Source organism: Triticum aestivum, chromosome 2D (assembly GCF_018294505.1).
Source record: "Triticum aestivum cultivar Chinese Spring chromosome 2D, IWGSC CS RefSeq v2.1, whole genome shotgun sequence".
NCBI classification, from domain to species: Eukaryota; Viridiplantae; Streptophyta; class Magnoliopsida; order Poales; family Poaceae; genus Triticum; species Triticum aestivum.
The window spans coordinates 1,905,392-1,977,480 of NC_057799.1; the positions used below are offsets into that span (position 1 = coordinate 1,905,392).

The 72,089-nt window shown below is 43.0% G+C and overlaps 1 protein-coding gene and 1 pseudogene across 1 annotated transcript; both read right to left on the reverse strand.

Annotated features, from left to right (window-relative positions):
* Positions 1-1,801: 1,801 nt before the first annotated feature.
* LOC123050891 (uncharacterized) lies at positions 1,802-27,030 on the reverse strand (annotated as a pseudogene).
* Positions 27,031-34,525: 7,495 nt separating this feature from the next.
* Positions 34,526-35,879, reverse strand: LOC123048102 (uncharacterized). The gene has a single exon (XM_044471270.1). It carries the CDS (start codon positions 35,847-35,849, stop codon positions 34,632-34,634), a length of 1,218 nt encoding a protein of 405 aa, XP_044327205.1. The 5' UTR covers positions 35,850-35,879; the 3' UTR covers positions 34,526-34,631.
* Positions 35,880-72,089: the final 36,210 nt, after the last annotated feature.

The following is a 72,089-nucleotide window of genomic DNA, read 5'->3' on the forward strand; positions in this document are numbered from 1 at the left end:
CTCAGTTCCGGCGAAAACCTGAAGATGTTGTTCATGTGTGAGCTCAAAAGGAAGCTTGTGGTGGTTGATTGAGGGGACACTCTAATGGTTGCAGATGGGAAAATGCTAACGTGTTGCCGATGATCAGTCCCATTTGAATTAGGGCCCGTTCACATACGAGTCTGCTGACATTTTCCTTTGATATATATTGACGCTAATGATGCTACCATCTAATATTGATTCACCGGAGACGTACTATGTCAGGCGGCGATGATTCTACCCGTCTGATCTAATCTTGATTCACCGGAAACATGTCACGGGATCGATTTAAACACAAAGAAAAATCTTAGAAGCGATAGATTGACCAAAACACAGTACCGATAATCAACATTCTTTATCATGAGCATGCCCACCAAACTGACAGTGTAAAATTAACAATTTGACCGGGCATCAATATTTGAGAAACTGAGTTATCGGCAATAATTGGTACAAAACTTAAAGATTGATGCAACATGTCAAATCAAATTGCGACAACTAATGTATGAGATACTTCTATTCCAAATTATTTTTTAACACAATATCCATTAAGTCCCGGGCAAAATATAGGTAATTCAAATTGAACCTAATGAAGATGTGGGAGAGGGGGCGGGTAAAGGAGAGCGGGTCATTGTCATGGACACCATGTCAGCAGCAAAGGGTTTCAGACAATCTTTCTTGCACGCATCCATGGACGGATAGCACTCTTGATTGAGGAGACAACACAAGCAGACCCATCCAGCTTTGCACGGTCTATTGTTGACACAAAGCCCATACGGTAAATTGATCTTCTCATCATCCACGTCTTCTTCGCCGATAATCCGACCTATATATGGAACAACAAATGAATTAGGTGTGAAAGAATTAGCCATTGATATGGTAACTGATCATTTTGGACTGATAACCAAACAAGTAATAGGCAATGAAAGGTGAGAAAGAACTGGTAAATCTCTGTGGAACTGCATACATTGCACAGTAGGCGTGCAGCATAGGAGATGGAGAGATAGTAGCAAGTCTAGAGCGTAGATGTGAATCGTGTATTTGTCCATCATCTTCTGATGAAGTTTGAAAATGCTAGGAACAAGATATGCATGCTTGCTCTATCAACACACGGCCTGTATATAGAGAGAAGGGAGATCCGATGCAGAACCGATCAAGCAATAAAATAGTACCTATTAATTAGCCTGAAAAAACATATTGCAGCAATTAATAAGACATCCGAGCAATCAAAACATATTTCAGTTCTAAATAAGGCATGCCAACAATAAAGCAGATTTCAACACGTGATAAGCGATTTCATTATTAAAAACAGATTCCAACGTAACACTTAAGAAGACATTTCCGCAATAAAAAGTTCCAACACTTAATAGGACATTTATAGAAGATATATTTCAACGATTAAAAACACTAAATGAGATATCAACACTTATTAGGATATTTCAACAATAAAAGCATATTTCAGCACTAAATAAGATATCCCAATTATAAAAATATATGTCAACATTTAATGAGAGGTTTCATCTTTTTAAAAGATTTCAGCAATTAATAAGACATTTCAACACTAACATAGATTTCAACATTAATGAGACAACACGAATAGATTTCGACATTTGAAAAACACATCCCGATAAATAATAACCATATGTCATCATTAAAATTGCCATCAAACAATTATTTGGTCAGAGGCATGAATACTGGATGGATAGACACCTGGTATTTAAGCTGACATAACACTAGAGTCAGTACTACTCGCTGTAAACAGGGAGCACAAGAAGAGAGCTACAGTTCAGCAAGTCAAAATGAGCTGCTGAATCGTTAATATTAGAGCACCCGCCTCGATCCTCTGTTGGTTGTTTAACATGTAACGATGAGATTTGTGCTTGATCATATGGAGGCCACGCATCATCCCTTTGCCTTTGCCGTGATTCTCGTTGCCAGAGCTGAGAGCTATTGTAGTTGCCATTGTCTTTGCCTTTGTCGTTGCTGCCATTCTCGTCATTGCCTTTGCCGGCGTTGCTGAACGTTACCTCCACACAGGTGAAAATGGCAAATTCGTTGCCGGGAAACATCTTGTTGCAGTCCTTGTCGAATTCCATGACATTCAAGAAGTCCACGACGATGAACCTGCCGGAACCGAGGACGACGACAATGGGCTCGCGCAACATGTTGGGCTGCCACTCCTCTGGCAGGCCATCACGCGCCCAGATCCGCATCTTCTCCGGCGGTGGCTCCTACGCTCCGACGACGCCGGAGAGGTTAGCAACGCAGGGGAGGTTGTCGGTATTTAATTTTGAAAACAAAATAATTTCGGACATCACTGAAATATGCGAAATTTTGGAAATTTCACATATTTCTGAAATTATTTCATATTTTCAAATTTCAAATTTCATTTGATTTTAATGAATTCTGACGTAATTTAAATTTATTTTAAAAGCAGTTTGAGTCGGCCTTGAAATTTCGGGGTTAAAAATATTTTGGGCCCCACTGAAATATACGAAATTTTGGAAATTTCACTGAAATTTTATTGAAATTTTTAACCCCTGAGAAGAGATGCCAAACCAGAGTTCAAGCTCGGGGACGTACACTAGTAGAAACAGAGGCTTCCATACGCCCCCATTAGTCCCTAAAATAATCGAACCGCGACCAAAGGGGTCTTTAGTCGCGGTTCGGGAGGAGACCCGCGACCAACTATCTGGGCCCAGCGCGCTCGGTCGACAGCTGGCGGACGGGAGGGGCTTTAGTCCCGGTTGGCCTGGCCAACCGGGACTAAAGGTCCTCAGGCTGGCCCGAAGGCCTTTAGTTGCGGTTGGTCAGGCCAACCGGGACTAAAGGCCCATCCCTATATATAGGACTCAGCTCACTTCACTTAGCCACAATTCAGAAGGGGGGTGGTGGGTTTGCTTTTGGTTCCTCCTATGCACACAAGGTGTTCGATGAAATGCCCGAGAGCATGAAACAAACATGATATGAAGTGTCCGAGCCACACTTGAGCTTTCTCATTTATTTTTCCTCCGCGATCGCGGTTAGCAACTTGAACCTTTCATGTGTCATTGATAAAATATGCATGTGTGTAGTTCATTGTTTAATTTGTATTATTTCTAGCTAGTTAGTTTAACAAATGCATGATGGTTAATTATATACTTTATATAATAATAATGCAGATGAATCGGCAATGGATGTACGGTCCCCGACTCTCCGGCGAGTTCACTACGGGTTTGAAAGATTTCCTCGTAGTGGCAAATGCGAACAAGCAGCGAGGTTTTATTATCTGTCCATGTGCTGTCTGTAAGAATCAGAAGGGTTACTCCTCCTCAAGAGACGTTCACATGCACCTGCTTCGGCACGGTTTCATGCGAAGCTATAATTGTTGGACCAAGCATGGAGAAAGAGGGGTTAGAATGGAAGAAGATGAAGAAGGGGATGATATCGATGACAACTATCATGATCATTTCGGTGATACTTTCATGGAGGATGATGCTGAAGGTGGGGAAGGGTTAGGTGAAGGTGAAGAAGAGGCACATGATGAGCCCGCTGATGATCTTGGTCGGACCATTGCTGATGCACGGAGACGCTGCGAAACTGACAAGGAGAGGGAGAATTTGGATCGCATGTTAGAGGATCACAAAAAGTCGTTGTACCCAGGATGCGATAATAGTCTGAAAAAGCTGGGCTGCACACTGGATTTGCTAAAATGGAAGGCACAGGAAGGTGTAGCTGACTCATCATTTGAAAATTTGCTGAAAATGTTGAAGAATATGTTTCCGAAGAATAACGAGTTGCCCGCCAGTACGTACGAAGCAAAGAAGGTTGTCTGCCCTCTAGGTTTAGAGGTTCTGAAGATACATGCATGCATTAACGACTGCATCCTCTACCGCGGTGAATACGAGAATTTGAATGAATGCCCTGTATGCACTGCATTGCGTTATAAGATCAGAGGCGATGACCCTGGTGACGATGTTGAGGGCGAGAAACCCAGGAAGAGGGTTCCCGCCAAGGTGATGTGGTATGCTCCTATAATACCACGGTTGAAACGTCTGTTCAGGAACAAAAAGCATGCCAAGTCGTTGCGATGGCACAAAGAGGACCGTAAGTCCGACGGGGAGTTGAGACACACCGCTGATGGAACGCAATGGAGAAAGATCGACAGAGTGTTCAAAGATTTTGCAGCTGACGCAAGGAACATAAGATTTGGTCTAAGTACTGATGGCATGAATCCTTTTGGCGAGCAGAGCTCCAGCCATAGCACCTGGCCCGTGACTCTATGCATCTACAACCTTCCTCCTTGGTTGTGCATGAAGCGGAAGTTCATTATGATGCCAGTGCTCATCCAAGGTCCAAAGCAACCCGGGAACGACATCGATGTGTACCTAAGGCCATTAGTTGATGAACTTTTACAGTTGTGGGGCAGACCTGGTGTACGTGTCTGGGATGAGCACAAAGAAGAGGAATTTGACCTACGAGCGTTGCTTTTTGTAACCATCAACGATTGGCCTGCTCTCAGTAACCTTTCGGGACAGACAAATAAGGGATACAATGCATGCACGCACTGCTTACATGAGACTGAAAGTGTACGTTTGGGTAATTGTAAGAAGAACGTGTACCTGGGTCATCGTCGATTTCTTCCCCGAAATCATAACGTAAGAAAGAAAGGCAAGCATTTCAACGGCAAGGCAGATCACCGGCCGAAGCCTGCGGAACGTACTGGTGCTGAGATATTTGATATGGTCAAGGATTTGAAAGTCATCTTTGGAAAGGGTCCTGGCGGACAATCAGTTCCGCGGGGAGTTGACGGGCACGCACCCATGTGGAAGAAGAAATCTATATTTTGGGAGCTAGAATATTGGAAAGTCCTAGATGTCCGCTCTGCAATCGACGTGATGCATGTTACGAAGAATATTTGCGTGAACCTGCTAAGCTTCTTGGGCGTGTATGGGAAGACAAATGATACAAAGGAAGCACGGCAGGACCAGCAACTTTTGAAAGACCCAGATGACCGGCATCCGGAATGGTTTCAAGGTCGTGCCAGCTACGCTCTTACCAAAGAAGAGAAGGTCATTTTTTTGAATGCCTGAGCAGTATGAAGGTCCCGTCTGGCTTCTCGTCGAATATAAAGGGAATAATAAACATGGCGGACAAAAAGTTCCTAAACCTGAAGTCTCACGACTGCCACGTGATTATGACGCAATTGCTTCCGATTGCTTTGAGGGGGCTCCTACCGGAAAATGTTCGAGTAGCCATTGTGAAGCTATGTGCATTCCTCAATGCAATCTCTCAGAAGGTAATCAATCCAGAAGATCTACCACGGTTACAGAACGATGTGGTCCAATGCCTTGTCAGTTTCGAGTTGGTGTTCCCACCATCCTTCTTCGATATTATGACGCACCTCCTGCTCCACCTAGTCGAAGAGATTTCCATTCTCGGTCCTGTATTTCTACACAATATGTTCCCCTTTGAGAGGTTCATGGGAGTATTAAAGAAATATGTTCGTAACCGTGCTAGGCCAGAAGGAAGCATCGTCAAGGGCTATGGAAATGAGGAGGTAATTGAGTTCTGTATTGACTATGTTCCTGACCTTAAGCCGATTGGTATTCCTCAATCGCGGCACGAGGGGAGACTAAGTGGAAAAGGCACGATCGGAAGGAAATCAATGATATGTATGGACGGTCATCCTATGACTGAAGCACACCACACAGTTCTGCAAAATTCTAGCTTGGTGGCTCCGTACTTCGAGCAACACAAGAATATTTTACGCTCGGACAACCCGGGGAAGCCTGAATCCTGGATTAGAAAGGCCCACATGGAGACTTTCGGCAGTTGGTTGCGAAAACATTTAATGAATGACAATGATGTTGGAGATCAGCTGTACATGTTGGCCAAGACACCATCTTCGACTATAACGACTTTCCAAGGGTACGAGATAAATGGGAATACATTTTACACCATCGCCCAAGATAAAAAGAGCACCAACCAAAACAGTGGTGTCCGCTTTGATGCAGCAACCGAGAATGGGCAAAAGGTCACATATTATGGTTACATAGAGGAGATATGGGAACTTGACTATGGACCCTCCTTTAAGGTCCCTTTGTTCCGGTGCAAATGGTTCAAGCTAACAGGAGGTGGGGTAAAGGTGGACGAGCAATACGGAATGACAATGGTGGATTTCAACAATCTTGGTTACCTTGACGAACCATTCGTCCTTGCCAAAGATGTCGCTCAGGTTTTTTATTTGAAGGACATGAGTAGCAAACCGAGGAAACGGAAAGATAAGAAAACGATCAGTACATCATGCGATGATCCAAAGCGCCACATTGTTCTTTCAGGGAAAAGAAACATCGTGGAAGTGGAGGACAAGACAAACATGTCAGAAGATTATAATATGTTTGGTGAAATTCCGCCCTTCAAAGTGAACACTGACCCAAGCATTAAGTTAAATGATGAGGATGCTCCATGGATACGGCACAATCGTAAGCAAGCAGGGACACAAGGGAAGAATTGATGTGTAATAATTTATTGTACCAAACTTTCTTGAATGGATCATGTGAATTAAAACGTACGATGGCGAATCCGGATGATTTGTATTTGGTCGATGAACTGAATAATGTATCAAACCTTTTGTCAAACCTTCAAGGGAACGAGGATGTAGAACAAAACAATCGGTATGAATTTTTAAAATGAATTAGTTTTATTTTTCTGAATTTTTTGATAAATTATTTGTATTTTTAAGATTTTTAAATGAATTAGTTTTATTTTTTTGAATTTTTTGATATATTATTTCTATTTTTAAGATTTTAAAATTAATTAGTTTTATTTTTCTGAATTTTTTGATATATTATTTGTATTTTTAAGATTTTAAAATGAATTAGTTTTATTTTATTGAATTTTTTGATATATTATTTCTATTTTTAAGATTTGAAAATGAATTAGTTTTATTTTTCTGAATTTTTTCATATATTATTTGTATTTTTAAGATTTTCAAATGAAAAATATATGAAAAAGGACCTTTAGTCGCGGTTCGTGACACGAACCGCGACTAAAGGCTCTTTCCGCGCGGGAACGAAAGCGGCGCGAAAGAACCTTTAGTCCCGGTTGGGGACACCAACCGCGACTAAAGGGTACCTTTAGTCGCGGTTGGTGTCCCCAACCGGGACTAATGCTCTGTCTATATATACAGCACTTAGTAAATTTTCCCCCACCTCCCATTCTCCTCTCGACGCCGACGCCCTGCCCCGACGCCGATCGACGCCGATGCCGCCAGGCTTCTGCCCCGACGCCGATCGACGCTGACGCCCTGCCCCGACGCCGACGCCCTGCCCCTAGTGAGCTCCGCCGCCCCCAGTGAGCTCTGCCCCCACTTCCCCTGCCCTACGCCGCCGCCCTTGCCCTGCACTGCCGCCGCCGCCCCTGCCCTGCCCTGCGCGCCGCCGCCACCGCTGCCCCTGCCCCTGCGCGTTGCCGCCGCCACCGCTGCCCCTGCCCCTGCGCACCGCCGCCACCGCTGCCCCTGCCCCTGCCCTGCCCTGCGCGCCGCCGCCACCGCTGCCCCTGCCCCTGCGCGCTGCCTCCGCCGCCCGCCGCCGCCTGCCTGCCGTCCTCCGCCTCCCGCCGCCGCCTGCCGTCCTCCGCCGCCCGCCGCCACCTGCCGTCAACAAACGGAAAGAGAGAGCAGAGAGGAAAAAGAAAAGGAAAAAGAAAAGAAAAGGAAAGAGAGAGCAGAGAGGAAAAAGAAAAGGAAAAAGAAAAGGAAAAAGAAAAGGAAAAGGAAATTTATTTGGGAATAATTGTATAAAGGAAAAAGAAAAGGAAAAAGAAAAGGAAAGAGAGAGCAGAGAGGAAAAAGAAAAGGAAAAAGAAAAGGAATTTATTTGGGAATAATTGTATAAAGGAAAAAGAAAAGGAAAAAGAAAAGGAAAGAGAGAGCAGAGAGGAAAAAGAAAAGGAAAAAAGAAAAGGAAAAACATCAATTTTATTTTTTAATAGCTCTTAATCATTCAACCGTAGCTACTCCTCCTCTATGTCCCCTTAATCTTATTTTTTAATTCCTTTATACTTAATTAATTTTTACTACATGCAGGAGTGACATATGGCGGACGATAGAGCCGAGCCGCTTAGGGATCCGGAGGCTGAACGTTATTTAACGGGCATCATAAACAACGAGATTCCTTATGTGCCGGGCTCAGAATATGAGCAAGAAGAGGATGTAGTCTCTTCTTTTCTGAACCTTGACGGTGGAACAGACATTGTCGATGATCAAGAAGGTGAAGGAACGGACATTGTCGACGGAGGTCAACCGTCAACAAACGACGATCTCGAATTGCAAGTAGCAACCACCTCCGGCGAGGTATATATATACATTGAGCCTCTCGTGATACAAACTTACTGAAATGTGAATACATATGTATTAACGCGCGCGACTCTCTTTCTTTTTTTAGCCCTCGGCCGGATCGAGTACGACAAAGCGTGGCAAATCCAAGGCGATGAAAACAGGAGAAACATATGCCATTGATTTTGTCAGTGAAACCGGCAAGCCCCTACAGCACACCTCAAAGTTTATCAACCAATGCGGAGTCGTTGTTAGAGACAACGTCCCGATCACCGTCCAGGAATGGAAGGAGCCAAAGAAGGCACGTCTTGGTTTCAGTTTTGTCGACAAGAGAACGAAAAAGGATTGCTGGAGAAAGCTTATGGAACATTTCATTCTACCTCCGGAATACAACAAAGTCGATGAATTCGGTAACGAGGTTCCGGGTGGACGTGAGAGGAGGAGGCTAGTTAAAGAGTTCGCTCTTCAGAAGATGGGCGAAGCATTCCGGAACTTCAAGAAAAATTTAACCCGTGACTATGTCAACAAGGGCAAGACTCCGGATTTCAATGGACAACATGAGAAACTGAAAGATGATTGGCCAGAATTTGTGAGGCAAAAGAAATCGGAGCATTTCAAGGAAATATCGAAAAAAATAAGGATAATGCGAGTAAGAAAAAGTTCCATCATATTATGGGGCCAGGAGGATACCGCCTTTCGGAGCCTAAGTGGCAGAAGATGGAGGAGGACCTGAGGGTGCGAGGAATCCCTCTAGGTACAGAGGGATGGGACCCAAGGGCCAAAAGCTGGTGGTACGGGCATGGGGGATCGCTAGACCCGGAGACAGGGGTGTGTGTTCACCGGAAGAAAAAGTTTGCTCCCACCCAAGCCCTTATTGACGCAATGACCCAAGCTCAAGAGGGCTTGATCAAGTTCAACAGAGAGAAAGACGCACTGACAACAGCCCTCGGGAATGATGAACACGGAGGACGTGTACGAGGCAAAGGCAGAATTCCGTGGAAAGTAGGGTTTTCCCAGGACAATGACCCGTACTGTTACAGAAGCCGTAAGAGAAAGACGGACCGGGATGCAGATCTTTTGGCGAAGTTTGCATCGGAACTCCATGAGTTGAAGCAGACCGTGCATGAACTAGTAAAAGAAAAATCGGCTGCAGGGCCGCATGAAGATCATGAAGCGGATCGCGGAAGCCAGCAGCGGAGAAGCAGCGTGGCTTCCACGGATGCCCCGCCTGGTGCTAATGCACCGATGATCGAGATTCGTGCACCGGAGCCTCACTACCCCGTGGATGATGTAAAGGAGATGAAAGAATGTGATCTGCATTATCCCGTGGGGAACGTTTCCACGAAGGTAGCTACCGGCAGTGCTTTACCCTGTACACCTGGAGCACTCCACCACAACAACCCCATTGCATATGGCTATGCTCGTGTCACGGTGGAAGACATAGTCCAAGAGTTTGAGGACCTGGAGATTGACAAAGCTACACCCGAAGGGGAGAGAAGACTTGGAGATGTCAAGCGCCAGATCATTCTATGGAAAAAGAAGTACATAGTGTTTCCAGGCGAGGCGCCAAGGCTAACAAGTCCACCCCCCTCCGATGGTGGTGGTGGTGGTGGTGGTGGCGGTGGTGGTGGTCGTGGTGGTTCACCTACACCTCCATCACGCCATTCGACGCCGTCCCCCGATCCACAACCTCTGGCGGGTAAGCAGCCGCTGCCCCCCAATCCTCCTCCGGCGGGTACGACGCCCCCAATCCTCCTCCGGCGGGTACGACGCCCCCCAATCCTCCTCCGGCGGGTACGACGCCCCCCAATCCACCTCCGGCGAAGAAGCAGAAGCAGGCGGACAGCAAGGAAACCCGCTCCTAGACTATTAACCCGGACCCTTATGTACCTAAGACCACAAGGGTACCGGAGCCATCACTGAAGCCTCTCCTCCCAAGGCCTTGGGAACTTAGTGAAGCTGAAACCAAATTGGCCGCGTCTGCTCATTATGAGAAATGGAAGGCGGATACGAAGGCGATAAAAGAGCCTGAGCCCAAGCAAGTATTCACTGAGAAGCAAAAGAAGTGGGCTAAGGATTTTTTGACGACACCGTCCCAAGCCGAGCTGAATATGCCTGACGACTATGGACATGAACTTCGTAGGCAAGCAAAAATATTGAAGGAGGAGAAAGAAGAAAGTAAAAAAAGCGGGAAACAAGTTGACCAGCTCGGGATGCAGAATAAACAATCGATCCCCCCGCTCATAGTGAAAGCCGGTCCGGAAGAGGACCCCGAGATCATAGCAGCTGCGGCAGCACTTGGATTGACTGTAGCGAGTGCCATGAAACAAGCGTCCGAGATGGGTTTGACTCTTCGTGCCTTCTTAGGCCTTGAGGATGCGCCAGTATGTGAGATAGCATTACAATATGTGCGGAATGGGCCTCTCGTCGAGCCTGCGCGGGAAAAGAGTCTACCACCACAAATGCGAAATCTGCTACGTTGGTACAAGCAATTCATAACATGGGCCGACAAAGAATATGTTTATGCGGATGTTACAGAGGAGCATCACACCAAACGGTACTCTGTACAAGTTCATATGAGTGAATTGTTCCAGCTGTTCAATCTGCGCGAGCTCGACAAATCTATCCTGAGTTGCTACGTTCTGTAAGTGATTTATTTCTACCTCATCTCGTTCTTCATTGCCTGCACTATATATATATATATATATATATATATATATATATATATATATATATATATATATATATATATATATATATATATATATATAGTCCTAACTATATTGTTGCGTACGCTATTATGCAGATTGAAGATTTGGGAATGCAAAATAAGAAACATCCATGATGTTGGGTTCATTGACCCACATATCGTTAATGGACATGTGTTACAAAATCACCCCGAAGACATGGAGAAAGACTTGTACAAGTTTCTTAGAAAGCATCAACTCAAAAGTCATATTCTATTTCCTTACCATTTTGGGTGAGTGTTTCTCTCTTGTGCCCATTCTCTTTTGTTTACTCCATGCATGGTATGTCTAATCGATGAGTTATGCATGACTGTGCATGTAACGTGTCCGCAGGTTCCACTGGATTCTGCTAAATATTGAACTTCACACCTCCAGAGTTCTAATCATGGACTCTATGGATTCGGATCCAAAGCGTTGGGCCGACATGAGAAAAATGCTGCAAAAGTAATTATTTTCAATCATTTGAGCTCTATATCGATCGGTCTCTTTCGTTCATTTCCTAATATCAAGTAACTAATAACTCCCTTGTTCATTTAATTTTCTTTGCCCTGTAGGGTTTGGAGACGGTTCTCAGAAGAAATTGTCGGTGAATTCAAACATGAGCTAGATTTTAGAAGGTTAGTTAATGTGGATAAGCAGCCACCGGGGACCAATCTATGTGGATACTATGTTTGTGAGAACATCCGGAGACACACCTCTGAGCGGAAGGCATCGGATAGCGTGCGGAAGGCGACGGATAACTTGCGGAGGAGGCTTAGTCCAGAAGCTCGCTTCCGACCAATTCAAGATGAATTAGCAGGATTTTTCATGAGGGAAGTCATCAATCCTAAAGGAGAACACTATACCGAGGACGAAGAAATTTATATGCATACCCGAGATTGAAACTTGTTCGAAGTTGTATATGGTCATCCATCCTAATTGTGTATGGAAACTTGTTCGAAGTTGTATATGGTCACCCGAGATTGAATATATATTATATATTCCTCTTGAATTCTTCTTGTTTGAAATTTCATATGCATGTATATAGTAGCGTAGAATATGTGTACTGAAACTTCATCAAAATTAAAATAAAACACAAAATAAAATATAAAAGAAATAAAACACTACAAATTAAAAAGAAACCAGGTTTAGGCGGGCTAAAACCCTAAACCTGCGGAGGAGGCCTTTAGTCCCGGTTAGCCACGAGAACCGGGACTAAAGGTCCTCCGCCCCGCGGACTCCTGGCGCCCACGTGGACGGGCCTTTAGTCGCGGTTCGTAAGAGGCGCGACTTAAGCGGGGAGCCTTTAGTCGCGCATATTTAGTCCCGGTTGCACAGCCGGGATTAATGGCCTTTGCGAACCGGGACTAAAGGCATATTTTCTACTAGTGGTAATCGGCCTTGCCATGGCAGGGCATGAGCCAGTCGCCAGCTTTGCTCCACTCACAAGTCGCGATGTGGAAGCAGTAGGTGCCGGCACCCTCAGCGCCTGCAAAGATGGAGAAGCACATGGTGTCTCCGACTAGGGCGTGGCCATGGACAAAGGCACCCTTGTGGTGGGTAATCCACGGCGGTAGTGGGAGGATGTCGCAGTGCCAGAACCTGTGAGATGCGGGGGACGGGCGGAACCCCTCCACACCAGGGCCTCAAACTGCGGCTGCTCCTCCGCCATGCATGTGCGGGTAGAGGAGGCCATCGATGATGTAAATGTCGCCGTTGTCTTCGCCGTCATGGAGGTGCAAGTCGGTGGGAGGGACGAAGATGGACATCGACTTCTTCTTGAGTCCATGGAGGCCTGGCAGGGTGTCGATGCAGCGGGTGCCATTGACGACGTCGAAGCGCAGCATGCGGTTCCCACGGTCAGCCAAGACGACCTTGGTCTTCGAGGCGGTGGGCAGGAAATGAAGCGTCTGATGGTTCCCCATGTAGTAGTCCAGTTGCGGTGGCCTTATGGCCAGCTCGGTTTTTGGCGGGAAGATTATTGGGCGCCGCCGCCTCCGCCGTCGCCAGATCTTGGGTGTTGCAGATCCTTCTTCTTCTCGTGTTGGGGGCACGGGCCTTGGCGGGCGTGAGCGTTGGCAGCACTTTGCCATGCCCATGCGCGGCCGCCTCTTGTGCCGTCGGGTGAAAAAAAATCATCTTGGAGAGGTCACTCCAATCGGCGTAGCAAATACATGCATTTGTGGCCGTCATATATACAACCCGAGGTTCAGGATCCTCCGGAGTAGGAGAGATAGACAACACTTGGAAGAAAACAAATGTACACATGAGATAAAAAGTTTGAGCTGAAAGTTTAATGCTTACCAAAGGCTTGCCTAACCTATTTATTGATTTATTAATATCAGCAATACAATTTTATTTAAGTACAGATGATTGTGCTATCCATTGTTGCATTTTCTCAAGATTGTTGCATTTTATGCCTCCATCCAGATAAGATAAAATCGAACAAACAACTTGAAGAGTGCTTCCATGCTTACTCTCACTAGATAGAAAGAAAACTGACCGAGCCTAACATTTTCTTGAGGGCGAAACGCACTAGTAGAAAAAGAGGCTTCCATACGCCCCCATTAGTCCCAAAAATAATCGAACCGCGACCAAAGGGGTCTTTAGTCGCGGTTCGGGAGGAGACCCGCGACCAACTATCTGGGCCCAGCGCGCTCGATCGACAGCTGGCGGACGGGAGGGGCTTTAGTCCCGGTTGGCCTGGCCAACCGGGACTAAAGGTCCTCAGGCTGGCCCGAAGGCCTTTAGTTGCGGTTGGCCAGGCCAACCGGGACTAAAGGCCCATCCCTATATATAGGACTCAGCTCACTTCACTTAGCCACAATTCAGAAGGGGGTGGTGGGTTTGCTTTTGGTTCCTCCTATGCACACAAGGTGTTCGATGAAATGCCCGAGAGCATGAAACAAACATGATATGAAGTGTCTGAGCCACACTTGAGCTTTCTCATTTATTTTTCCTCCGCGATCGCGGTTAGCAACTTGAACCTTTCATGTGTCATTGATAAAATATGCATGTGTGTAGTTCATTGTTTAATTTGTATTATTTCTAGCTAGTTAGTTTAACAAATGCATGATGGTTAATTATATACTTTATATAATAATAATGCAGATGAATCAGCAATGGATGTACGGTCCCCGACTCTCCGGCGAGTTCACTACGGGTTTGAAAGATTTCCTCGTAGTGGCAAATGCGAACAAGCAGCGAGGTTTTATTATCTGTCCATGTGCTGTCTGTAAGAATCAGAAGGGTTACTCCTCCTCAAGAGACGTTCACATGCACCTGCTTCGGCACGGTTTCATGCGAAGCTATAATTGTTGGACCAAGCATGGAGAAAGAGGGGTTAGAATGGAAGAATATGAAGAAGGGGATGATATCGATGACAACTATCATGATCATTTCGGTGATACTTTCATGGAGGATGATGCTGAAGGTGGGGAAGGGTTAGGTGAAGGTGAAGAAGAGGCACATGATGAGCCCGCTGATGATCTTGGTCGGACCATTGCTGATGCACGGAGACACTGCGAAACTGACAAGGAGAGGGAGAATTTGGATCGCATGTTAGAGGATCACAAAAAGTCGTTGTACCCAGGATGCGATAATAGTCTGAAAAAGCTGGGCTGCACACTGGATTTGCTAAAATGGAAGGCACGGGAAGGTGTAGCAGACTCATCATTTGAAAATTTGCTGAAAATGTTGAAGAATATGTTTCCGAAGAATAACGAGTTGCCCGCCAGTACGTACGAAGCAAAGAAGGTTGTCTGCCCTCTAGGTTTAGAGGTTCTGAAGATACATCCATGCATTAACGACTGCATCCTCTACCGCGGTGAATACGAGAATTTGAATGAATGCCCTGTATGCACTGCATTGCGTTATAAGATCAGAGGCGATGACCCTGGTGACGATGTTGAGGGCGAGAAACCCAGGAAGAGGGTTCCCGCCAAGGTGATGTGGTATGCTCCTATAATACCACGGTTGAAACGTCTGTTCAGGAACAAAAAGCATGCCAAGTCGTTGCGATGGCACAAAGAGGACCGTAAGTCCGACGGGGAGTTGAGACACCCCGCTGATGGAACGCAATGGAGAAAGATCGACAGAGTGTTCAAAGATTTTGCAGCTGACGCAAGGAACATAAGATTTGGTCTAAGTACTGATGGCATGAATCCTTTTGGCGAGCAGAGCTCCAGCCATAGCACCTGGCCCGTGACTCTATGCATCTACAACCTTCCTCCTTGGTTGTGCATGAAGCGGAAGTTCATTATGATGCCAGTGCTCATCCAAGGTCCAAAGCAACCCGGGAACGACATCGATGTGTACCTAAGGCCATTAGTTGATGAACTTTTACAGTTGTGGGGCAGACCTGGTGTACGTGTCTGGGATGAGCACGAAGAAGAGGAATTTGACCTACGAGCGTTGCTTTTTGTAACCATCAACGATTGGCCTGCTCTCAGTAACCTTTAGGGACAGACAAATAAGGGATACAATGCATGCACGCACTGCTTACATGAGACTGAAAGTGTACGTTTGGGTAATTGTAAGAAGAACGTGTACCTGGGTCATCGTCGATTTCTTCCCCGAAATCATAACGTAAGAAAGAAAGGCAAGCATTTCAACGGCAAGGCAGATCACCAGCCGAAGCCTGCGGAACGTACTGGTGCTGAGATATTTGATATGGTCAAGGATTTGAAAGTCATCTTTGGAAAGGGTCCTGGCGGACAATCAGTTCCGCGGGGAGTTGACGGGCACGCACCCATGTGGAAGAAGAAATCTATATTTTGGGAGCTAGAATATTGGAAAGTCCTAGATGTCCGCTCTGCAATCGACGTGATGCATGTTACGAAGAATATTTGCGTGAACCTGCTAAGCTTCTTGGGCGTGTATGGGAAGACAAATGATACAAAGGAAGCACGGCAGGACCAGCAACTTTTGAAAGACCCAGATGACCGGCATCCGGAATGGTTTCAAGGTCGTGCCAGCTACGCTCTTACCAAAGAAGAGAAGGTCATTTTTTTGAATGCCTGAGCAGTATGAAGGTCCCGTCTGGATTCTCGTCGAATATAAAGGGAATAATAAACATGGCGGACAAAAAGTTCCTAAACCTGAAGTCTCACGACTGCCACGTGATTATGACGCAATTGCTTCCGATTGCTTTGAGGGGGCTCCTACCGGAAAATGTTCGAGTAGCCATTGTGAAGCTATGTGCATTCCTCAATGCAATCTCTCAGAAGGTAATCAATCCAGAAGATCTACCACGGTTACAGAACGATGTGGTCCAATGCCTTGTCAGATTCGAGTTGGTGTTCCCACCATCCTTCTTCGATATTATGACGCACCTCCTGCTCCACCTAGTCGAAGAGATTTCCATTATCGGTCCTGTATTTCTACACAATATGTTCCCCTTTGAGAGGTTCATGGGAGTATTAAAGAAATATGTTCGTAACCGTGCTAGGCCAGGAGGAAGCATCGTCAAGGGCTATGGAAATGAGGAGGTAATTGAGTCCTGTATTGACTATGTTCCTGACCTTAAGCCGATTGGTATTCCTCAATCGCGGCACGAGGGGAGACTAAGTGGAAAAGGCACGATCGGAAGGAAATCAATGATATGTATGGACGGTCATTCTATGACTGAAGCACACCACACAGTTCTGCAAAATTACAGCTTGGTGGCTCCGTACTTCGAGCAACACAAGAATATTTTACGCTCGGACAACCCGGGGAAGCCTGAATCCTGGATTAGAAAGGCCCACATGGAGACTTTCGGCAGTTGGTTGCGAAAACATTTAATGAATGACAATGATGTTGGAGATCAGCTGTACATGTTGGCCAAGACACCATCTTCGACTATAACGACTGTCCAAGGGTACGAGATAAATGGGAATACATTTTGCACCATCGCCCAAGATAAAAAGAGCACCAACCAAAACAGTGGTGTCCGCTTTGATGCAGCAACCAAGAATGGGCAAAAGGTCACATATTATGGTTACATAGAGGAGATATGGGAACTGGACTATGGACCCTCCTTTAAGGTCCCTTTGTTCCGGTGCAAATGGTTCAAGCTAACAGGAGGTGGGGTAAAGGTGGACGAGCAATACGGAATGACAATGGTGGATTTCAACAATCTTGGTTACCTTGACGAACCATTCGTCCATGCCAAAGATGTCGCTCAGGTTTTTTATTTGAAGGACATGAGTAGCAAACCGAGGAAACGGAAAGATAAGAAAACGATCAGTACATCAGGCGATGATCCAAAGCGCCACATTGTTCTTTCAGGGAAAAGAAACATCGTGGGAGTGGAGGACAAGACAGACATGTCAGAAGATTATAATATGTTTGGTGAAATTCCGCCCTTCAAAGTGAACACTGACCCAAGCATTAAGTTAAATGATGAGGATGCTCCATGGATACGGCACAATCGTAAGCAAGCAGGGACACAAGGGAAGAATTGATGTGTAATAATTTATTGTACCAAACTTTCTTGAATGGATCATGTGAATTAAAACGTATGATGGCGAATCCGGATGATTTGTATTTGATATATTATTTGTATTTTTAAGATTTTAAAATGAATTAGTTTTATTTTTCTGAATTTTTTGATATATTATTTGTATTTTTAAGATTTTAAAATGAATTATTTTTATTTTTCTGAATTTTTTGATATATTATTTGTATTTTTAAGATTTTAAAATGAATTAGTTTTATTTTTCTGAATTTTTTGATATATTATTTGTATTTTTAAGATTTTAAAATGAATTAGTTTTATTTTTCTGAATTTTTTGATCTATTATTTGTATTTTTAAAATGAAAAGTATATGAAAAAGGACCTTTAGTCGCGGTTCGTGACACGAACTGCGACTAAAGGCTCTTTCCACGCGGGAACGAAAGCGGCGCGAAAGAACCTTTAGTCGCGGTCCTTTAGTCGCGGTTGGTGTCCCCAACCGCGACTAAAGGGGCGCATTGGTCCCGGTTGGTGCCACGAACCGGGACCAATGCTCTGTCTATATATACAGCACTTAGTACATTTTCCCCCACCTCCCATTCTCCTCTCGACGCCGACGCCCTGCCCCGACGCCGATCGACGCCGACGCCGCCAGGCTACTGCTGCGCCACCCTTCCCCGGGCCTGCACGCTCCCCCAGTGAGCTCTGCCCCCACTTCCCCTGCCCTACGCCGCCGCCCTTGCCCTGCACTGCCGCTGCCGCCCCTGCCCTGCCCTGCGCGCCGCCGCCACCACTGCCCCTGCCCCTGCGCGCTGCCGCCGCCGCCCCCCAGTGAGCTCCGCTCCCCTTCCCCCCGCGCCGCCGCGTGCTGCCGCCCCTTCCCTGCGCTGCCACCGCCGCCGCAACTGCCCTGCGAGTTGCCGCCGCCACCGCCCCTAATTAAAAGAAAAGGAAAAAGAAAATGGCATAACTAATTAAAAGAAATGGAAAAACATCAATTTTCTGTTCTGGTCATAAAAGAAAAGTTAAAAGAAAATGGCATAACTAATTAAATAAAAGAAAAGAAAAGAAAAGAAAAGTTAAAAGAAAAGAAAAGAAAAGAAAAGTTAAAAGTTAAAAGAAAAGAAAAGAAAAGAAAAGTTAAAAGAAAATGGCATAACATCAATTTGGCACATGTTTTCAACCTTATACATGCAGTTAAAAGAAAATGGCGGACGATGAAAATGGCGGACGGTGATCGGCACATTTGGCACATTTTCTGTTCTGGTCATAAAAGAAAAGTTAAAAGAAAATGGCGGACGATGAAAGCAAAAACCGTCGCTGCTCCTCCTCTATGTCCCCTTAATCTTATTTTTTAATTCCTTTATACTTAATTAATTTTTACTACATGCAGGAGTGACATATGGCGGACGATAGAGCCGAGCCGCTTAGGGATCCGGAGGCTGAACGTTATTTAACGGGCATCATAAACAACGAGATTCCTTATGTGCCGGGCTCAGAATATGAGCAAGAAGAGGATGTAGTCTCTTCTTTTCTGAACCTTGACGGTGGAACAGACATTGTCGATGATCAAGAAGGTGAAGGAACGGACATTGTCGACGGAGGTCAACCGTCAACAAACGACGATCTCGAATTGCAAGTAGCAACCACCTCCGGCGAGGTATATATATACATTGAGCCTCTCGTGATACAAACTTACTAAAATGTGAATACATATGTATTAACGCGCGCGACTCTCTTTCTTTTTTTTTAGCCCTCGGCCGGATCGAGTACGACAACGCGTGGCAAATCCAAGGCGATGAAAACAGGAGAAACATATGCCATTGATTTTGTCAGTGAAACCGGCAAGCCCCTACAGCACACCTCAAAGTTTATCAACCAATGCGGAGTCGTTGTTAGAGACAACGTCCCGATCACCGTCCAGGAATGGAAGGAGCCAAAGAAGGCACGTCTTGGTTTCAGTTTTGTCGACAAGAGAACGAAAAAGGATTGCTGGAGAAATATATGAAAAAGGACCTTTAGTCGCGGTTCGTGACACGAACCGCGACTAAAGGCTCTTTCCGCGCGGGAACGAAAGCGGCGCGAAAGAACCTTTAGTCCCGGTTGGGGACACCAAGCGCGACTAAAGGGTACCTTTAGTCGCGGTTGGTGTCCCCAACCGGGACTAATGCTCTGTCTATATATACAGCACTTAGTAAATTTTCCCCCACCTCCCATTCTCCTCTCGACGCCGACGCCCTGCCCCGACGCCGATCGACGCCGACGCCGCCAGGCTTCTGCCCCGACGCCGATCGACGCTGACGCCCTGCCCCGACGCCGACGCCCTGCCCCTACTGAGCTCCGCCGCCCCCAGTGAGCTCTGCCCCCACTTCCCCTGCCCTACGCCGCCGCCCTTGCCCTGCACTGCCGCCGCCGCCCTGCCCTGCCCTGCGCCCGCCGCCACCGCTGCCCCTGCCCCTGCGCGTTGCCGCCGCCACCGCTGCCCCTGCCCCTGCCCTTCCCTGCGCGCCGCCGCCACCGCTGCCCCTGCCCCTGCGCGCTGCCTCCGCCGCCCGCCGCCGCCTGCCTGCCGTCCTCCGCCTCCCGCCGCCGCCTGCCGTCCTCCGCCGCCCGCCGCCACCTGCCGTCAACAAACGGAAAGAGAGAGCAGAGAGGAAAAAGAAAAGGAAAAAGAAAAGAAAAGGAAAGAGAGAGCAGAGAGGAAAAAGAAAAGGAAAAAGAAAAGGAAAAAGAAAAGGAAAAGGAAATTTATTTGGGAATTATTGTATAAAGGAAAAAGAAAAGGAAAAAGAAAAAGAAAGAGAGAGCAGAGAGGAAAAAGAAAAGGAAAAAGAAAAGGAAAAAGAAAAGGAATTTATTTGGGAATAATTGTATAAAGGAAAAAGAAAAGGAAAGAGAGAGCAGAGAGGAAAAAGAAAAGGAAAAACATCAATTTTATTTTTTAATAGCTCTTAATCATTCAACCGTAGCTACTCCTCCTCTATGTCCCCTTAATCTTATTTTTTAATTCCTTTATACTTAATTAATTTTTACTACATGCAGGAGTGACATATGGCGGACGATAGAGCCGAGCCGCTTAGGGATCCGGAGGCTGAACGTTATTTAACGGGCATCATAAACAACGAGATTCCTTATGTGCCGGGCTCAGAATATGAGCAAGAAGAGGATGTAGTCTCTTCTTTTCTGAACCTTGACGGTGGAACAGACATTGTCGATGATCAAGAAGGTGAAGGAACGGACATTGTCGACGGAGGTCAACTGTCAACAAACGACGATCTCGAATTGCAAGTAGCAACCACCTCCGGCGAGGTATATATATACATTGAGCCTCTCGTGATACAAACTTACTGAAATATGAATACATATGTATTAATGCACGCGACTCTCTTTCTTTTTTTAGCCCTCGGCCGGATCGAGTACGACAAAGCGTGGCAAATCCAAGGCGATGAAAACAGGAGAAACATATGCCATTGATTTTGTCAGTGAAACCGGCAAGCCCCTACAGCACACCTCAAAGTTTATCAACCAATGCGGAGTCGTTGTTAGAGACAACGTCCCGATCACCGTCCAGGAATGGAAGGAGCCAAAGAAGGCACGTCTTGGTTTCAGTTTTGTCGACAAGAGAACGAAAAAGGATTACTGGAGAAAGCTTATGGAACATTTCATTCTACCTCCGGAATACAACAAAGTCGATGAATTCGGTAACGAGGTTCCGGGTGGACGTGAGAGGAGGAGGCTAGTTAAAGAGTTCGCTCTTCAGAAGATGGGCGAAGCATTCCGGAACTTCAAGAAAAATTTAACCCGTGACTATGTCAACAAGGGCAAGACTCCGGATTTCAATGGACAACATGAGAAACTGAAAGATGATTGGCCAGAATTTTTGAGGCAAAATAAATTGGAGCATTTCAAGGAAATATCGAAAAAAATAAGGATAATGCGAGTAAGAAAAAGTTCCATCATATTATGGGGCCAGGAGGATACCGCCTTTCAGAGCCTAAGTGGCAGAAGATGGAGGAGGACCTGAGGGTGCAAGGAATCCCTCTAGGTACAGAGGGATGGGACCCAAGGGCCAAAAGCTGGTGGTACGGGCATGGGGGATCGCTAGACCCGGAGACAGGGGTGTGTGTTCACCGGAAGAAAAAGTTTGCTCCCACCCAAGCCCTTATTGACGCAATGACCCAAGCTCAAGAGGGCTTGATCAAGTTCAACAGAGAGAAAGACGCACTGACAACAGCCCTCGGGAATTATAAACACGGAGGACGTGTACGAGGCAAAGGCAGAATTCCGTGGAAAGTAGGGTTTTCCCAGGAAAATGACCCGTACTGTTACAGAAGCCATAAGAGAAAGACGGACCGGGATGCAGATCTTTTGGCGAAGTTTGCATCGGAACTCCATGAGTTGAAGCAGATCGTGCATGAACTAGTAAAAGAAAAATCGGCTGCAGGGCCGCATGAAGATCATGAAGCGGATCGCGGAAGCCAGCAGTGGAGAAGCAGCGTGGCTTCCACGGATGCCCTGCCTGGTGCTAATGCACCGATGATCGAGATTCGTGCACCGGAGCCTCACTACCCCGTGGATGATGTAAAGGAGATGAAAGAATGTGATCTGCATTATCCCGTGGGGAACGTTTCCACGAAGGTAGCTACCGGCAGTGCTTTACCCTGTACACCTGGAGCACTCCACCACAACAACCCCATTGCATATGGCTATGCTCGTGTCACGGTGGAAGACATAGTCCAAGAGTTTGAGGACCTGGAGATTGACAAAGCTACACCCGAAGGGGAGAGAAGACTTGGAGATGTCAAGCGCCAGATCATTCTATGGAAAAAGAAGTACATAGTGTTTCCAGGCGAGGCGCCAAGGCTAACAAGTCCACCCCCTCCGATGGTGGTGGTGGTGGTGGTGGTGGCGGTGGTGGTGGTCGTGGTGGTTCACCTACACCTCCTTCACGCCATTCGACGCCGTCCCCCGATCCACAACCTCCGGCGGGTAAGCAGCCGCCGCCCCCCAATCCTCCTCCGGCGGGTACGACGCCCCCCAATCCTCCTCCGGCGGGTACGACGCCCCCCAATCCACCTCCGGCGAAGAAGCAGAAGCAGGCGGACAGCAAGGAAACCCGCTCCTGGACTATTAACCCGGACCCTTATGTACCTAAGACCACAAGGGTACCGGAGCCATCACTAAAGCCTCTCCTCCCAAGGCCTTGGGAACTTAGTGAAGCTGAAACCAAATTGGCCGCGTCTGCTCATTATGAGAAATGGAAGGCGGATACAAAGGCGATAAAAGAGCCTGAGCCCAAGCAAGTATTCACTGAGAAGCAAAAGAAGTGGGCTAAGGATTTTTTGACGACACCGTCCCAAGCCGAGCTGAATATGCCTGACGACTATGGACATGAACTTCGTAGGCAAGCAAAAATATTGAAGGAGGAGAAAGAAGAAAGTAAAAAAAGCGGGAAACAAGTTGACCAGCTCGGGATGTAGAATAAACAATCGATCCCCCCGCTCATAGTGAAAGCCGGTCCGGAAGAGGACCCCGAGATCATAGCAGCTGCGGCAGCACTTGGATTGACTGTAGCGAGTGCCATGAAACAAGCGTCCGAGATGGGTTTGACTCTTCGTGCCTTCTTAGGCCTTGAGGATGCGCCAGTATGTGAGATAGCATTACAATATGTGCGGAATGGGCCTCTCGTCGAGCCTGCGGGGGAATAGAGTCTACCACCACAAATGCGAAATCTGCTACGTTGGTACAAGCAATTCATAACATGGGCCGACAAAGAATATGTTTATGCGGATGTTACAGAGGAGCATCACACCAAACGGTACTCTGTACAAGTTCATATGAGTGAATTGTTCCAGCTGTTCAATCTGCGCGAGCTCGACAAATCTATCCTGAGTTGCTACGTTCTGTAAGTGATTTATTTCTACCTCATCTCGTTCTTCATTGCCTGCACTATATATATATATATATATATATATATATATATATATATATATATATATATATATATATATATATATATATATTGTCCTAACTATATTGTTGCGTACGCTATTATGCAGATTGAAGATTTGGGAATGCAAAATAAGAAACATCCATGATGTTGGGTTCATTGACCCACATATCGTTAATGGACATGTGTTACAAAATCACCCCGAAGACGTGGAGAAAGACTTGTACAAGTTTCTTAGAAAGCATCAACTCAAAAGTCATATTCTATTTCCTTACCATTTTGGGTGAGTGTTTCTCTCTTGTGCCCATTCTCTTTTGTTTACTCCATGCATGGTATGTCTAATCGATGAGTTATGCATGACTGTGCATGTAACGTGTCCGCAGGTTCCACTGGATTCTGCTAAATATTGAACTTCACACCTCCAGAGTTCTAATCATGGACTCTATGGATTCGGATCCAAAGCGTTGGACCGACATGAGAAAAATGCTGCAAAAGTAATTATTTTCAATCATTTGAGCTCTATATCGATCGGTCTGTTTCGTTCATTTCCTAATATCAAGTAACTAATAACTCCCTTGTTCATTTAAATTTCTTTGCCCTGTAGGGTTTGAAGACGGTTCTCAGAAGAAATTGTCGGTGAATTCAAACATGAGCTAGATTTTAGAAGGTTAGTTAATGTGGATAAGCAGCCACCGGGGACCAATATATGTGGATACTATGTTTGTGAGAACATCCGGAGACACACCTCTGAGCGGAAGGCATCGGATAGCGTGCGGAAGGCGACGGATAACTTGCTTTGGAGGCTTAGTCCAGAAGCTCGCTTCCGACCAATTCAAGATGAATTAGCAGGATTTTTCATGAGGGAAGTCATCAATCCTAAAGGAGAACATTATACCGAGGACGAAGAAATTTATATGCATACCCGAGATTGAAACTTGTTCGAAGTTGTATATGGTCATCCATCCTAATTGTGTATGGAAACTTGTTCGAAGTTGTATATGGTCACCCGAGATTGAATATATATTATATATTCCTCTTGAATTCTTCTTGTTTGAAATTTCATATGCATGTATATAGTAGCGTAGAATATGTGTACTGAAACTTCATCAAAATTAAAATAAAACACAAAATAAAATATAAAAGAAATAAAACACTACAAATTAAAAAGAAACCAGGTTTAGGGGGGCTAAAACCCTAAACCTGCGGAGGAGGCCTTTAGTCCCGGTTAGCCACGAGAACCGGGACTAAAGGTCCTCCGCCCCGACGGACTCCTGGCGCCCACGTGGACGGGCCTTTAGTCGCGGTTCGTAAGAGGCGCGACTGAAGGAGGGAGCCTTTAGTCGCGCATATTTAGTCCCGGTTGCACAGCCGGGATTAATGGCCTTTGCGAACCGGGACTAAAGACATATTTTCTACTCGTGACGAATGAAGCTTCAAACAATAAACCACGATGAATGTGAACTTCCTAACATAACAGGTTCTATTTGACTAACATAAGAGGTTCTATTTGACTAACATAACAGGTTGTGTGTGCTATGAAGGAAGAAAATCCAATGAGCAATTGGATCGATATTGTTGCTTCACTTTATTACTTCATAAGTGAATTAGGAGTAGATTTTATCTGTCCTGAACAAATGGACTGCTGATTTCTATAGGTAGCAGTAGGAAGCAAAGTTTTAAATAGCGCGCTAAGCCCTCTTAGCGGCGGACATCTTCTAAATGTATAGCGTGCTATTTAAAATATTTGTTCATGTGTTTGGACGAAAAACCCTTAGTACACGACCTCTTCTAAACGCTATAGCGGGTTATTTAAAACCATAAGTAGGATCAAGAAAAAAATAGCGCACTACAGCAAAATAGCGCCGAGCTCAAAATACGCTATTAGCGTACTATATCGCGCTACAGCATGCTATTAGCAAGACATTTTACACTGATACATTTAGCGAGGCAATTCTCCATACGCTATAGCGTGCTATTAGCAATTTGTTCACTGAGTAGGATCGATGTTAACCAAAGCAGGTAGATAAACCCAATAGCTACTAGCACAAGACAAGATCATGTACGTACGTATTGTATAGGAAGATGTGAATTACGCACATCCAAACGAAGCAGAGGACACACGTGCAAATCCAATGAGCAACACCAAAATCACGTACGCATCCGAAGCAGAGGATGAGGAAGGAAATTGAGATGGAGAAAGCACCTTAATGAAACGGGGAACGAACTGCGATCGGAGGAACGGTGATGACGGCGGTGGCTGGAACGGTCACGACGGCGGCTCTGGAAAGAGCTCGGTGAGTCTGATTTGGGGCTTTCGTTTTGCACACCTCCATCCACCTTGGGATCGGCCTATTTGATCTTTTTTTCCACATCCCCTACGTAGGCCAAGCACACGGGTTCTTCTTTTCTATTTTATTTTTTCATTCTTTTTCAAATTCAAATTCTTTTTTTAAATCATGCACTTTTCTTAGAACAACTTTTTAAAAAATTTCAAACACGTGAACATTTTCTCAAATCCATGAACGATTCTCAAACCAACAAATGTTATTCAATCCATTAAATTTTTTTAAAATCCACAAACTTTTTTTAGATTCGTGAACATTTTTATTTTTATAAAATTAGTGAATATTTTCAAATCTATCAACTTTTCCTAAGTTCATGAATCGTTTTCAAGTCCGCCATTTTTTTTCGAAATTTTCAGAACTTTTTCCATATCCTATATTTTTAAAATTCATGCACTGTTTCCAAATTCATGACCTTTTTTCGAACTCATGAACTTTTCCCAAGTTTGTGAACCTTTTTCAAATTTATGAACTTTTTCAAATCCACAAACATTTTACAAAAGATTGTGGACTTTTTTTCCAAATTTGTGATTGTTGAAATTTCGGGAACTTTTTCTCAGATTCACAAACTTTTCTCAAACTTGTGAACAATTTTCAAATTCATGACTTTTTATTTCAAATTCATGACCTTTTTCAAACATGTGTTCTGGTTTATCAAAGTGAAGGTTCAAAGATCAGCAGTCAAGCCCATTATCCGGCTAGTTACAAGATTGAGTACAAATGATAGAGATAGATAGTAGCAAAGTAGTACAACAAATAAAAGGAGAAATTGTGTAGAAGAACTCAGTAATAGAGAATAGATCCAATGGTCCATAGGTTCACTATTGGTATCTCACTCGAAAACAGGCAAATGACATAGTAAATAAATTACAGTTGAGCAATTGACCGAATTCCAATATTTGTAACTATGCTCATTCATGGCATAATATCATATAAGCATTACATCTGTGATAAGTAGACCGTTAATCCAACTGCATCTACTGCTAATACTCCACCCCCAAAATCTCTATCCAACATGCATCTCGAGGTATTAAGTTTGCAAGAAATAGAGTACCACAATAAGTAAGATGACATAATGTAGATAGGAAGGAGTCAATCAATAAGTTTGTTTTGTGTGTTGCGTGCACGTACCGATTACCATGACCTTCACCATCTTCTTGGTCACTAGCATTCACCTCAACTTCATTTGCTTCACTAGTTGGTGGTTGGCTAGAAGCATTGGGCGCATACACCTCGACCATGTCCTCAACACGTGATGCACTTCTACCCTCGCTCATATCATGACTTGGGAAGAAGACATGGCGGTTCAAGTCGAGTTCAAGTTGATGACCTTCCACCTTGGCGGAAAACAATTCAAGTGACTTGTCTTCTTATTGCGCAACTTGTTTCCTTGTATACCTCCTAATGCAATTCCGAGATGATATGAATATTCTTCAATCGAGATTTTGATCCCGCTCCAACATCATTCCTTCCTATTAGCTTAACTATATCATTGGGGTCCATCCAATTCAACACATCTCTCACTCCATAAACAACCTCCTCATAATTAGAACTTGTATTAAATACCATGGCTTGCTCATCATCGTCCACATTGTCGGCATTGTTGCTCAAGAACGCCGTCTTGTCCAAATAATGAACGTTTACGAGTCCCACCATATAAAAATAATGAAAAGTAACTTAATACATCAATTACTAGTCTAATGTATTATATGTGTCATGGCTTTACTGATGCATTATTGTTGGGAATCGTTGCATGGAAAACAAAAAATTCTACGCACATGCAATGATCTTTCCATGGAGATGCATAGCAACGAGGGGGAAAGTGTGTCTACGTACCCTCGTAGACCGAAAGAGGAAGCGTTTAGTAACGCGGTTGATGTAGTCGAACTTCTTCGCGCTCCGACCTATCAAGTACCGAACGTACGACACCTCCGCGTTCAGCACACGTTCAGCTCGGTGACGTCCTCCGCCTTCTTGATCCAGGAAGAAGACGAGGTAGTGGATGAGTTCCGGCAGCACGATGGTGTGGTGATGGTGATGGTGAAGTGATCTCCGTAGGGCTTTGCCCGAGCACTACGAAAATATGACTGGGGGTGTAAACGGTGGAGGGGGCGCCGCACACGGCTAAGCAATTGTCTGTAGTGTGCTAGGCGCCCTCTCCCACATATATAGGTGGGAGGGAGGGAGGAGCAACCAATGGGGGCGCCCAAGTAGGGGGAATCCTACTTGGGCTCTCTCCCAAGACGCCCCCCTTTCCTTATTTGGAGCGCGGGGGGAAGGAAGGAGGAGGTGGCGCCCCCCCCCCCTTTCCTTTCTCTCCTAAGGAGGGAAAGGCAGGAGGGGCCACCCCCTCCCCCTTTCCTTCCCCTAGGGCCAGCCAGCCAAGGGAGGGGCGCGCCAGCCCCCTTGTGGGCTGGTTTGTCCCCACCATTGGCCCATAAGGCCCATAACTTGCAAGGGGGGTGCCCGGAACCCCTTCCGGTGACCCGAAACTTTCCCGGTACGTCCCGAAACACTTCCGGTGTCCAAATACCATCGTCCTATATATCAATCTTTACTTCTTGACCATTTTGAGAGTCCTCGTCATGTCCGTGATCTCATCCGGGACTCCGAACAACATTCAGTCACCAAACCATATAACTCATATAACACTATATCGTCAACGAACGTTAAGCGTGCGGACCCTACAGGTTCGAGAACTATGTACACATGAGCGAGACACCTCTTCGATCAATAACCAATAGTGGAACCTGAATGCCCATATTGGCTCCTACATATTCTACGAAGATCTTTATCGGTCGAACCGTTATGACAACATACGTAATTCCCTTTGTCCATCGGTATGTTACTTGCCCGAGATTCGATCGTCGGTATCTTCTCGTTCCGTAATACATCACCTCATGACTAACTCCTTAGTCATTTTCTTGCAAGCTTATGATGTGCATTACCGAGAGGGCCCAGAGATACCTCTCCCATACTCGGAGTGACAAATCCTAATCTCGATCTAAGCCAACAAACACCTTCGGAGATACCTGTAGAGCATCTTTATGATCACCCAGTTATGTTGTGACGTTTGATAGCACACAAGGTATTCCTCTGGTACCCGGGAGTTGCATAATCTCATAGTCGAAGGAATATGTATTTGACATGAAGAAAGCAATAGCAATAAACTGAACGATTAGTATGTTAAGCTAACGGATGGGTCTTGTCCATCACATCATTCTCCTAATGATGTGATCCCGTTATCAAATGACAACACATGTATATGGTTAGGAAACCTTAACCATCTTTGATCAACGAGCTAGTCTAATAGAGGCTTACTAGGGACACGGTATTTGTTTATGTATTCACACATGTATTTAAGTTTCCGATCAATACAATTCTAGCATGAATAATAAACCTTTATCATGAATAAGGAAATGTAAAATAACAACTTTATTATTGCCTCTAGGGCATATTTCCTTCAATTATATCAAAACCACATCACTACTAATGTATTCATTAAACCATGACATTAATTAACACATACACTAACCCTAGTTATTCCTACAAACCACAAGCATAATTCCTACTACACATGAATCATGAACTAGGGTTCCACCTTGATGTCAAAAAATTCCGCCAAAATAACAAGTGATTGGGATATGATCAAATACACTAGGATTTGGGGAAAACCATGAACTAAGGTTCCACCTTGATGTTAAAATTGCCACAAAACAACAACGTTTTTACCAAAAAAGTTAGGTATTACGGAGGAGATTACCTCAAGCAAAGAAGGGTGGGGAAGATCCACCGAAAAGACTTGCTGGTGTGATCAAAAGGGTCAGAAAGTCTAATCAAAGTCAAACCGTATTAATCTTTCTATTAAGGATTATAATATCTTCGGTCAAATGAAGATTTCAGAAGAAGTCATGCCAGTATCAGGACTTCGTTCTGCATGGCCGTGGGGGCAAATGCCCCCCCCCCCCCCCCCCCCCCCCCCCCCCCCCCGCCCGCCGCCAATATTGCATGCCAGAAATTTTCTTCAAGATTAAGAGCAACATAGCTTTAGCTTTGTTAGAAAAATGGCATCCAAAAACTAATACATTCTCACCCTCATGTTGTGAGCGTACTATTACGCTCCTTGATATGTGTCAAATGGCTGGGCTCCCTTTGGAATTTGGATGGAGATTTGTACGAGGAATTTATTCCACTAGAACAACCATTAGACCCCTCCCTTTGCCTATTCCCTGACTTCCTGTCAGATCTATTATCCGCTCATGACCAGCTTGCCAAGAATAATGGTGGTCATGTGACTTTCCACACCCGGTGTGATCATTTTCACAACCAGGGAAACCACTTCGTTAATTTAAAGTCTTTTCAAGAGGTTCACTGTTATCTTCCTGCATTTACTTTGCTCTCATTGGCGGAGGACCTTACAGTCGCTCCAGTTTCCTTATAATGGCGTCCTATATCACTCTAGGGCATTGATTTTCATTATCTCTGCCATCCCTTTGTTCTATATATTTTCCCTTTGTCGAATCAGCACACATCCTATAGGACCATGCTATAGGATTAGGGGATGGCACATCCATTTTATCATTGGTTGGATGTGGATTTATTTAAGTAAAATGTTTGGCAAAAGTGCAAGAGTGAATAAGTTTTCAATTGCTAAACTTTCCCGAGGGAAATTATCTATGGTGGGAATTATGTTCAAGATTCCACATGATTTTAGCCCTGAAAAGGCACATGCTTTCTTCAAGGACTATAATAATATTGCATGGTACCCACCAAAATTGTCCAATAATTAGCGCAGGGTGGCTACAAAAAGCATTCACTATTTCCATCCGATGTGGGATGTTGCCATGGAGAAGGTATAATTATGACGATGACTTGTGCATTGTTGAGCCGTATCATCCTGATTGGGTTGCTTGACAATTCAAATTAGATCAGCATGTACCATATACCCCATTGCACAATTTATACACAATAGATGATACAAGTATTGCTTATGCATATTGGTGGCGTTTCTTGCGCTTGAACCCAAAGCAGCGCCACTATATTCCCAACAAAACTTGGGTGGGAAAATCCTCGGTGGCATGGAAAAACTGGTGGAACGCTTTCATCCACCCATTCACTAGTGTCTTTGGCCAGCTTCGTCAAGGCAATACGATGGGCGAGACTCTTAGGAGAAGAGTTTACCAAATATGTATAGAATGGGGAGAAACATATTTTTCCTCGTAAAATTTTAGATGAAGATCTTGTTATAGTAAAGAAGGTGTGTGTTGAATGGCAAGAGAGCTATTGAGGCAAGAGAATTACCTGGATGGATATCTTAGGAAGTTACCTTGATGTAAAAAATGCCACCAAACAACGACGTTTTACCAAAAACAAAGTTAGGTGTTTTGGAGGAGATTACCTCAAGCAATGAAGGGTGGGGAAGATCCAACAAAAAGAGTTGCCGGTGTGACATAAAGGGCTACATTCAAAAACAATCTAATCAAGGTCAAATCATATTAATCTTTTGGTTAAGGATTATAATATCTTCGGTCAAATAAAGATTTCAGAAGAGGTCATGCACGTATCAGGACTTCGTTCTGCATCGCCGTGGGAGCAGATGCCCCCCCCCCCCCCCCCCAATATTGCATGCCAGAAATTTTCCCGAATATTAAGAGCAACATACTTTGTTAGAAAAATGGGATCCAAAAACCAATATGTTCTCACTCTCATGCGGTGAGATTACTATTACGCTCCTTGATATGTGTCAAATGGCTGGGATCCCTTTGGATGGAGATTTGTACAAGGAAATTTATTCCACTTGAACAACCATTAGGCCCCTCCCTTCGCCTATTCCCTGACTTCCTGTCAGATCTATTATCCGCTCATGACCAGCTTGCCAAGAATAATGGTGGTCAGGTGACTTTCCAGACCTGGTGTGATCATTTCACAACCAGGGAAACCACTTCGTTCCTTTAAAGTATCTTCGTGAGGTAAGCTTGTATCTTCCTGCATTTAATTTGCTCTCATTGGCGGAGGACCTTACATTCACGCTAGTTTCCTTGTAATGGCGTCCTAGATCACTCCAAGGCACCGAATTTCATTAGCTCTGCCAGCCCTTTGTTTTATATATTTTTCTTTGTCGAATCAACACCCATCCTATAGGACCCTGCTATAGGATTAGGGGATGGCACGTCCATTTTATTATTGGTTGGATGGGGGTTTATTTAAGTAAAATGTTTGGCAAAAGAGCAAGATTGGATAAGCTTTCAATTTCTATACTTTACCTAGGGAAATTATCTATGGTGGGAATTATTTTCAAGATTCCACATGATTTTATCCCTGAAAAGGCACATGCTTTCTTCAAGGACTATAATAATATTGCATGGTACCCACCAAATTTGTCCAATAACTAGCGCAGGTCGGCTACAAAAAGCATTCACTATTTCCATCCGACGTGGGATGCTGCCATGGAGAAGGTCTAATTATGACGATGACTTGTGCATTGTTGAGCCGTATCATCCCGATCGGGTTGCTTGACAATTCAGATTAGATCAGCATGTACCATATACCCCATTGCACAGTTTATACACAATAGATGACACAAGTATTACTTATGCATATTGGTGGCCTTTCTTGCGCTCGACCCAAAGCAACCCCACTATATTCCCAACAGAACTTGGGTGGGAAACTCTTCGGTGGCATGGACAAACTGGTGGAACACTTTCATCCAACCATTCACTCGTGTTTTTGGCCAGCTTCGTCAAGGCAATACGATGGGCGAGACTCCTATGAGGAGAGTTTACCAAATATGTATAGAATGGGGAGAATCATATTTTTCCTCATAAAATTTTAGACGAGGATCTTGTTATAGTAAATAAGGTAGGTGCTGAACGGCAAGAGGAGTATCTTGCAACTATTGATGCAAGAGAAATACTTGGAAGGATATCTTAGGAAGTTACCTCTCGGACAACAATGCTTCGCCAAATTTGTTGCAACGAGTAAGCGATTGGACGAGACCGAAATGCACCACTCACCGTGCTCAATCCCTTCCTGTCCTCAGCCAACCTTCTGTTCGATCCCGCCACTAGCTTTGTCCGGTCGTATGACATTGTGTCGGGCTATAGTAGCGCGAAGAACTTGGTCTTCTACCAGGGCAACCTATACCAAATATGGAGGAACCCGGGTTACACGGTCACTCTGCTGCTGCCAGAAGGCGGTCGCTATCGTGTAAGGGATGATGAAATATTCGTTGTCAAATATTATCCATAGCGGGGGGCTACACGGTGTTTTTCTTGAGGAATTATGTGGTATTGATGTACACCGAAGGCGTTCCAAAACTCAAGGGTGACTACCTATACTGGATCGACGGGAGGGGTACGTAGGGACCGACGCATGGTCTTCGACATGGCAACTAGGAAGTCTACACCTTGCCTTCCTACCATGGCTAGTGATGTCGTTCCAGGGCAAGCACGGTCTGCTGGTACTTTCTGAGCAACAAGCAGGTAGCAAATAACAATTACAGAAATGCATGAAGAAAGAGTTTAATCAAAACCAAAGTCAGGGTCATCGTTGAACGCGCATAAGACAATGCATGAGAAAGAACCTGGTGTGAAGGCCCTCAAGATCTGGTGGAGTGCAATTGCTTTTCGTGGCCAATAGTTCGTTCTATTTTTTTCCTTTTTGTGGCCAATAGTTCCTTCTATTTTTTGTGGCTTGGTAAAATAATTTGCCTGTGTAAGTTGTTGGTTAATTTGTAGTCCATATCATTTTTTCCGTTTGGCCACTAGTTAATCATATATCCTTTTTGTGGCCAATAGTTCCTTCTATTTGTTTGCTATTTGTGGCCAATAGTTCGTTCTATTTTTTTGCATTTTGTGGCCAATAGTTCGTTCAGCTGGGTTTGGGTCGTTTGGTTTCGGCGTACGTTTGATTTTGACTCCAAAAAAAAAACGCTCTCCGATCTGTTAATCACGGTCTCAAGGCTGGTGTGCATTGCGCTCCATCTTCTTCCATCGGCAGCTTTTGCCAAAAAAGAAAAAAAGAACAGGCGCATCCAGCCGACTCCAAACAATTTAGGCCATTCAGCGGGGCATGCCTGGGAATCCGCCCAGGTTTGCGTATGAGATGGTCGTGGTAGGGAGATTTGTGGCGCATCCGTAAATGATTTGTAATTAATTATCTGTTTTTGACAGGAAAAAAAATTAAACGCACACAAGACATAGGTCTGAGCTTGGCTCGGCTCGATGCGTGCCGGGCAGCAAAGGTGGAGAGCACACGAGAAGGTTAACTGGAGATCACCCTATCTCATAGACTGACCAACAGTCGGGCTTATATATGTGTGATGTTCCAAAGTTTTTGCTCTGTAGGAGGAAAATACACATGAGTACACCCCTATACGAATATTAAACTTTAAAAAATACCAACAAAATTAAAAAAAACTGAAATTTGGGGATATCAAACCTGAGTTCTCAATCTACTCCCGTGCGATACCATTTTGATATAGCTAATTTAATTTTTGGTAAGTTCATTGCTATAATTTCCACAACAACTTGCGGAGCGTACGTTATCTAGTTGCTACAATTCCTTTCTACCTGGATCGGATTCTTCAGCTAAGCTTACGATAGCACAATGGTTAAAATTTCCATCAAACAAATATTTCTTCAGCAGCAACTCTGAATACTAGCTGGAATTCTCTAGTATAACACCAGGGAGGTACTGTACAATATACAGTACGTTTCATACGACAAGATGGATTATTTAAGCTAAATTAACACTATATATAGTTAGTCAGTACTAGCTGTAAACGGGGAGCAGAAACAGAGAGCAGCCACGATAGCAAATTAAGTCCCAGAGTGAATGCCATTCAGAGCACCGCCTCGATCCTCTGTTGGTTGCTAAACATGTAACGGCGGGATTTGTGCTTCATCATGCGGAGGCCACGCATCGTCCCTTTGCTTTCGCCGTTGCTGTACGCTACCTCCATACCGGTGAAGAGGGCGAATTCCTTGACGGATTCCATCTCGTTCCATTCCTTGTTGAATTTCATGGCATCCAAGAAGTCGACAATGATGAACCTGCCGGAACCGAGGCTGACGGCAATGGGCTGGTGCAAGCTCTTCGGCTGCCACTCCTCTGGCAGGTCATCACGGTTCCAGATCCGCATCTTGTTCGGCGACAGCTCCTCCCCTCCGACGATGCCCGAGAGGTCGGCAGCGCAGGGGAGGTTGTTTGAGACGCCAAACCAGAGTCCAAGCTCAGGGACGTAATCCGCCTTGCCATTGAAGGGCATGAGCCAGTTGCCAGCTTTGCTCCACTCGCGAGTCGCGATGTGGAAGCAGTAGGTGCCGGCACCCTCGGCGCCACAGATGGAGAAGCAGATGCTGCCGCCGACGAGGGCGTGACCGAAGACCATGGCGTGCTCGTGGTGGCTGATCCACGGCGGCAAAGGGAGGATGTCGCAGTGCCAGAACCTGCTAGATATGGCCGACGGTTTGAACCCCCTCCACACCAGGGCCTCGAACTGCGGCCGCACCTCCGCCTTGTCCGGATGGAGGAGGCCATCGATGATGTAGAGGTCGCCCGTGTCATCCCCGTCAGGGAGGTGTGAGTCTGTCGGAGGGACGGAGATGGCCATCGGCATCTTCTTGACCCCGTGGAGGCATGGCAGGGTATCGATGTAGCGGGAGCCATCGACGACGTTGAAGCGTAGCATGCGGTTCCCGCGGTCGCCCAAGACGACCTTGCTCTCCGAGGCGGTGGGGAAGAAATGGACGAAGCGATGGGAGTCGAGGCAGGGGGAGAGTTGCGGTGGCCCCATGAGCAGCTCGGGTTTTGGCGGAACGATCTTGGGCGCTGCCGCGTCCGCCGTCGCCAGATCTTGGGTGTTGCAGATCCTTCGCCTGTTGGTGGCACGGGCCTTGGCAGGCGTCAGTGTTGGCAGCACCTTGCCATGCGCGGCCGCCTCTTCTTCCGTCGGATGAAAAAATCCCGTCTTGGAGAGGTCCAAGCGCCGCAGCAAATACAAGCGCCTGTGCCCGTCATATAGCCCCAGGTTCAGGAACCGACGCATCCCGCCGCTCATAATCGCTGACTCTCACGATCTAGTTAGTATGATCCTTCTTGATCTCCTGGGAGGGTGATAAGGAAAAAAAGAAATTAGATCAAACTGAAGCAAGATGACTGACGCATGCGGATGATGTACCGGCGGCGAACCTGCCATAGGTTAGAAGGTATAGTATAGGGGCAGAAGGAATTACGTACAGAAAAATTGAGATGCCACCGTGCGCATTGGGCACCTTGATGAAACGGGGAACGGACGGTGGTCGGCAGCGGTGGCTGGAACGGTGACGACGGCGACGGCGACGGCGGCGGTTCGGTAGGTATTCGCGGGACTGATTTGGGGATTTCTCTTTTACGTTTTTTTTATTTGAGGTAAGGGGATTTCTTTTACTGTATGTATGTAGGCTTGACCACATGGGCCGAAGCCCAAGCCCAAGCATCATTTTTCTCACACATATTTATGGTATTACTTCACACATTATTAATTTCTTGATAATAAAGTATATTAATGTAATGATAATTTGCATAAAAATTATTCACGCATACTTCTATTTTAAAAATATTCATGTAATTAAAAAATAGTTCACTTTTTTTAATGAAAAATGATCGTGCAATTCAAAATAATATTCACATATTTTAAAAAAATCTTCTTGTAATTTACAAAGTTGATCGTGTATTTTTTTCAAATTTTCATGTCATTTTAAAATGTTTACTTATAATTCCAAAATGTTGACGTATTTTCAAAAGTGCTAATCATTTTTTACAAAATTATACTATGTTTTGAACAATTTTCACACATCATTTTAAGGTTTATGTAACTGAGGAAACATGAAAATTGGTTATTTATTTTAATACAACATTCATATAATTATAAAAAAAACATGCAAACATTTTAATGAAATGTTCATGTTAACTTGTAATTTTTTCGTGTATTTTCAAAACCAGGTATTTATAATAATAAAAAGCGAAAAAGGACATACTGAATAGCTAGAAGGGAGAAACAATGTGGTGACTGACTTAGGGGGCTACTTGGTGTTCGTCGGGAGGAACAATGCGGTGTTGATCTATGCTAAAGGTGTTCCCGGACTGAATGGCGACTGCGTGTATTGGATCGGCGGGAGGGGCAGGGATCGGTTTTTCACATGGAAACTATGAGATCGACACCTTGCCTTCCCGCCGTTGCTGGCGTCGCTCCAGGAAGCACAATTGCTGGTACTTCTTGAGCGACAAGGTAGTGTATAACCGCAATGCAAATCAGCATGCATGAAGAAGAGTTTAATCCAACCCAAAGCAATGGTTCATGGTGAACTCGCGCATGAGGTGGAACAATGATGGTGACTCAGTGGCATTGGCGGATGCGATGTTTGTCAGGCGTGAGCAAAAGTATGATATGAATGCACGGAAGATCAGGCTAAGCGCAATTGCTTGCAATGGCCAATAGTTTGCTCTAATTTATACAATATTCTAAAGTAATTTTCATGGGTAAGTTGTTCGTTTGTAGTCCATATCATCTTTTGGCTGTTTGTTTCATGCAATGGAAGCTAGGCCTATGATTGCTGGTTAATTATGTTGCCTAAAATGGTTTGCTTCATTACGTATGTCTTGGTTGCTCTTGCTGTTTTTACAAGTGGAATTCTTCTTATTATTTCACACGGGCTTTGATTATATAAACAGTATATTTCGTTCAAACGGGCTGTAATCATTGCATGCTATATCTCATCTGATTCTTCTTTCAAACGGGCTGTAATCTGCAGATGTGATAATAAATCCTTGTAATCTGTAATAATAAATCCTAGTAATATAATCATTTGCAAAGTTAATATATATACAAGGCTTTCGTTACACTAAACCTGTGTTGTTTAGAATATTTATAAGATTCTCCTTATATATATACACATACAAAGCTCTCCATTGATGAAATTGTTAAACGTAAATACTAATTTGACACCCAGCGCAAAACACAAAACAAGGCTCTCCTTTGATGAAAATGTTCGTGTTTTCTAAAACATGTTCTATATTTTCATCTATTTAAAACAATCTAAAAATCAGAGTCCAAGCTCAGGGACGTAATCCGCCTTGCCATTGAAGGGCATGAGCCAGTCCCCAGCTTTGCTCCACTCACGAGTCGCCATGTGGAAGCAGTAGGTGCCGGCACCCTCGGCGCCACAGATGGAGAAGCAGATGCTGTCGCTGACGATATGAAAGCATGATGTAAAATGGACGTATCAACTCCCCCAAGCTTAGACCTCGCTTGTCCTCAAGCGGAAGCCGATAACGAAAAATATGTCCACATGTTTAGAGATAGAGGTGTCGATAAAATAAAATACGGACATGAGGGCATCATGATCATTCTTATAACAACAACATATATATATATATATATATATATATATATATATATTGTCATATGATTTCTTATGTTAAAGTAACAATCTATTCACAATGTCAAGTATGAATCAGAAACTTCATTGAAAACTAACAAACTATGATCTCGGTCATTGAAGCAATTGCAATTTATCATAACATCGGAAAGAGTCAATATAAGAGCTTTTCAGCAAGTCCACATACTCAACTATCATTTAGTCTTTCACAATTGCTAACACTCACGCGATACTTACGGGTATGGAGTGTTAATTGGACACAGAGAAAGATAGGGGCTTATAGTGTTGCCTCTCAACCTTTTACCTCAAGGGTAATGTCAACAATAATAATTTATAATAATTTACATCCAATTGGATATATATATCATGATCTTTCCAACACAATGAGCTTGCCAAAGGATAAAGTGCAAAAAGGAAAGGTGAAGATCACCGCGACTTTTGCATAAGAGATAAAGCAAAAATAAAAGATAGGCCCTTCGCAGAGGGAAGCAGAGGTTGTCATGTGCTTTTATGGTTGATGCACAAAATCATAATGCGGAAGAACGTCACTTTATATTGCCACTTGTGATAGGGACCTTTATTATGAAGTCCTTCGCTTTTATTGATTCCATATCACAAGATCGTATAAAGCTTATTTTCTCCACACTAATAGATCATACATATTTAGAGAGCAATTTTTATTGCATGCAACAATGATAACTTACTTGAAGGATCTTACTCAATCCATAGGTAGGTATGGTGGGCACTCATGGAAAAACTGGGTTGAAGGATATCTCTACTTGGTGCAAGGAATTTGGCTAGCATGAGGAGGAAAGGCAAGCTCATCATGTTGGATGATCCATGACAATACACTTTATTTTGGATATAAGAAAACATAACCCATTACGTTGTCTTCCTTGTGCAACATCAACTTTTTAGCATGTCATATTTTAATGAGTGCTCACAATCATAAAAGATGTCCAAGATAGTATATTTATATGTGAAAACCTCTCTTTCTTTATGACCAAAACTATGTTTGTCAACTCTCAACAACTTTTACTCATCATACTCTTTATATGTGAAGTCATTACTCTCCATAAGATCAATATGATCTGTCTATTTCTTTTTATTCTTTCTCCCCCTTTTTTTATTCCCTCAAGATCATAGCAAGATAATCAAGCCCTTGACTCAAAACTAATCTTTATTATATATAGCTCACGGACTCAATTACATAGACACAGACTCGATTACATAGAAGGATCATAAAGCATAACTTGAAACTAGATCATACTAAACTTTATTCTACTAGATCAAGATATAACCAAAAGAATCGAACTAAGAAAAACGGTAAAGATAGAAGTGTGATGGTGATACTATACCGGGGCACCTCCCCCAAGCTTGGCAGTTGCCAAGGGGAGTGCCCATACCCATGTATTTATGTCTCTTTCCTCGGAGGTGGTGATGATGGAGTTGTTGATGATGTAGGCTTGTCGTCCATCTTCCAAGGCATTGGCTCACCATCATAGAAGGATGACCGAGTCTCCGGGATCCTCAAATCTGCAGCCAAACTCATCCTCTTGAATCTATATTCATACTCACAGTTTTGGTTTTACAGGTCATAGATCTGGGCTTGGAGGTGCTCGATTTTTTCGTGAAGCATGAAGATGGCCCCCCCAATATTCTTCGTATTCAGCTTGTGGTTGTTGGTGAACTCCGCGATCATCATGTGGTTGGCGTCGACTCCGCGTTCCACCATCCCTTGGCACTTGAAAACTTGCTGCTCCATTGCTTCGAGTCTTGTCTCCACGCTTCTGGTCCTCCTTGGTCCCTCGACATCGCGGATGTCCAGCAACCCATCACGCATCTCAATGGTTTGAGGGTGTTGCAGCACCTCCACGAGGTAGGGGTCGATAACCTTCTCGAAAAACTTATCCTTGGGGCGTATGAAGATGTCATGGTGATCTAGATCTGTCAGAAAAACAACTTGAAACAAAAACAGAGTATATTTGCATGGTAAAGTGGTCAAAACCTTCAGGAGATTATATAATGAATTTTTACCGACCAAAAGAAGTATTGTGCAAGAAAACGGAGTTCGGGGAGCACACGAGGTGCCCACGAGGCAGGGGGCTAGGGCGCGCCCTCCACCCTCGTGGATGCCTCGTGTCCTTTTCGGACTAATTCTTATTTTCCTATTTTCTTAAATATTCCAAAACGGAGAAAAATTGCTATAGAACTGTTTTGGAGTCGGTTTACTTACCGTACCACATACCTATTCCTTTTCGGAGTCTGAAACGTTCTGGAAAGTATCCCTTATGTACTCCTCCGGGGTTATGGTATCAATAACATTGGTTTCAACATTTATGGGATTACCTGAGATATAATGTTTGATTCTTTGACCGTTCACCAGCTTCAGATTCGTGCCCTCGAAGTTGTTAATCTTTATGGCACCGGAACGATAGACCTCCTCGATAACGTAAGGACCTTCCCATTTAGAGAGGAGTTTTCCTGCAAAAAATCTTAAACGAGAGTTGTATAACAAGACATAATCACCTACATTAAACTCACGCTTTTGTATCCTTTTGTCATGCCATCTTTTAACTTTTTCTTTAAACAGTTTGGCATTCTGATAGGCCTGGGTTCTCCACTCATCAATTGAGCTAATGTCAAATAGTCTCTTCTCACCGGCAAGTTTGAAATCATAATTGAGCTCTTTAACGGCCCAATATGTCTTATGTTCTAGTTCGATAGGTAAATGACATGCTTTTCCATAAACCATTTTATACAGAGACATACCCATAGGATTTTTATATGCAGTTCTATAGGCCCATAATGCATCATCAAGTTTCTTGGACCAATTCGTTCGATATCTATTAACAGTCTTTTGCAAAATTAATTTGATCTCTCTATTACTCAATTCTACTTGACCACTAGACTGTGGGTGGTATGGAGATGCAATTCTATGATTAACATCATACTTAGCAAGCATTTTACGAAAAGCACCATGAATAAAATGTGAGCCACCATCGGTCATTAAGTATCTAGGGACTCCAAACCTCGAAAAAATAACTTCTTTAAGCATCTTAGTAGAGGTGTTATGATCAGCACTACTAGTTGGAATAGCTTCTACCCACTTAGTAACGTAATCAATAGCAACCAAAATATGTGTATACCCATTAGAGGAAGGAAACGGTCCCACGTAATCAAACCCCAAACATCAAATGGTTCAATAACAAGTGAATAGTTCATAGGAATTTCTTGACGTCTACTAATATTACCAATTCTTTGACATTCATCACAAGACAATACAAACTTACGGGCATCTTTGAAAAGAGTAGGCCAATAAAAAATGGATTGCAATACCTTATGTGCAGTTCTATCTCCAGCGTGCTGTCTGATACGTCTCCAACATATCTATAATTTTTTATTGCTCCATGCTATTATATATTATGTTTTGGATGTTTAATGGGATTTATTATACACTTTTATATTATTTTTGGGACTAACCTATTAACCCAAGGCCCAGTGCAAATTGCTATTTTTTTTTGCCTATTTCAGTGTTTCGCAGAAAAGGAATATCAAACGGAGTCCAAACGGAATGAAACCTTCGGGAGAGTTATTTTTGGAACGAACGTGATCCAGAGGACTTGGAGTGGACGTCAAGAAACAACCGAGGAGGCCACGAGGCAGGGAGGCACGCCTGCCCCCTGGGCAGGCCCCCACCCTCATGGGCCCCTCGTGGCTCCACTGACCTACTTCTTCCTCCTATATATACCTACGTACCCCGAAACCATCCAGGAGCACCACAAAAACCTAGTTCCACCACCGCAACCTTCTGTATCCGTGAGATCCCATCTTGGGGCCTTTTCCGGCGCTCCGCCGGAGGGGGCATCGATCACGGAGGGCTTCTACATCAACACCATAGCCTCTCCGATGATCTGTGAGTAGTTTACCACAGACCTTCGGGTCCATAGTTATTAGCCAGATGGCTTCTTCTCTCTCTTTGGATCTCAATACAAAGTTCTCCTTGATCTTCTTGGAGTTCTATTCGATGTAACTCTTTTTGCGGTGTGTTTGTCGAGATCCGATGAATTGTGGGTTTATGATCAAGATTATCTATGAGCAATATTTGAATCTTATCTAAATTCTTTTATGTATGATTGGTTATCTTTGCAAGTCTCTTCGAATTATCAGTTTGGTTTGGCCTACTAGATTGATCTTTCTTGCAATGGGAGAAGTGCTTAGCTTTGGGTTCAATCATGCGGTGCTCGATCCCAGTGACAGTAGCGGAAACGACACGTATTGTATTGTTTCCATCGAGGATAAAAAATGGGGTTTATATCATATTGCTTGAGTTTATCCCTCTACATCATGTCATCTTACCTAATGCGTTACTCTGTTCTTACGAACTTAATACTCTAGATGCATGCTGGATAGCGGTCGATGTGTGGAGTAATAGTAGTAGATGCAGGCAGGAGTCGGTCTACTTGTCACGCACGTGATGCCTATATACATGATCATGCCTAGATATTCTCATAATTATGCACTTTTCTATCAATTGCTCGACAGTAATTTGTTCAGCCATCGTAATACTTATGCTATCATGAGAGAAGCCACTAGTCAAACCTATGGCCCCCGGGTCTATCTTCCATCATATTAATCTTCCGTCAACTAGTTATTTCTGTCGCCGTTTACTTTGCAATCTTTACTTTCAATCTTTATCATAAAAATACCAAAAATATTATCTTATCATCTCTATCAGATCTCACTTTTGCAAGTGGCCGTGAAGGGATTGACAACCCCTTTATTGCGTTGGTTGCAAGGTTCTTATTTGTTTGTGTAGGTACGAGGGACTTTCGTGCGGCCTCCTACTGGATTGATACCTTGGTTCTCAAAAACTGAGGGAAATACTTACGCTGCTTTGCTGTATCACCCTTTCCTCTTCAAGGGAAAAACCAGCGCATGCTCAAGAGGTGGAAAGAAGGATTTCTGGCGCGGTTGCCGGGGAGGCTTACACCAAGTCAAGTCAAGATTTGATCTCCCGACAACGAGCCATTTCTGGCGCCGTTGCCGGGGAGTCTACGCACAAGTCAAGACATACCAAGTACCCATCACAAACTCTTATCCCTCGCGTTACATTATTTGCCATTTGCCTCTCGTTTTCCTCTCCCCCACTTCACCCTTGCCATTTTATTCGCCTTCTCTTTCCATTAGCCTTTTGTTTCGCTTGCTTCTTGTTTGCTTGTGTGTTGGATTGCTTGCTTGTCACGATGGCTCAAGACAATACTAAATTGTGTGACTTTGCCAATACCAACAACAATGATTTTCTTAGCACTCCGATTGCTCCTCTTAGCGATGCTGAATCTTGTGAAATTAATGCTGCTTTGCTGAATCTTGTCATGAAAGATCAATTCGCCGGCCTTCCTAGTGAAGATGCCGCTACCCATCTGAATAGCTTTGTTGATTTGTGTGATATGCAAAAGAAGAAAGATGTGGACAATGATATTGTTAAATTGAAGTTATTTCCGTTTTCGATTAGAGACCTTGCTAAAACTTGGTTTTCGTCTTTGCCTAAAAATAGTATTGATTCTTGGAATAAGTGCAAAGATACTTTTATCTCGAAGTAGTTTCCTGCCGCTAAGATCATCTCTCTTAGAAACGATATTATGAATTTTAGGCAACTTGATCATGAACATGTTGCACAAGCTTGGGAGAGAATGAAATTAATGATACGTAATTGCCCTACACATGGTTTGAATTTATGGATGATTATACAAATTTTTTATGCCGGATTGAATTTTGCTTCTAGAAATCTTTTAGATTCGGCCGCGGGAGGCACTTTTATGGAAATCACTTTAGGAGAAGCTACTAAACTCCTAGATAATATTATGGTTAATTATTCTCAATGGCACACTGAAAGATCTACTAGTAAAAAGGTGCATGCAATTGAAGAGATGAATGTTTTGAGTGGAAAGATGGATGAACTTACGAAATTGTTTGCTAATAAGAGTGTTTCTTCTGATCCTAATGATATGCCTTTGTCTACTTTGATTGAGAATAATAATGAATCTATGGATGTGAATTTTGTTGGTAGGAACAATTTTGGTAACAACGCTTATAGAGGAAACTTTAATCCTAGGCCGTATCCTAGTAATTCCTCTAATAATTATGGTAATTCCTACAACAACTCTTATGGAAATTTTAATAGGATGCTCTCTGATTTTGAGACTAGTGTTAAAGGATTATGATTTCTCAAAAGAATTTCAATGCTTTGCTTGAAGAAAAACTGCCTAAGATTGATGAGTTGGCTAGGAACGTTGATAGAATTTCTCTTGATGTTGATTCTTTGAAACTTAGATCTATTCCACCTAAGCATGATATCAATGAGTCTCTCAAAGCCATGAGAATTTCCATTGATGAGTGTAAAGAAAGAACCTCTAGGATGCGTGCTAAGAAAGATTGCTTCGTGAAAGCGTGTTCTTCTAGTTTTGATTATAATAAGGATGAAGATCTAAAAGTAATTGATGTGTCCCCTATTAAATCTTTGTTTTGCAATATGAATCTTTATCATGATGGGACTGGAGATGAGTCAACTTTAGTTAAAAGGCGTCCCAATGATTTGGAGTTTTTAGATCTTGATGCAAAAATTGGTAAAAGTGGGATTGAAGAGGTCAAAACTTTAGATAGCAATGAACCCACTATCTTGGATTTCAAGGAATTTAATTATGATAATTGTTCTTTAATAGATTGTATTTCCTTGTTGCAATCTGTGCTAAATTCTCCGCATGCTTATAGTCAAAATAAGGCTTTTACTAAACATATCGTTGATGCTTTAATGCAATCTTATGAAGAAAAGCTTGAATTGGAAGTTTCTATCCTTAGAAAACTTTATGATGAGTGGGAACCAACTATTAAAATTAAAATTAAAGATCATGAATGCTATGCTTTGTGTGATTTGGGTGCTAGTGTTTCCACGATTCCAAAAACTTTGTGTGATTTGCTAGGTTTTCGTGAATTTGATGATTGTTCTTTAAACTTGCACCTTGCGGATTCCACCATTAAGAAACCTATGGGAATAATTAATGATGTTTTTATTGTTGCAAATAGGAATTATGTGCCCGTAGATTTCATTGTCCTTGATATAGATTGCAATCCTTCATGTCCTATTATTCTTGGTAGACCTTTCCTTAGAACGTTTGGTGCAATTATTAATATGAAGGAAGGGAATATTAGATTCCAATTTCCGTTAAGGAAAGGCATGGAACACTTTCCTAGAAAGAAAATTAAATTACCTTATGAATCCATTATGAGAGCCACTTATGGATTGCCTGCCAAAGATGGCAATACCTAGATCTATCCTTGCCTTTATGCCTAGCTAGGGGCGTTAAACCATAGCGCTTGCTGGGAGGCAACCCAATTTTATTTTTGTTCCTTGATTTTTGATTCTGTTTAGGAATAAATATTACATCTAGATTCTGGTTAGATGTGTTTTTGTGTTTTAATTAGTGTTTGTGCCAAGTAGAACCTTTGGTAAGACTTGGGTGAAGTCTTTTTGATCTTGCTGTAAAAAACAGAAACTTTAGTGCTCACGAGATTAGCTACAACTTTTTACTCGAGAGTGCTATTTAGTTGATTCTTTTTTCAGATGATTAATAGATAAATTACTCACGTTGAGAAATTTATTTTAGAATTTTTGGAGTTCCAGAAGTTTGCGTTAGATACAGATTACTACAGACTGTTCTGTTTTTTGACAGATTCTGTTTTTCGTGTGTTGTTTGCTTATTTTGATGAATCTATGGCTAGTATCGGAGGTTATGAACCATAGGGAAGTTGGAATAGAGTAGGTTTAACACCAATATAAATAAATAATGAGTTCATTACAGTACATTTAAGTGGTTGTTTGTTTTCTTTCACTAACGGAGCTCACGAGATTTTCTGTTAAGTTTTGTGTTGTGAAGTTTTCAAGTTTTGGGTAAAGATTTGATGGATTATGGAACATGGAGTGGCAAGAGCCTAAGCTTGGGGATGCCCAAGGCACCGCAAGATAAAATCTAAGGACAACCCAAAAGCCTAAGCTTGGGGATGCCCCGGAAGGCATCCCCTCTTTCGTCTTCGTCCATCGGTAACTTTACTTGGAGCTATATTTTTTTTCACCACATGATATGTGTTTTGCTTGGAGCGTATTGTATGATTTGAGACTTTGCTTTTTAGTTTACCACAATCATCCTTGCTGTACACACCTTTTGGGAGAGACACACATTATTCGGAATTTATTAGAACACTCTAAGTGCTTCACTTATATCTTTTGAGCTAAACAATTTTGCTCTAGCGCTTCACTTATATCTTTTAGAGCATGCTACCTCTTGAGAACTGCGTTGGTTTTCCCTTGAAGAGGAAAGGGTGATGCAGAAAAGTAGCGTAAGTATTTCCCTCAGTTTTTGAGAACCAAGGTATCAATCCAGTAGGAGGCCACGCACGAGTCCCTCGCACCTACACAAACAAATAAATCCTCGCAACCAACGCGATAAGGGGTTGTCAATCCCTACACGGTCACTTACGAGAGTGAGATCTGATAGATATGATAAGATAATATTTTTGGTATTTTTATGATAAAGATGCAAAGTAAAGAAAGTAAAATAAAAATGGCGTCAGAAATAGCTTGTTGTCGGGAAATGAATATGATGGAAAATAGACCCGGGGGCCATAGGTTTCACTAGTGGCTTCTCTCATGAGCATAAATATTACGGTGGGTGAACAAATTACTGTTGAGCAATTGACAGAATTGAGCATAGTTATGAGAATATCTAGGTATGATCATGTATATAGGCATTACGTCCGAGACAAGTAGACCGACTCCTGCCTGCATCTACTACTATTACTCCACACATCGACCGCTATCCAGCATGCATCTAGAGTATTAAGTTCATAAGAACAGAGTAACGCTTTAAGCAAGATGACATGATGTAGAGGGATAAACTCATGCAATATGATATCAACCCCATCTTGTTATCCTCGATGGCAACAATACAATACATGCCTTGCTGCCACCACTGTCACTGGGAAAGTACACCGCAAGATTGAACCCAAAGCTAAGCACTTCTCCCATTGCAAGAAAGATCAATCTAGTAGGCCAAACCAAACTGATAATTTGAAGAGACTTGCCAAGATAACCAATCATACATAAAAGAATTCAGAGAAGATTTAAATATTGTTCATAGATAAACTTTCATAAACCCGCAATTCATCGGTCTCAACAAACACACCGCAAAAGAAGATTACATCGAATAGATCTCCACGAGAGAGGGGGAGAACATTGTATTGAGATCCAAAATGAGAGAAGAAGCCATCTAGCTAATAACTGTGGACCCGAAGGTCTGAGGTAAACTACTCACACTTCATCGGAGAGGCTATGGTGTTGATGTAGAAGCCCTCCGTGATCGGTGCCCCTTCCGACGAAGCTCCAGAACAGGCGCCAAGATGGGATCTCACGGGTACAGAAGGTTGCGGCGGTGGAATTAGGTTTTTGGCTCCGTATCTGGTAGTTTGGGGGTACGTAGGTATATATAGGAGGAAGGAGTACGTCGGTGGAGCAACAGGGGGACACGAGGGTGGAGGGCGCCCCCTGGGGGGGTAGGCGCGCCCCCTACCTCGTGCCCTCCTGGTTGATGTCTTGACGTAGGGTCCAAGTCCTCTGGATCACGTTCATTCTGAAAATCACGTTCCCGAAGGTTTCATTCCATTTGGACTCCGTTTGATATTCTTTTTCTGCGAAACTCTGAAATAGGCAAAAAAACAGCAATTCTGGGTTGGGCCTCTGGTTAATAGGTTAGTCCCAAAAATAATATAAAAGTGTATGATAAAGCCCAATAATTTCCAAAACAAAATATAATATAGCATGGAATAATCAAAAATTATAGATACGTTGGAGACGTATCAAGCATCCCCAAGCTTAATTCCTGCTCGTCCTCGAGTAGGTAAATGATAAAAACAGAATTTTTGATGTGGAATGCTACTTGGCATAATTTCAATGTAATTCTTCTTAATTGTGGTATGAATATTCAGATCTGAAAGATTCAAGATAAAAGTTCAATATTGACATAAAAATAATAATACTTCAAGCATACTAACTAAGCAATTATGTCCTCTCAAAATAACATGGCCAAAGAAAGTTCATCCCTACAAAATCATATAGTTTAGTCATGCTCCATTTTCATCACATCAGAATGCTCTCATCATGCACAACCCCGATGACAAGCCAAGCAATTGTTTCATACTTTAGTAATCTCAAACTTTTTCAATCTTCACGCAGTACATGAGCGTGCGCCATGGATATAGCACTATGGGTGGAATAGAATATAATGATGGGGGTTATGTGGAGAAGACAAAAAAGGAGAAAGTCTCACATCAACGAGGCTAATCAATGAGCTATGGAGATGCCCATCGATTGATGTTAATGCAAGGAGTAGGGATTGCCATGCAACAGATGCACTAGAGCTATAAATGTATGAAAGCTCAACAAAAGAAACTAAGTGGGTGTGCATCCAACTTGCTTTCTCACGAAGACCTAGGGCATTTGAGGAAGCCCATTGTTGGAATATACAAGCCAAGTTCTATAATGAAAAATTCCCACTAGTATATGAAAGTGACAAAACAATAGACTCTCTATCATGAAGATTATGGTGCTACTTTGAAGCACAAGTGTGGTAAAAAGGATAGTAACATTGTCCTTCTCTCTTTTTCTCTCATTTTTTTTGGGCCTTACTTTTTTATCTGGCCTTTTTTTATTCCTCACTTGGGACAATGCTCTAGAAAATGATGATAATCACACTTCTATTTATTTACAACTCAATGATTACAACTCGATACTAGAACAAAGTATGACTCTATATGAATGCCTCCGGTGGTGTACCGGGATATGCAATGAACCAAGAGTGACATGTATGAAAGAATTATGAATGGTGGCTTTGCCACAAATACTATGTCAACTACATGATCATGCAAAGCAATATGACAATGATGAACGTGTCATGATAAACGGAACGGTGGAAAGTTGCATGGCAATTTATCTCGGAATGGCTATGGAAATACCATAATAGGTAGGTATGGTGGCTGCTTGAGGAAGATATAAGGAGGTTTATGTGTGAAAGAGCGTATCATATCACGGGGTTTGATGCACCGGCGAAGTTTGCACCAACTCTCAATGTGAGAAAGGGCAATGCACGGTACCGAAGAGGCTAGCAATGATGGAAATGTGAGAGTGCGTATAATCCATGGACTCAACATTAGTCATAAAGAACTCACATACTTATTGCAAAAATCTACAAGTCATCAAAAACCAAGCACTAAATGCATGCTCCTAGGGGGATAGATTGGTAGGAAAAGACCATCGCTCGTCCCCGACTGCCACTCATAAGGAGGACAATCAAAGAACACCTCATGTTTCAAATTTGTTACATAACGTTTACCATACGTGCATGCTATGGGACTTGCAAACTTCAACACAAGTATTTCTCAAATTCACAACTACTCAAGTAGCACAACTTTGATATCACTACCTCCATGTCTCAAAACAATCATCAAGCATCAAACTTCTCTTAGCATTCAACACACTCATAAGAAAGTTCTTACTAGTCTTGAATACCTACCATATTAGGATTGTTTAAGAAAATTACCATGCTGTTTAAGACTCTCAGAATAATCTAAGTGAAGTATGAGAGAATAATAGTTTCTATAAAACAAAACCACCACCGTGCTCTAAAAGATATAAGTGAAGTACTAGAGCAAAAACTATATAACTCAAAAGATATAAGTGAAGCACATAGAGTATTCCAATAATTTCTGAATCATGTGTGTCTCTCTCAAAAGGTGTGTACAGAAAAGATGATTGTGGTAAAATAAAAAGCAAAGACTCAAATCATACAAGACGCTCCAAGAAAAATACATATAATGTGGTGAATAAAAATATAGCTCCAAGTAAAGTTACGGATGGAAGTAGACGAAAGAGGGGATGCCTTCCAGGGCATCCCCAAGCTTTGGCTTTTAGGTGCCCTTAGATTATCTTGGGGTGCCATGGGAATCCCCAAGCTTAGGCTCTTGCCACTCCTTGTTCCATAATCCATCAAATCTTTTACCCAAAACTTGAAAACTTCACAACACAAAACTTAACAGAAAATCTCGTGAGCTCCGTTAGCGAAAGAAAACAAAAGACCCCTTCAAGGTACTGTAATGAACTCATTCTTTATTTATATTGGTGTTAAACCTACTGTATTCCAACTTCTCTATGGTTTATAAATTATTTTACTAGCCATAGATTCATCAAAATAAGCAAACAACACATGAAAAACAGAATCTGACAAAAACAGAACAGTCTGTAGTAATCTGTAACTAACGCAAACTTCTGGAACTCCAAAACTCAGCCAAAATAGGATGACCTAGAATTTTTTTTATTGATCAGCAGCAATTGGAATCAATATTTTATCACGTTCTGGTGATTTTTAACAATTATTTTTGTGAACAGAAAGTTTCTGGAATTTACAGCAAGATCAAATAACTATCATCCAAGAAGATCCTATAGGTTTAGCTTGGCACAAACACTAATTAAAACCTAAAAACACATCTAACCAGAGGCTAGATCAAAGATTTATTCCTAAACAGAAGCAAAAAGCAAAAAGAAAAACTAAAAATAAAATTGGGTTGCCTCCCAACAAGCGCTATCGTTTAACGCCCCTAGCTAGGCATAAAAGCAAGGATAGATCTAGGTATTGCCATCTTTGGTAGGCAATCCATAAGTGGCTCTCATAATAGATTCATATGGTAATTTTATTTTCTTTCTAGGGAAGTGTTCCATGCCTTTACTTAACGGAAATTGGAATCTAATATTTCCTTCCTTCATATCAATAATTGCACCAATCGTTCTAAGGAAAGGTCTACCAAGAATAATAGGACATGAAGGATTGCAATCTATATCAAGAACAATAAAATCTACGGGCACATAATTCCTATTTGCAACAATAAGAACATCATTAATTCTTCCCATATGTTTCTTAATAGTGGAATCCGCAAGGTGCAAGTTTAGAGAGCAATCATCAAAATCACAGAAACCTAGCAAATCGCACAAAGTCTTTGGAATCGTGGAAACACTAGCACCCAAATCACACAAAGCATAGCATTCATGATATTTAATTTTAATTTTAATAGTAGGCTCCCACTCATCATAGAGTTTTCTAGGGATAGAAACTTCCAACTCAAGTTTTTCTTCATAAGATTGCATTAAAGCATCAACGATATGTTTAGTAAAGGCTTTATTTTGACTATAAGCATGAGGAGAATTTAGCACGGATTGCAACAAGGAAATACAATCTATCAAAGAGCAATTATCATAATTAAATTCCTTGAAATCCAAAATAGTGGGTTCATTAATATCTAATTTTTTGATCTCTTCAATCCCACTTTTATCAATTTTAGCATCAAGATCTAAAAACTCCGAATTTTTGGAACGCCTTCTAGGTAAAGGTGGATCATATTCAGTCCCACCATTATCAATATTCATATTGCAAAACAAAGATTTAATAGGGGACACATCAATAACTTTTAGATCTTCATCTTTATTTTCATAGAAACTTGAAGAACACGCTTTCATAAAGCAATCTTTCTTAGCACGCATCCTAGCGGTTCTTTCTTTGCACTCAACAATGGAAATTCTCATGGCTTTGAGAGACTCATTGATATCATGCTTAGGTGAAATAGATCTAAGTTTTAAAGAATCAACATCAAGGGAAATTCTATCAACGTTCCTAGCCAATTCATCAACTTTAAGCAATTTTTCTTCAAGCAAAGCATTGAAATTCTTTTGCGAATTCATAAATTCCTTAACACTAGTCTAAAATTCAGAAGGCATCTTATTAAAGTTTCCATAAGAATTGGTGTAGGAATTACCATAATTATTAGAGGAATTACTAGGATAAGGCCTAGGATTAAAGTTTCCTCTATACGCGTTGTTACCAAAATTATTCCTACCAACAAAATTCACATCCATAGATTCATTATTATTCTAAATCAAAGTAGACAAAGGCATATCATTAGGATCAGAAGAAACACCCTTAGTAGAAAATAATTTCATAAGTTCATCCATCTTTCCACTCAAAACATTAATTTCTTCTTTTGCATGCACTCTTTTATTAGTAGATCTTTCAGTGTGCCATTGAGAATAATTAACCATAATATTATCTAGGAGTTTAGTAGCTTCTCCTAAAGTGATTTCCATAAAAGTGCCTCCCGTGGCCGAATCTAAAAGATTACTAGAAGCAAAATTCAATCCGGCATAAATTTTTTGTATAATCATCCACAAATTCAAACCATGCGTAGGGCAATTACATATCGTTAATTTCATCCTCTCCCAAGCTTGTGCAACATGTTCATGATCAAGTTGCTTAAAATTCATAATATCGTTTCTAAGAGAGATAATCTTAGCGGGAGGGAAATACTTAGAGATAAAAGCATCTTTGCACTTATTCCAAGAATCAATACTATTTTTAGGCAAAGACGAAAACCAAGCTTTAGCACGATCTCTAAGCGAAAAAGGAAATAGCTTCAATTTAACAATATCATTGTCCACCTCTTTCTTCTTTTGCATATCACAGAAATCAACGAAGCTATTTAGATGGGTAGTGGCATCTTCACTAGGAAGGCCAGCGAATTGATCTTTCATGACAAGATTCAACAAAGCAGCATTGATTTCACAAGATTCAGTATCGGTAAGAGGAGCAATCGGAGTGCTAAGGAAATCATTATTGTTGGTATTGGTAAAGTCACACAATTTAGTATTATCTTGAGCCATCGTGACAAGCAAGCAATCCAACACACGAGCAAACAAGAAGCAAACAAAAAAGAGGCAAACGGAAAAGAGAGGGAGAATAAAACGGCAAGGGTGAAGTGGGGGAGAGGAAAACGAGAGGCAAATGGCAAATAATGTAATGCGGGAGATAAGGGTTTGTGATGGGTACTTGGTATGTTGACTTTTGCGTAGACTCCCCGGCAACGGCGCCAGAAATCCTTCTTGCTACCTCTTGAGCACGGCGTTGGTTTTCCCTTGAAGAGGAAAGGGTGATGCAGCAAAGTAGTGTAAGTATTTCCCTTAGTTTTTGAGAACCAAGGTATCAATCCAGTAGGAGGCCACGCACGAGTCCCTCGCACCTACACAAACAAATAACTCCTCGCAACCAACGCGATAAGGGGTTGTCAATCCCTACACGGTCACTTACGAGAGTGAGATCTGATAGATATGATAAGATAATATTTTTGGTATTTTTATTATAAAGATGCAAAATAAAGGAAGTAAAATAAAAACGGCGTCAGAAATAGCTTGTTGTCGGGAAATTAATATGATGGAAAGTAGACCCGGGGGCCATAGGTTTCACTAGTGGCTTCTCTCATGAGCATAAATATTACGGTGGGTGAACAAATTACTGTTGAGCAATTGACAGAATTGAGCATAGTTATGGGAATATCTAGGTATGATCATGTATATAGGCATCACGTCCGAGACAAGTAGACCGACTCCTGCCTGCATCTACTACTATTACTCCACACATCGACTGCTATCCAGCATGCATCTAGAGTATTATGTTCATAAGAACAGAGTAACTCTTTAAGCAAGATGACATGATGTAGAGGGATAAACTCATGCAATATGATATAAACCCCATCTTGTTATCCTCGATGGCAACAATACAATACGTGCCTTGCTGCCCCTACTGTCACTGGGAAGGGACACCGCAAGATTGAACCCAAAGCTAAGCACTTCTCCCATTGCAAGAAAGATCAATCTAGTAGGCCAAACCAAACTGATAATTCAAAGAGACTTGCAAAGATAACCAATCATACATAAAAGAATTCAGAGAAGATTCAAATATTGTTCATAGATAAACTATCATAACCCCACAATTCATCGGTCTCAACAAACACACCGCAAAAGAAGATTACATCGAATAGATCTCCACGAGAGAGGGGGAGAACATTGTATTGAGATCCAAAAAGAGAGAAGAAGCCATCTAGCTAATAACTATGGACCCGAAGGTCTGAGGTAAACTACTCACACTTCATCGGAGAGGCTATGGTGTTGATGTAGAAGCCCTCCATGATCGATGCCCCTTCCGGCGGAGCTCCGGAACAGGCCCCAAGATGGGATCTCACAGGTACAGAAGGTTGCGGCGGTGGAATTAGGTTTTTGGCTCCGTATCTGGTAGTTTGGGGGTACGTAGGTATATATAGGAGGAAGGAGTACGTCGGTGGAGCAACAGGGGGCCCACGAGGGTGGAGGGCGCACCCTGGGGGGTAGGCGCGCCCTCCTACCTCGTGCCCTCCTGGTTGATGTCTTGACGTAGGGTCCAAGTCCTCTGGATCACGTTCATTCCGAAAATCACGTTCCCAAAGGTTTCATTCCGTTTGGACTCCGTTTGATATTCTTTCTCTGCAAAACTCTGAAATAGGCAAAAAAACAGCAATTTTGGGCTGGGCCTCCGGTTAATAGGTTAGTCCCAAAAATAGTATAAAAGTGTATGATAAAGCCCAATAATGTCCAAAACAGAATATAATATAGCATGGAACAATCAAAAATTATAGATACGTTGGAGACGTATCAGATCATGGTGGTGGTTATATTTTATAGAAATTATTGATCTATCATGCTTCACTCATATTATTTTGAGAGTCCCTTAGAACAACATGGTAATTTGCTTTGGTTATAAAATTAGTCCTAATATGATTGGCATCCAAGATAAAAACTTTAAAGCGCATTGAATACTAAGAGAAGTTTGATACTTGATAATTGTTTTGAGATATGAAGATGGTGATATTAGAGTCATGCTAGTTGAGTAGTTGTGAATTTGAGAAATACTTGTTCTAAAGTTTGCGATTCCCGTAGCATGCATGTATGGTGAACCGTTATGTGATGAAGTCGGAGCATGATTTATTTGTTGATTGTCTTCGTTATGAGTGGCCGTCGGGGACGAGCGATGGTCTTTTCCTACCAATCTATCCCCCTAGGAGCATGCGCGTAGTACTTTGTTTTGATAACTAATAGATTTTTGCAATAATTATGTGAGTTCTTTATGACTAATGTTGAGTCCATGGATTATACGCACTCTCAGCCTTCCACCATTGCTAGCCTCTCTAATACCGCGCACCTTTCGCCGGTATCATATACCCACCATATACCTTCCTCAAAACAGCCACCATACCTACCTATTATGGCATTTCCATAGCCATTCCGAGATATATTGCCATGCAACTTACCACCGTTCCATTTATTATGACACCCTTCATCATTGTCATATTGCTTTGCATGATCATGTAATTGACATCGTATTTTTGGCAAAGCCACCTTGATAATTCTTTCATACATGTCACTCTCGATTCATTGCATATCCCGGTACACCGCCGGAGGCATTCACATAGAGTCATATTTTGTTCAAATATCGAGTTGTAATTCTTGAGTTGTAAGTAAATAAAAGTGTGATGATCATCATTACTAGAGCATTGTCCCATGTGAGGAAAAGATGATGGAGACTATGATTCCCCCATAAGTCGGGATGAGACTCCGGACGAAAAAAAGAGAAAGAAAAGAGGCCAAAAAGGAAAAAAAAGAGAAAAGGCCCAAATAAAAAATGAGAGAAAAAGAGAGATGGGACAATGTTACTATCCTTTTTCCACACTTGTGCTTCAAAGTAGCACCATGATCTTCATGATAGAGAGTCTCTTATGTTGTCACTTTCATATACTAGTGGGAATTTTACATTATAGAACTTGGCTTGTATATTCCAATGATGGGCTTCCTCAAAATGCCCTAGGTCTTCGTGAGCAAGCGAGTTGGATGCACACCCTCTTAGTTTCTTTTGTTGAGCTTTCATACACCTATAGCTCTAGTGCATCTGTTGCATGGCAATCCCTACTCACTCACATTGGTATCTATTGATGGGAATCTCCATAGCCCGTTGATACGCCTAGTTGATGTGAGACTATCTTCTCCTTTTTGTCTTCTCCACAACCACCATTCTATTCCACCTATAGTGCTATGTCCATGGCTCACGCTCATGTATTGCGTGAAGATTGAAAAAGTTTGAGAACATGAAAAGTATGAAACAATTGCTTGGCTTGTCATCGGGGTTGTTCATGATTTAAATACTTTGTGTGGTGAAGATAGAGGATAGCTAGACTATATGATTTTTTGGGATAACTTTCTTTGGCCATGTTATTTTGAGCAGACATGATTGGTTTGTTAGTATGCTTGAAGTATTATTATTTTTATGTGAATATTAAACTTTTATCTTGAATCTTTTGGATCTAAACATTCATGCCACAATAAAGAAAATTACAATGAAGAATATGCTAGGTAGCATTCCACATCAAAAATTCTGTTTTTACCATTTACCTACTCGAGGACGAGCAGGAATTAAGCTTGGGGATGCTTGATACGTCTCCAACGTATCTATAATTTTTTATTGCTCCATGCCATTATATATTCTGTTTTGGATGTTTAATGGGCTTTATTATACAGTTTTATATTATTTTTGGGACTAACCTATTAACCCAAGGCCGAGTGCAAATTGCTGTTTTTTTGCCTATTTTAGTATTTCGCAGAAAAGGAATATCAAACGGAGTCCAAACGGAATGAAACCTTCGGGAGAGTTATTTTTGGAACAAACGTGATCCAGAGGACTTGGAGTGGACGTCAAGAAACAACTGAGGAGGCCATGAGGCAGGGAGGGGCGCCTGCCCCCCTGGGCGCGCCCCCACCCTCGTGGGCCCCTCGTGGCTCCACCGACCTACTTCTTCCTCCTATATATACCTACGTACCCCGAAACCATCCAAGAGCACCATGAAAACCTATTTCCACCGCCGCAACCTTCTGTAGCCATGAGATCCCATCGTGGGGCCTTTTCCGGCGCTTCGCCGGATGGGGCATCAATCACGGAGGGCTTCTACATCAACACCATAGCCTCTCCGATGATGTGTGAGTAGTTTACCACAGACCTTCGGGTCCATAGTTATTAGCTAGATGGCTTCTTCTCTCTCTTTGGATCTCAATACAAAGTTCTCCTCGATCTTCTTGGAGTTCTATTCGATGTAACTCTTTTTGCGGTGTGTTTGTCGAGATCCGATGAATTGTGGGTTTATGATCAAGATTATCTACGAACAATATTTGAATCTTCTCTAAATTCTTTTATGTATGATTGGTTATCTTTGCAAGTCTCTTCAAATTATCAGTTTGGTTTGTCCTACTAGATTGATCTTTCTTGCAATGGGAGAAGTGCTTAGCTTTGGGTTCAAGCATGTGGTGCTCGATCCCAGTGACAGTAGGGGAAACGACATGTATTGTATTGTTGCCATCGAGGATAAAAAGATGGGGTTTATATTATATTGCTTGAGTTTATCCCTCTACATCATGTCATCTTACCTAATGCGTTACTCTGTTCTTATGAACTTAATACTCTAGATGCATGCTGGATAGCGGTCGATGTGTGGAGTAATAGTAGTAGATGCAGGCAGAAGTCGGTCTACTTGTCACGGACGTGATGCATATATACATGATCATCCCTAGATATTCTCATAATTATGCACTTTTCTATCAATTGCTTGACAGTAATTTGTTCACCCACCATAATACTTATGCTATCTTGAGAGAAGCCACTAGTGAAACCTATGGCCCCCGGGTCTATCTTCCATCATATTAATCTTCCGTCAACTAGTTATTTATGTCGCCGTTTACTTTGCAATCTTTACTTTCAATCTTTATCATAAAAATACCAAAAATATTATCTTATCATCTCTATCACAACTCACTTTTGCAAGTGGCCGTGAAGGGATTGACAACCCCTTTTATCGCGTTGGTTGCAAGGTTCTTATTTGTTTGTGTAGGTACGAGGGACTTGCGTGTGGCCTCCTACTGGATTGATACCTTGGTTCTCAAAAACTGAGGGAAATACTTACGCTACTTTGCTGCATCACCCTTTCCTCTTCAAGGGAAAAACCAACGCATGCTCAAGAGGTAGCAGTGTCCTCCATAAGCCTCGGAGTGACACTTGCGTAGGATCTGTTCCTGTTCATGCTCAGGTACACAACGTCTAATAACACCATCTACTCCTTCTTTATAAAGATGTGGGTCATCCCAGAAGTAATGTCTTAAATCATAGAAAAACTTTTTCTTTTGCTGGTATGTGAAACTAGGTGGTATAAATTTAGCAACAATGTAATTGGCATAATCAGCATACCATGGAGCAGTACGAGAAGCATTTATGACAGCTAATTGTTCATCAGGAAAGCTATCATCAATAGGTAGTGGGTCATCAAGAACATTCTCTAACCTAGATAAGTTGCCACCAACGGGGTTCTCAGCTCCCTTTCTATCAATAATATGCAAATCAAATTCTTGTCGTAGGAGAACCCATCTAATAAGTCTAGGTTTAGCATCTTTCTTTTCCATAAGATATTTAATAGTGGCATGATCAGTGTGAACAGTTACTTTAGAATCAACAATATAAGGTCTGAACTTATCACAAGCAAATACAACTGCTAAAAATTCTTTTTCAGTAGTAGCATAATTTCTCTGGGCACTGTCTGGAGTTTTACTAGCATATTGGATAACATTTAATTTCTTATCAACTCTTTGTCCTAGAACGGCACCTACAGCATAATCACTAGCATCACACATAATTTCAAAGGGTAAATTCCAATCAGGTGGCTGAACAATAGGTGCAGAAATCAAAGCTTGCTTAAGTATTTCAAATGCTTCTACACAATCATCATCAAAGACAAAAAGAACATCTTTTTGTAAGAGATTAGTCAGAGGCCTGGAAATTTTTGAGAAGTCTTTAATGAACCTCCTATAAAACCGGCATGACCAAGGAAACTTCTTATACCTTTGATGTCCTTAGGACACGACATCTTTTCAATAGCATCAACTTTAGCTTTATCAACTTCAATACCTCTTTTAGAAATTTTATGCCCCAAGACAATACCTTCATTAACCATAAAGTGGCACTTCTCCCAATTCAAGACAAGATTAGTTTCTTCACATCTCTGCAAAACTCGATCAAGGTTGCTTGAGCAATCATCAAAAGAAGTTCCATACACGGAGAAATCATCCATGAAAACCTCAACAATCTTTTCACATAAGTCAGAGAATATAGCAGTCATACATCTTTCGAAGGTAGCAGGTGCATTGCATAAACCAAAAGGCATACGTCTATAAGCGAAGGTACCGAAAGGGCAAGTAAAAGTGGTCTTTTCTTGATCCTCTTTTGACACAGGTATTTGAGAGAAACCAGAATAACCGTCTAGAAAGCAAAAATGTGTATGTTTGGATAATCTTTCTAGCATTTGATCAATAAAAGGTAAACGGTAATGATCCTTTTTAGTAGCCTTATTTAGTTTGCGGAAATCAATTACCATTCTATAACCTGTAACAATTCTTTGTGGAATCAATTCATCTTTATCATTAGGAACAACAGTTATACCTCCCTTCTTAGGGACTCAATGTACAGGACTTACCCACTCACTATCAGCAACAGGATAAATTATACCTGCCTCCAAAAGCTTTAGTATTTCATTTCTTACCACTTCTTTCATCTTAGGATTTAACCGTCGTTGGTGATCAACAACCGGTTTAGCGTCTTTCTCCAATTTTATTTTGTGCTGGCATAGATTGGGACTAATGCCCTTAAGATCATCCAGAGTATATCCAATAGCAGCACGGTGCTTCTTCAGAGTTTTCAATAATTTCTCTTCTTCTTGCTCTGAAAGGTTAGCGCTAATAATAACAGGATATATCTTCTTTTCATCAAGATAAGCATATTTAAGAGTATCAGGTACTGGTTTAAGCTCAAACACGGGATCACCCTTGGGTGGAGGGGGATCCTGTAGAATTTCAACAGGCAAGTTGTGTTTCAAAATAGGTCCCTGTTTAAAGAATACTTCATCTATTTCCCTTCTTTCATTCATAAACATATCATTTTCATGGTCTAGCAGATATTGTTCTCATTAGGAGGCACGACAATAGAAGCAAGACCAATAATTTCATCTTTACTAGGCAATTCTTTATCATGGGGTTGTCTACGAAATTTAGCAAAATTAAAATCATGAGACATATCCCCTAGACCAACAGAAACAATATCCTTTTTGCAATCTATATTAGCATTAACAATATTTAGGAAGGGTCTACCAAATATAATGGGACAAAAGTTATCTTGTGGGGAAGCAAGAACAAGAAAATAAGTACGATATTTAATTTTTCCACACAAGACTTCAACATCTCTAACAATCCCAACTGGTGAGATAGTATCTCTATTGGCGAGCTTAATAGTAACATCAATATCTTCTATCTCAGCAGGTGCAATATCATGCATAATTTCTTTATATAAGGTATAAGGTATTGCACTGACACTAGAACCCATATCACATAAGCCATGATAACAGTGATCTCCTATTTTAACAAAAATAACAGGCATGCCTACAACAGGTCTATGTTTATTTTTAGTATCAGGTTTAGCAATTCTAGCAGCTTCATCACAGAAGTAAATAAGATGCCCATCAATATTATCGACCAAGAGATCTTTAACCATAGCAATACTAGGTTCAACTTTAATTTGCTCAGAGGGTTAGGGTGTTCTAATATTACTTTTGTTGACCACAGTTGAAGCTTTAGCATGATCCTTTATTCTAACAGGGAAAGGTGGTTTCTCAATATAAGCGGTAGGAACAATACGATCAACATTATGAGTGATAGTCTTTTCTTCAACTTTAATAGGTTCAACTACTTTTACTTCAATGGGAGGATGATATTTAAACCACTTCTCCTTAGGGAGATCAACATGAGTACCAAAGGATTCACAGAAAGAGGCTTCTATCTCAGAGTCAAGTCCATATTTAGTGCTAAATTCACGAAAAACATCGGTATCCATAAAAGATTTAACACAATCAAACTTAGGCGTTATACCTGACTCCTTACCTTTGTCGAGTTCCCAATCTTCAGAGTTGCATTTAATTCTTTCCAATAAATCCCATCTGAATTCAATAGTCTTCATCATAAAAGAACCAGTACAAGAAGTATCGAGCATGGAGCGATTATTGAGAGAAAGTCAAGCATAAATTTTTTGAATAATAATTTCTCTTGAGAGCTCATGATTGGGGCCTGAATATAACATTGAATTAAGCCTCCCCAAGCTTGAGTGATGCTTTCTCCTTCGCGAGGCCAAAAATTATATATATAATTACGATCACGATGAACCAGATGCATAGGATAAAACTTCTGATCCAATTTCAATCGGTTGTAGTTCCATGATCCAATATCATCGCATAGCCTAAACCATGTCAATGCCTTTCCCTTCAAAGATAAAGGGAAGACCTTCTTCTTGATAACATCCTCGGGCATACCTGCAAGCTTAAATAATCCACAAACTTCATCCACATAGATTAGGTGCAAATCAAGATGCAATGTTCCATCTCCTGTAAAAGGATTAGCTAGCAGTTGCTCTATCATACCCGAAGGAATTTCATAGTAAACATTTTCAATAGGTTCGGTAGGTTGAGAAGCAACTCTTTGCTCTACTGGTCGGGGTGAAGATACCCCGAACAAGCCCCTCAAAGGATTACTTTCCATAGTAACAAGTGACAGTAAATTTCAGCACACTATATAAATTTTTCCTTACCAAATTCCACTTACCAAAGGCGCTTCACTCCCCGGCAACGGTGCCAGAAAAGAATCTTGATTACCCACAAGTATAGGGGATCTATCGTAGTCCTTTCGATAAGTAAGAGTGTCAAACCCAACGAGGAGCAGAAGGAAATGACAAGCGGTTTTCAGTAAGGTATTCTCTGCAAGCACTGAAATTATTGGTAACAGATAGTTTTGTGATAAGGTAATTCGTAACGGGTAACAAGTAACAAAACTAAACAAGGTGCAGCAAGGTGGCCCAATCCTTTTTGTAGCAAAGGAAAAGCCTGGACAAACTCTTATATAAAGGAAAGCGCTCCCGAGGACACATGGGAATTATCGTCAAGCTAGTTTTCGTCACGCTCATATGATTCGCGTTCGTTACTTTGATAATTTGATATGTGGGTGGAACGTAACTACTCACAAATCATATTCATGTTCATAATAAGAGGGGTATTAATATGCATAAAGGATCTGAACATATGATCTTCCACCAAATAAACCAACTAGCATCAACTACAAGGAGTAATCAACACTACTAGCAACGCACAGGTACCAATCTGAGGTTTTGAGACAAAGATTGGATACAAGAGATGAACTAGGGTTTGAGATGAGATGGTGCTGGTGAAGATGTTGATGTAGATTGACCCCCTCCCGATGAGAGGATCGATAGTGATGACGATGGCGATGATTTCCCCCTCCCGAAGGGATGTTTCCCCGGCAGAACAGCTCCGCCGGAGCCCTAGATTGGTTCCGCCAAGGTTCCGCCTCGAGACGGCGGTGCTTCGTCCCGAAAGCTTCCTTTTGAATTTTTTCAGGGATAAAGACTTCATATAGCAAAAGATGGGCACCAGAGGCCTGCCAGGGGGCCCATGAGGCAGGGGGCGTGCCCAGGGGGGTAGGGCGCGCCCCCCACCCTCGTGGACAAGGTGTGGCCCCCCTCTGGTGCTTTCTTCGCCCAATATTTTTAATATATTCCAAAACTTACTTCCGTGGAGTTTCAAAACTTTTGGAGTTGTGCAGAATAGGTCTCTAATATTTGCTCCATTTCCAGCCCAGAATTCCAGCTGCCGGCATTCTCCCTCTTCGTGTAAACCTTGTAAAATAAGATAGAATTGGCATAAGTATTGTGACATAATGTTTAATAACAACCCATAATGCAATAAATATCGATATAAAAGCATGATGCAAAATGGACGTATCAATCTCCGGATGCTGACTACTGGAAGGATGCGGTCCGTAGCGAGATGGATTCCATTTTGGCAAACGGGACATGGGAGATCACTGATCGTCCCTATGGTTGCCAACCATTGGGATGTAAGTGGGTGTTCAAGAAAAAGCTTAGGCCCGATGGTAATGTTGAGAAGTACAAGGCTAGGCTTGTGGCCAAGGGTTATACCCAAAAAGAAGAAGAGGATTTCTTTGATACTTACTCACTTGTGGCTAGACTGACAACCATTCGAGTGTTATTCGCACTGGCTGCCTCACATGGTCTTCTCGTTCATCAGATGGACGTTAACACGACTTTCCTCAACGGATATCTAGACAAGGAAATTTACATGCAACAACCAGATGGCTTTGTAGTAAATGGTCAGGAAAGAAAGGTATGTAAGCTAGTGAAATCTTTGTATGTCCTGAAACAAGCGCCTAAGCAATGGCACGAGAAGTTCAACACTACTGTGACATCTGCTGGCTTTGTTGTTAACGAAGCTGACAAATGTGTATACTATCTCTATAGTGGGGGCGAAGGATTTGTACTATGTCGTATATCGATGACATACTGATATTTGGGACCCACCTCAAAGTCATTGAGGAGGTCAAGGCTTTTCTATCTCATAACTTTGAGATGAAAGACCTGGGCGTGGCTGATGTTATCCTCAACATCAAGCTACTGAGAAATACTGAGGATGGAATTACACTTTTGCAATGCCACTATGTTGAGAAGATTTTGAGCCGTTTTGGATATTCGGACTTCAAACCTTCTGCAACACCATATGATCCTAGCATGCGGATTCAATAGTTCGAAGGCACGACTGTAGATCAATTGTGATATTCTCAAGTGGTTGGTTCACTGATCTACCTAGCCTGTTCTACTCGTCCTGACATCTAATTTGCTGTCTGCAAACTAAGCCGGTTTGTTTCCAATCCGGGAGATGTGCATTAGCATGCTGTTGAGCGAGTGATGCGCTATTTTCAAGGTACTGTGAACTACGGAATTCACTATTCTGGGTACCCGACGATACTTGAGGGATATAGTGATTTGAATTGGATATCTGATGCTGATGAGATGAAAGCCACAAGTGGATATGTCTTCACACTTGGTGGCGGTGCTGTTTCCTGGAAGTCTTGCAAGCAGACGATCTTAACGAGATCGACTATGGAAGCAGAACTTACAGCATTAGACACATCATGCGTCGAAGCAGAATGGCTTCATGAGCTTTTGATGGATTTGCCGGTGGTTGATAAACCAGTCCCGGCTGTCCTTATGAACTGTGACAATCAAATGGTGATTGCCAAGGCTAAGAGTTCAAAGGACAATATCAAATCCACAAAGCACATAAGAAGAAGATTAAAATCTGTCAGAAACTCCGGAGTGATAGTGTTGGATTATATCCAGACGGCTAAAAATCTGGCAGACCCTTTTACGAATGGGCTATCATGGATTGTGATAGAAAATGCATCGAGGGAGATGGGTATGAGACCCACGTAAGTTACCATGGGGGTAATCCAACCTATGTGATCGGAGATCCCGTGAATTAGGACCTGGGAAAACAATCCAGCGGTCAACTGAGGAGAGTATCCTTAATTAACCCACTCCGTTGGAGATGCAATAAAACTCTCAATTCCGTAAGGCAGGTTGACTTTTTTCTTAATGTGTTCCAAAGCTTATGTAAACAAGATGCTAACCTACAGAGCATTCTTTGGAGGAACACACATATGTGAGCCCGACTGCTGGTCACAGTCTATGAGATTGGGTGATCTCTAGGAAGCTCATGAGAAGGTACAGAGTATGACTAATAAGCTCCACTCGTGGGGTTTAGCCTTCGGCAGCCACGTATTAGATGACAATGGGCGAAACTTCTACACGCTAAACTGACAATTCAAGGCATAGTCCATTCTTCAGTTGTGAAGAAGTCTAATCCAATTGCTCTAGGTGGAAGTTTAACTTAACAGTCTCCATTGAAAATTCTGGTATATCAAACATTGTTTGGAACAGTTGACAAACTTATGTGCCTGTGGGGGATTGTTGGATTATAAATGGGCTTAGCCCATATAAGACAATAATCCTTGGGTTAATCTCTAAGGCCCATGCATGTGTATGGCAAGTGGTGGGAAGTGTGGGAAGTTTAGTACCATACCGCTACAGTGAGAAGAGTGAGACCTCTTTATAAGGGCTGCTCCATCACTTGCTATTGGGAGCTTGGGAATAGGAGCTGTACATGCGCGCTCCTCTTCCTCCGCCACCCGCCTCGCCTCGCCACGCCATGCCTCGCCTCATCACAACGCGCGCGCGCCGCGGGTTGCATGAATGAGCCGAGCCAAAGCTTATTTTTGCCGGTCAGGAATGGTTAATTAATCTCAAATTAATTAGCGAGTCGCTTACGGAAGTGCCACTGACCGAGACGTTGGACCGTGGGCTGTTCGCGGACTCGGTCGTGGGCCTGAGACCAGGCCCATCTACCCGACGGCCTATATAAGAAGGCGCTGGCCAGTGGAGCTAACCCAAACTCAGATCAGTCACTCCCTCTCATACAACCCTAGCTGTCATCTACTGTTCCTCTCTCTGTGCTGCTTCCGGCGATCCCATCCCGACGACCGCGTGCATGGTTGGTCGGGAGAGCAGGTGAATCCGGAACCCTGTCGTTTGAGATCCTGCCCGGGAGAACGGCAATAAGGTTTTTGGGGAGCGTCTCGAGGAGACTACTCCTGATCCGTCCCCTTCACCGACCGCCTCTGCTTCCACTACTTCCCCTACATCGACTCCATGGCTAACGACGAAGCCGCCAAGAAGAAGGCCTCGGCCGATGCCGAGGCTGCTCTGCCGCCGCCGCGTTGGCCTGTCCAACCGAAGGGTATGACCCGTTCATCCCCTATTTGCTCGTTCTTGTGCTAGCCGTATATATGCTGTTCATAGATGTTTCGGTTCTATGCACTGTACGTGCTCACATACTTAGGTATCAGTATGAGATGCATACCATATTTGCCATGTTTACTGTCTACTCATGGATTAGATTAATCGACAAAGTGCTAATATTTCCAACAATTATATCCCGCCAGCACACCACACGACAGATGACCTCAACCATCCGAACCGGGCAATTCCACCCAAAACCACATATTCGGACACACGCCGCCAGGCCAACACCTTGCACTCACATACCGTGTTCACACCCCAGAACATGGTTCTCGCATTTGACTAAACGGGAGCATGCAATGTCGTGGGCTACGAAGAACAATAAGTCGGTGTAGGGTTGTTACTCTGCGGGTCCAGTTCCCCGCCGATGGCTGGCTGGACTCTTCTTCCCATTTTTTTATTACTAGCTTGTTTACTTATTTACTACAACCGGATTGGTTTGGAGGCAGCAAAAGGGCACAGGACCAAAGAGATGGTTGGGTCTTGTGCCAAGAGATGGTTGGTTGGTGCCGATTCCAATAAAAAGGCGATTTATTACATAAACGGTTTAAGCATTACACCGGGCTCTGCATATTTAGGATGCACACAGCCGTAACAAGTCCAAACATCAAACACAACAAGGAAATAGGCGAGATATAAGTAATCTTGAAGAAACTGTATGACTCCTAAGTAGATGGAGGTCCAATCCGTAGATCACCCTGCCATCTATGTTGGATAAAAATATCCATCGCCGCATCCTCCAAGTGTGTACAAACCTCCGTAAACTTGTCGTGAAACACCACATGATATGTAGAGATGACCATGAACGGAGAGTACCGGTGCACCTATAGATTACATGCATAGGAGATGAATTTTTATCATTAAAAACCTTGTCATTTAGAATGGCTATTGCTCCCACCCTAATAAGAATCATAAACCTGTGATCAACTCCATGTAGCCAACTGCCAAATATATTAGCAACACTACACGGAGGATACAGGCCAGAAGCTACTTGGATGACTGACTGTCGTGGAATTGTCATGGCAGATGTCCTAATGGAAGGACTTAGTTGTGGAGCCATCGCGACGAGGTTAGCTTAAAGGGGTTAACACGGGACAAAGGACACGAGGAGTTTATACTGGTTCGGCCCCTTGCAGTGAAGGTAAAAGCCTAATCGAGTTCGAGGTGGTATTGCTAGGGTTTCGATTACCAGGCAGCGAATACGCTTGGCCTGGCTTTCGATTTGTTGTTTTTTGCCCTAAGCCGCTGCCGGGTCGTCCCCTTATATACACGGGTTGACGCCCCGCGGCTTACAGAGTCCCGGCCGGCTCATAAAAACATGTCCGTCCCGGTGACTTATCTTACATGCCTTACAATACAAGTCATATATACATGGTGGTTTATACTCACGGGCCACAAGCCGCCTTTGGGTCAAGGGCCCTTTAGCAAGCCTACTTCATGAACCGCCATCTTCAACATATTCATGTGCTTTGTTTAGACGAACCGTCCTTGATATAACCCGGCCCCTCCTGGGCGGGTCATATCCAATAGTCATATCCCCAACATTATGCCCCAAGTTGATTTGAACTTGTTCATGTCAATCTTCAACACTTTGAAAAAATTCTTCTTCATCCTCGAGTGAAATATTGTAACCCACCATGACGTCATCTCCTGAAATTGCGGTAACCCGCCGTGACGTCACCTGTTATTAATATTACATACGACCCAAATCTTAATAAATCTTTCCTCTTAATGAACCTCCTCAAATCGAGGCGCTCGCGTCGTCACATATCCATTTTCTTGTCTCCTCGATTCCCGCGCATGCCACTTATCCTTCCAGCCTTATAAATAGGGCCACGGGTCCTCTTTTCACTCTCCCCCTTTGCCTTCTCGTCTTCATCTTCTTCCTCGCAACGCTCCAACGGGCCTGAGCTCCGCCGCCGTCGACCTTCGTCTACTGCTTCAACTCCGGCTGCTGCATCACCCTTAACGAGCCAGAACATCGCAGCGCCCCTCCGCTTTTAATCAGCGTCAGTAAGCATTTCACCCTTCCTTTTAATAGATCTGTCTTAGGGTTTCCCTGTTCGTCAGCGTTCATCACCGTTCCTCCTTCTCTTTCCTAGATTGCATAGTTTTGATCTGAAAACGACACAAATCTTATGCGGTAGCAGTTTTAGCACCTATTTTTTTAATATCAGAATATATCCTCATTGGAATAGATCTCATCTGGGCTTCCCCACTTTTCTGGTGCCGCCACCTTAGGAGTAGATTTTATTTCATTTCTTTGAACTATTGCTGATCCAATCTTATAGCTCCAATCTCTGAAACCTGTTTGTTCCAACACTTAGTAAAATTCGCTCATTGTCAGATCTTGAATACTAGTGCTTGTCATGGCGGCTTGCATCACCGGCTTATAATTACCGATATATCATTAGGCCCCATTTAAGCCGCCATTCTGAATATATACTGTAGCTTTTTATTTCTGGCTTAATGAATCAATTTGAACCGGCAAAAATTTTCTTTTATTTAGGCTTCTCTCTTCACAATGCCGCCAAAGACAGTCACTTCATGTAACTGGGTTCCCTCCATAGTGACCAAGAACACACTCAAAGACTTTGTCAAAATCGGGTACTTGCCAGCAAAGAATGTCATGCATTATCGCGCCCCTGATCCAGGCGAAGAAAGACCTCAGCCAAGGGATGACGAAGTCATTGTTTTTACCTATCACGTGAATCGGGGCTTCTCGCTACCCGGTTCTAAATTTTTCCGAGACGTTCTACACTTCTTTCAACTCCATCCTCAAGACATCAGACCCAATTCCGTGTCAAACATCTGCAACTTTCAAGTCTTTTGCGAAGTATACCTTCAAGAGGAGCGCAGTGTCGAACTCTTTAGGGAATATTTTTATTTAAACCGCCAAAATGAGTTTACCAACGGACCCAGCTTGGAACTTGGCGGAATCTCAATTCAACGAAGAAGAGATGCCATCTTCCCCTATGCTTGCTTGCCGAGTCACCCCAAGGATTGGAACCAGACATGGTTTTCCTGCAAAGATACCTCTCCGGCTGATGAAAATCCATTGCCGGGTTATCGTGTCCAACGTCTTGACTCAAAGCATCATCTTCCTGAAAAGCTTACCGCTGTTGAACATAAAAAGCTTGCGCCCACTATTGCGAAGGTCAAGGCTCTGCTGGGAAACGGGTTAACTGGCATTGACTTGGTTCGGTGCTGGGTTTCTAGGCGAATCATACCCTTCAGCCGTCGACCCGGGTTAATGTGTACTTACACGGGCGGTATAAAAGAGCCACTACGCCACAACTCCATGCGTTTAACTGACGAAGCAATCAATGAAATGACAAAAACTCTTCTGAATGAAGACGCGGAAGACTGCAGCAAAGTGGGTCTGAACCCTTTCTGCAAGCTTAACCCGCCACCGGATGTGAGTCTCTGAATCCCTTATTTTTACTTCATAATTTAAATCTTCTATTAACTCAACTTTGATGACTTTCACAGGCTGAATCGGATTTTTGGAAAAAGACATATGATCATGAAGCCGCCAAAATTGCCAGGGCCGCCAAGAAAACCGCCAAGAAAACCACCAAGAAGACAAAGAAGAAACCAAGTGCTTCTGATATGCTTGAACTGAATGACAGCTCTGAGTCGGAGGTAGCCCTTGACTCCCTTGGCTCCTTTTTCAATTATCTTATTGACACTGATTATTATCAAGATGACACGGGGGCCAGCCAGGCAGTTGAAGAAGAGGTAACTATTATTTCCTCCGGCTCAGCACCTTTGCCAAGACAGAAAATTCGACGAGTAACCCGGAAAGTAAGCTTTTCACACCCCTTAGCTCATTTGGATCCTCGTTTTGTTTTGAAGCAACAGCAGCACCAGAACCGACGACAGACTCGGAATAGCGGAGGTGAAGAATTATCCTCCGGCTTACAAAATACTCCAGTTCGATGGAAACGTCAAAACGCGGTCCTTCCGAACTTAAACTCTTTTTACCCGCTGGCGGGCTCACTCGCCAGCCACTTAATTCTTCCGATTCAAACTACCAGGAGGTTTCCGCTCTTCCGCCGGTGACTCTTCACAGACCCAGCTGCCGGCTTTCAAGACTGCCCCTGGGTAATAACAATTTATTTTTATTCTTTACCTCCTTATGCTCTTACACTTGTACTGACTTGTCATAACCCGTGCAGTGGACAAGCCAAGCCTAGTAAAAAGGCAAAGGTGACCAAGCCAGTTGAAGATCCTAGGGTCCATGAACCGGAGCAGCAAGTCCCAGCATCAGACGCTTCTGAAAAACAACCAGAAGAACCTGTTCATGATGTCCCACTAGAAATTCCTGACCTCTCCGGCGACCAATCAAAACTCAATCCTTTGAGTACCGAATCATCAAGCCCAGTTAAGCCGTTTGAGACTCATGCTGATGACGTTATGATCACTAGCATCGGCTTTACAGAACCGGGGAATCCAACTGTCTTGGCTAAGCACTTCGCCAAGCAAGAGGTCATTGAAAGGCGGAAAGTGAGGTTTTATTTCGCCCACTACGCACAGCTGAGCAGTAGCGAAGTACTCTCTGGCTACCTCAACCAAGTACACACCAGCCACAATCTTGAAATTGATATGATGAAGCATATGCATCAAAAATATGAGGTATGAATTCCTGCTTAAATAAGTTATGTACATCCTACCAGCTCCCAAGTCTACTGGGTATGATAAAATTGAATAGGATGTAGACTTAGAATACACTACAAAAAAAATACACTTCCGTGATGATACGTGTTTGTCACAGTACGTCACATTTTCTGTCATGCATGTACATCCATGACAAATTTATGACAGAATCAAGATAGTCATACCTGTGCTGTCGTAGAAGTGTTCCATGACATTACCAAAATTATCATCACGGAAGCGTCCACTTCCATGACAATAAATCGCGCGTCACAGAAGTGCTTTCGTCAAGGGTGACCGACACGTGGCATCCACCATAACGGAATGCCGTTAAGCTATCGGGTCCGGTTTTGGGTCCGATAACCCGTTAACAGCCCCGACCAATGGGGATTTTCCACGTGTAAAATCATCATTGGCTGGAGGAAATACGTGTCAGCTCACCGTTGGGATAGATGTCATCCACTCATTGGACCCAAAGCGCCTATGATACGTCGACACGTGGCATGGCCCAACAGAGGCGCATTCCTGTGAAAAGGCCGGCCCGTTTGACTTGGTCAAAAGGTGGCGGGCCGGCCCACGGCAAGCCTGTTAACGGCTTGTTCGCATATAGCCCATTTACAGCCCGCTAACCCAGGGCCCGTTTGCGGCCTATCCGAATTAGGCCCAGTAGCGTCATCTGGGCCGTCCAATATAATTCCAGCCCATTTTAACTTTCGGCCCATGTATGGCCCATGACGTCTTTTGGCCCATATGAGGCCCTTAGTAACCCTCGGCCCATTAACGGCCCGTGGTAAAACTGGCCCGTAATGAACAGTGTATCCCTTTATACCAACTAACGGCCCATTATTCCGTTGGGCCGTTTCCAGCCCATGTTATCTTTCGGCCTTCTCAGGGCCCATTTATTCTTGGGCTCATTTCCAGCATTCGGTTACTTATGGCCCGTTACTGTCATTTTCTGCTTGTGGGCCAAATTCAGCCCGTGCTTACAGTCGGCCCGTTTGTGGCCCGTTAATACGTTGGGCCGTTTTCATAGCGTCATCAAAAACGGCCGATTAATGAAAGCCCATTATGGTCGGCCCATGAATGGACGATTCCAAATCTAGCCCATTTACGGCCATAAAGCGGTATGTTATTGGCCCATGTTTAGGCAATCGATCATACAGCCCGTATAAGGCCCATTGATGATACAACCCGTAGAAGGCCCATTGTTTCTACGCCCCGTAGAAGGCCCATTGTTTCTACGGCCCGTAGAAGGCCTAGTGTCACTACAGTAAATATGTAGCCCATGGTAATTGTGTCCTAGTTTTAAAAAATAGGTTATTGCGGCCACTAGCAAACCGCGGAAAAAGAATAACACTGACTACAAGCAAACAAATAAACAAGACAACAAGGAAATAAATAAGCAAG

Excerpts from the sequence above, each read along its gene's own strand:
- LOC123048102 (XM_044471270.1), bottom strand. The coding sequence starts at position 35,849 with ATGAGCGGCGGGATGCGTCGGTTCCTGAACCTGGGGCTATATGACGGG.